The sequence below is a fragment of the Lactuca sativa genome, chromosome 3 (assembly GCF_002870075.4).
Source record: "Lactuca sativa cultivar Salinas chromosome 3, Lsat_Salinas_v11, whole genome shotgun sequence".
In the NCBI taxonomy this organism is placed as follows: Eukaryota; Viridiplantae; Streptophyta; class Magnoliopsida; order Asterales; family Asteraceae; genus Lactuca; species Lactuca sativa.
This window is the reverse complement of record NC_056625.2, coordinates 45,748,369-45,820,457: the sequence shown is the minus strand read 5'-3', so window position 1 is coordinate 45,820,457 and position 72,089 is coordinate 45,748,369. Positions and strand designations below refer to the sequence as shown.

The 72,089-nt window shown below is 36.7% G+C and overlaps 4 protein-coding genes across 4 annotated transcripts; 1 reads left to right on the top strand and 3 right to left on the bottom strand.

Moving 5' to 3' along the window:
- Nucleotides 1–749: 749 nt before the first annotated feature.
- On the bottom strand, nt 750–2,575 carry LOC111912378 (tetrahydroberberine oxidase). Its single transcript, XM_023908115.3, has one exon. The coding sequence runs from the start codon at nt 2,548–2,550 to the stop codon at nt 913–915; it is 1,638 nt and encodes a 545-aa protein (XP_023763883.1). The 5' UTR covers nt 2,551–2,575; the 3' UTR covers nt 750–912.
- A 2,198-nt stretch (nt 2,576–4,773) lies between these two features.
- LOC111912377 (high mobility group B protein 7) lies at nt 4,774–6,492 on the top strand. Its single transcript, XM_023908114.2, has 8 exons — nt 4,774–4,986; nt 5,238–5,320; nt 5,415–5,469; nt 5,576–5,677; nt 5,765–5,822; nt 5,923–5,967; nt 6,075–6,173; nt 6,265–6,492. Exons 1-8 carry the CDS (start codon nt 4,862–4,864, stop codon nt 6,343–6,345), a joined length of 648 nt encoding a protein of 215 aa, XP_023763882.1. The 5' UTR covers nt 4,774–4,861; the 3' UTR covers nt 6,346–6,492.
- Nucleotides 6,493–21,492: 15,000 nt separating this feature from the next.
- LOC111912376 (protein SHORT ROOT IN SALT MEDIUM 1) lies at nt 21,493–28,912 on the bottom strand. The gene is made up of 21 exons (XM_023908112.3): nt 28,749–28,912; nt 28,355–28,479; nt 27,584–27,724; nt 27,214–27,495; nt 27,038–27,135; nt 26,244–26,852; nt 26,097–26,142; nt 25,500–25,592; nt 25,365–25,420; nt 25,167–25,281; nt 24,842–25,053; nt 24,703–24,766; nt 24,447–24,620; nt 23,291–24,370; nt 23,121–23,195; nt 22,948–23,022; nt 22,521–22,868; nt 22,230–22,427; nt 22,102–22,143; nt 21,926–21,988; nt 21,493–21,845 (listed from the first exon to the last, which is right to left on the bottom strand). The coding sequence occupies exons 2-21, from the start codon at nt 28,445–28,447 to the stop codon at nt 21,756–21,758; spliced, it is 3,954 nt and encodes a 1,317-aa protein (XP_023763880.1). The 5' UTR covers nt 28,448–28,479; nt 28,749–28,912; the 3' UTR covers nt 21,493–21,755.
- Nucleotides 28,913–30,389: 1,477 nt separating this feature from the next.
- Nucleotides 30,390–32,461, bottom strand: LOC111912320 (uncharacterized). Its single transcript, XM_023908043.2, has 4 exons — nt 30,988–32,461; nt 30,794–30,900; nt 30,639–30,645; nt 30,390–30,568 (listed from the first exon to the last, which is right to left on the bottom strand). Exons 1-4 carry the CDS (start codon nt 32,459–32,461, stop codon nt 30,390–30,392), a joined length of 1,767 nt encoding a protein of 588 aa, XP_023763811.2.
- Between the last annotated feature and the right edge of the window lie 39,628 nt (nt 32,462–72,089).

The window sequence follows — 72,089 nt, the reverse complement described above, 5'->3', positions numbered from 1 at the left end:
TTGGTCTTGTTAACGTATGATAGAGTTTGACTAACACAAATTTTGTTCCATACTTTTAGATAGTTTTTTATTTTAAAACATGATGATAACTCCGGATTAATAATGAAGAAAAGTTAACTGACTAAATTTGCAACTTGGTTTTGGTTTGTTTGTTGTATCACTAAATTGATTCATTTGTTGTAAATAGCTAAGGGAAATCACTGAATTGATTCATTTGTTTATTTTAAGTAGCTAAGGGAAATCACTAAATTGATTTTCATTTGTTTGTTGTATCACGAACTCCGATCAAAGTTCATTGTTTTTTCTGAATCAAGAATAAATTTCGTTGTTATTTTTTGGCGTTATATAAAGTTTTCCATCAAGGAGTAATATGGTCATTTATCACCATCCATCACAGTGAGTTAGAGATATAATCAAACAACATGGTTTCAGCCAGATATGGACTCAGTCAAAAGTTTTAACTCAATCAACAACTATCAAACGACCTCTAAGTAGTCCAGAGTATGTTATGCACTCCTCCGAGCCATCCTGATTATTGAAACCTTTAATACGCAGAGATTCACTCTCATAATTTTTCCCTATGGTGACTTTATTCTTTGTCTTGTCAACAGTTGGGCCACTCAAGTGATTGTCATATGATATAGGAAAATAAACTAGATTTAGTCATTTATAAAACTATTGGAAGTCTCTTTTATAATGATTAGAGGGTAAAGGTGGATTATAAACCCGACTTTTAACTTGGGACAAAATAAGGAAAAGAAACTAGATTTATTTATTTAAAGATGACATATTAGAGTCTTAAATATTTGAAAAGAAAAAGAAAAGAAACCGACCAAAAGGAGACTTATAGCTAGTTTTGTGAAAAAAGACAAATCAAATCCATATTTTGGATGGGTCTTCATTCAAAGAGCTTCATATGTCTGAGAGAGGCGTCGAGAATACTGGAACACTTTGTGGACGCCTAAAGAAATTCAACGGATCAACTTTGGCCTTGATGCGAATCAACTTCTTGAAATTGTCCCTCTTCCAGTACCTCTCTCCCCAAACACTTGCTTCTTTGTAATTAGCATTTCCAACACCTAAATCCAAATCATTGTAGTTGACATATGCCTCTCTTGGGTTCTTTGACACATAAGGCGTCATTAACTCATCCAAGCTTTGCAACCATGCTATCCTTTTGAGCGATGTAGGGGTCGTATCTGAAGTTTGATCTTGAAAATTGACAGTCTTGAGAATTTGTAACAAAACCCCAGCTCTATGAGGATATGGAATTTCCGTCTCTGAGAAATCAGCCATCCTTCCACCAAAAGGATTAATCATAAGTTGCCCTGATTCGTCATTTTCCATAAGCTTTCTCCAAATCTTTCTCAACCCGTTTATGGGGATCGGTGTCCGGACGTAGTCTGATTTAGTTTTGTCGTTCAGCTTGGCTATGGCTGATCGGTTCAAGAGAATCTCGATTGGGGCGGAACTTGGCAAGCCCCAAAACACAAGGGTCGACTGAATGCTTCTCACTTCTTCACAAATCTCTCGTGTAACACCGAGCTCCGGAAACTTTTTGTTCAACAATGGAAGCAATGTGTTGATGGTGCCTTGATAAATTCCTTCGAACATAATTCGAACGGTTTTCTTGGTAGTGTTGCCGATATATTCACCAAACACCTGTGTTCTCATGTGTAAATTTCTATCAATAGCTGGTATAACGGTTTGATATTTATAGAAGAGTTCTGTTGCCCCTTGTTCCAAAGTTTTATTCAGTATAAAGACGGTTACTTTTTCGGGAACAGGAACCAACCTCAGCTTCCATGCAAGAACAATTCCGAAACTGGAAACACCACCTCCTCGAATCGCCCAAAAAAAATCTTCACCCATCGTCTTCCTGTTGAGAATATTTCCATTGACATCCATGAAGCGAACATCAATAACATTATCAGCAGCACTGCCGTATTTCCTCAACAGGTTTCCATAGCCACCACCGCCCATGTAACCGCCAACACCCACCGTGGGGCAAACACCTGCCGGAAAATACAAGGTGTCGGTTTTCTGAGAAATAGCGTAATAGACTGCACCAAGTGCAGCGCCAGCCTGGACCCACGCAGTACTGTTTGCTACATCCACGTCTATAGACCTCATTTTAGTGAAATCGAGCATCACAAATGGAACATCAGCGGTGTAGGAGAGACCCTCGTAGTCATGGCCCCCGCTCCTCATCCTGAGCTCGTAGCCATGTTTCTTGGCGCAGTGTAAGGATGTTTGGACAAGGGTTTCGTCCACAGGTGTCACGATGACAGATGGTTTAGGAGTGGAAGGTTTAAGGAACTTAGTGTTTTGCACATGCACTTGCCAAGTGGGTAAGAAAGAAGCATTGCCAGAGGTAAAAATGTGTTCGGAGATGGATGTCAAATTGTTGGAGTAGGATCGTATGCAGCTTAAGAAATCTTCAGGACCTGGTGTAACATCAAGAATGGAAGATAATGCTGCCCATGAAACAGAAAATGATAGAATAAGAACGAAGAAGAAGACAGAAGAGTTTAGTTGAGACTTCTTCATGTTGTGGTGAGTTTGATTTTATCGCCCTTGTGTCTTTATATATACTATAGGGTAAGAGAACAAAGAGGTGACTGCAAGTGGGGTTAGACAGGTGAATGCACATGGGTTGGAAAACCACTGGAATGGTGATCAACAGTGATTTGATTTTATAAAGCCGCCGAGTGTTTTAGCAAATTGGTGCAAGGGTTTTGGATTTAATTGCCTCTCTTTTTCGTACACAATTATGAATTACTATCGATGATGCTCGAGTGCATGAAATATAGCTGACAAGTTTGAAGGAAATAGCCCGAGAGGAATCAAAGGCCAAAGGGTGTAGGGACATTATGGCATGTTATGAAAAATAAAAATGAAGTGAAAATGGCTTAAATAAGCTAATTCGTAATTGTAGAAATTGTGTGAAACCTAAAACCATAGACTATGAAAGCTAACTTCAAATGTCGCAGAATGTTCATAAGTTGTGAAATGTCCCTACTAGCGGAAATAAGCAAAACCAACTTTCTATGTATGTAAAGAATGAATCTTAGCCTCTTAGGTAAAGGAACTCATGTGGTTTGAAGTCATTTGGTGTCCACTGTCCACAAGGTGTGCAAATGAGATTTCGAAATGTCCTTATTTTGGTAAATTTGTTATAGTATATACTAGTAAATGTTACTGTTGTTGAGTTTTCATTTAATATATAGTATAATGTCAAAAAGTTAATCAAATTTGGAGTACACCATCTTATTTAGGTATCTTAGTAGCCTAACTTATGATCTTTATAAAAAAAAAAGTGTTCACAATAGTTGTAAAATCATTTATTGTTACATATAAGTTTTATCCACCTTTAAACGAATCTGAAATCGTCTATGAGTCGATGGCCACTTGACCACTACCATGGCGGCTAAACACAAAGGTCCAAGTAGGTTATTATATTATTATTTTATAGTTTTTATTAAAATAAATATTAATTAAGTATAATATTTATAAATAATAAAGAAAACAAAGTAATTATAGAGTAAGGAAAATAGTTCTTAGGGGTGGACTTGTAATAGATTCCTTCTACTGGTAAGGGAAGTGATAATCCTACCCTACTTTTGCAAATTGGACAACGATTGAATGTATCCAAAATTTTTGGATGTTTTCTATTCGCATAACACTCAATTATTTGATGGGATAATTTGAAATTTGAATTCAACTTCATGTTTTAAACATATCTTTTAAACATTTTGGATTGTTGGATTGATGCTAGCACTACTAGTGATTGTTGTAAGCATACATGCAAATAAGACTTCTTGTTTAATATGTTGTTTAATGACAACAATAGAAAACTACTCATTTACCTTCAATTCAACACTAAACGAGCACTTCTCTTTTACAACATACCAAATATCTTTTTATTCATCGAGTACATTGAGATTAGTGGCGGAGCTAGAAATTTTTATATGGGGTACAAATATTATCAATAAATATTCCATGCTTTTTATCATATTGTTGGCATTAAAAAACATAATATAATCTCTTTAGCTGGGGGTATAATAATATAAACCATATTTACAAATAATTTTTTTTATATATATAAAACAATTTTTTTCGGGGTGCTATAGTACACCCAACGTCCTATCTCGCTCCGCCACTGATTGAGATTTCATCGGACAAGATACGTGTTTCAAATTGAATTTACCAAAATAACCAAACGGGCTAATTGGGTTGGGTATTGGTTAGCCCGAATAATCTGATGGGCTATTGGGCTTAATTGGGTTGGAACACTGGGTTTTCGTTACATTAAGTAGAAAAACATCCGGCTCAAGAACAAGAAGCACTACTGACTACACTAGTTGTCATTTTTTTTTTGGATGTTAAAGTGGGTAAATGTGTATTACACACATCAGTTGTGATTTTCATACTCATATGCTACGTGTTTGTAGAAGATATTTAATTTAATGAATAAAATTACTGAAAAAAAAAAATAAAGTCACAGCATAGATTTGAAGATATTCGGAACATAATGGACCCAATTTTCTAAAATAAATCTAAGTGTAATCCTATTTTTAAATACGTTTTCTAGACCAAGTTTGGCCTATTAAAGATTAAAGAAAATTAATAAAAACAAAAATGCAATTGACGAAATTTCTGCCACATAGGCGATCCGCGTGAATTTGAATTTAAGCATTAAGTTAAAATTTCACCCTTGAAATATTGGCGGCACCTGTGGCGCTAAATTCCTGAAAATTTCCCCTCTTCTTAAACCCTTTTCCCCCACTTTCTCCATCAGCAACTTCTCCCTCTTTTCCTCACTCATACACACACAAAATCAGCCTTCAAGCTATCTTCCATGGCGGGTACCAGTGATGCTTCCTCAAAATCAATCAACGTAGCCCGAGGCAGAAAGCGAGTCGAAGTGGAGACTACTTCCACTACGCTCAAACGAGCAAAAAATGGCAGCGCTTTCACCCGATGGTATTGTTTTCGTCATTCCTTGTATTGCTTATGCTGTTATAAGTTCAATATCATCTTATTTATTTGCAACACCTGCTATAAAGTTGAATGCTCATATCAATTTCGGTTGAAATGCGTTACTTCTATATGATCTATGCCGATTTGGAAATTGGAAGCTAAAAACTTTCTGGTTTTGTGTAGTAGTTAGTGTTTTGTTTGGTAATACTGATTTGTAAGTTATGAAATTAATTTAATGAACTTGTATTATACAGTGAAGCGTGCAACAAGGATGTAGCTGTGGCGCTGATTAGCATGCACGATTGTGGTCTTGATGCCAAAATTAAAATGAATTTGGGTATGTAAAAGTGTTTCAACACGATAAAATTTGGATCAAATCGTTTCCGATTCTTAATCAAACATGCATTTACCCCCTTTATGGTTGATTACAGAGGCACAGGTGGCTGAAACTGCTAGTGAACCAGTTGCTAAGAAACCTGCAGAGAAGTAAGTAATTTATGGCTTTTTGCCATTTGTGATTAGTACACGGATTTTTGTTTTCCTCGCATTTTTTGGTTGTTTATTTATGTTAAACGATTTTTTTTGTGTGTAGAAAAAGGCTAGTGAAAGTTGGAGACAAGAGAGTGAAGAAAGAAAAGAAAGTGAGGGATCCAACCAAGCCTAAAAGGCCACCCACTGCATTCTTTCTCTTCATGTAATGCTGTGATTACTCTCAAAATTTCATGATAGCTTTCTATTCTATTTTACGTGGTATTGATGTAGACAAATGTTTGTTGTGTAGGGATGAATTCAGGGTAACATACAAGGCAGCAAACCCTGATAACAAAAAAGTTGCAAATGTATACTTTTTTACCTTATGAAACACATATAGTTGAATCATTTTTAGCTTCATAAATTGGACTATTTGGTTAATATTTTTGTTTCTCTTTTCAATTACAGGTTGCAAAGGAAGGAGGTGAGAAGTGGAAGTCTATGACAGAAGAAGTGAGTTGCAAATTTCACACATTGTCTTTCTGTTATGACTAATTTGCTCTTTTGTTGAATAGTATCTAATGATTTATTGTTCTCCAAATCTTGATGATTCTTTTCAGGAAAAGAAGCCTTTTACTACTAAGGCTGCTGAACTTAAAGAAGAATACCAAAAGGCTTTGGGAGCTACAAATGATGCTGAAAATGAAAATGAGAAAACTGTAAGTACTTCAGGAGTTTTATTGGTTTTGTGTATTCTTGATTTGTAGTGATCATAAATGGCTAATGTGATGTGTACCTCTTGATTTACAGGAAGTTGAAACAATTGAAGATGATGAAGAAGAAGAAGAAGCTTCCCCAGAAAAAGAGGAAGTGATTGCTGATGATGACTAGAATAGTACAGATTTTGATTTTGGCTACTTGTTTATGAATCTTGTATGATGATGGTTCATGTTGAATAGAATAGAATTTGATTTTGGGTACCTTTTGTTAATCCTTGGTTGCCTATGGTACTATATATCTTATGTTGTTTTGACCAAATTGGACTTCTATTGTTGTCATAAGCCTTCAATTGCTAATCGGATTTCTAATTGATACTAATTAATTATAGAGTTCCTCTTTCATATGTTGGCTTTTCTATATATAAACTTGCCACGATTTTTTTATGGGCTGTGAAACTAACAAAAGTGTAAATGACATACTAGTGATAATTCATTCATCACTTGTGTTAATTTCATTCATCACTTGTTAATTTCATTATCCAAAATGTTAGGTGACACTAAAATCATGAACATTCCTCTATCATTTAAGTGTAATCCATGAATGTACACAATATATAACAAACAAATCAACAACTTGTGTATAAACTAAAATGCCGCATCGATTAAATTTTCATTTTGGTATATTACTCATTCATGATATTCGAGAATCACGGTGTCCAAAGGATAACATACCAAACCATTGAAAGGTGTCATAAACATTTTATGAAAATGAGAAGGTTTAAAGGATATTTATAGGGATTATTTCTAAAAAAACTTAAAAACATAAAAAATCATATGTAACACTAAGAATATGAAAGTCACTATTGTTCAAAATAAATTTCAATAGTTTTCTTTTGTGCTAATCCCGGTATCTATGTTCTTCTAAAAGTATCCGACCTAGGATACGTCCATATTACTTCACTCTGAGACTTGGAACAAATGTCATAAAATGTGATACGTGAGACAACATTATTTCGTAGGTACATGGGTTTAAGAAACAAAATAGCATTTCAAAAATATTAGTACACTTGCCGTAAGATAATGGATTGACTGATGTTCAAAAGACAATTATATAGGAATATATAGAGAATACATAAACCCTAATAGCTAAACCCTAAAGGGCTTGGGCCTAAACCCTAATCATTAACATCCCCACTCAGTTTGATCGGGTGTAGACGATCAAACTGGAAAAATAAACACAAAAAGAAAACATAAAAACTAGATGAAGATAACGGCATCGGTGGTGGTAGAGCTCTAACAATGGAGGCTAACATCGACTGCTCGTCGGAGAAGAAGAGAGAAGAAGCGTTAGCTATAGGTGATTCCGTTATAGAAAAAGAGAAGATTGGCGGCTGTGGGGATGATCATGTAACCAGCAACATAGGAGTCCGGAGAAAGGCAGCGAGAAAGAAAGAGGGCTCGAGCTGTGGTGGGCGGAACTAATGTCGGCGAGATCGACGACAACATCGGAAGGGGCTGAGCCGGAAAAGAGATTTGAAGAAGTGGCCATTCAAGGAGGCAGAAGGCTCGGCATGGGTCATCTAAGGAGGAGGTATAAGTAGACGAGGCAGTGGAAGAAACCGATGGAAGAGCTTTAGTTTAGTGCCGATGGTTGTTTTATTATTTAGGAGGAAAAAATATGGAACATAATGAAGGTACCTCCGACAACTATTAGGGAAGGTCGCCAGAGGTAGAGAGCGGCGGTTGCGGGTTATGGTCAGCAGTAGGGTTTTAACCTAAAGTTGTGATGCCATGTAAGATAATAGATTAATTGATGTTCAAAAGACAATTACATAGGAATATATAGAGAACTAGGCTAATGTCCGCGCGTTGCGCAGAAACACCTATATAGTTGAAGCTTTAACAAATATATGTTTTTTTTAATATAACAATAACATTGTTGTTAAATTTGATATAATAATTCATATACTAAATTTATATGTTGTATTAATTATTTTGAATTATATGATAATATATACATCTATTATAATTCCATAATCTCAATCGTGTGAATAACTTCTACTCGTTATTTATACATGAATAAAATTAAATACAATATATGGTTTAATGTTATTTATAGTTGTTATTGTTAATTAATTTTTTAAAATTTATTTGCATAATGTTTTAATTTTTATCATTATAATTATTTAAAACATCAAACATTGTCTTTTTTATTTTAAAGATAACAATATAATCATTTATATAAAGTGATTTTTAAATATCGTTATTGTAAGTTATTTTAAGTTATTTATTTGAAATTTTTTAACTATTATAAAAATATTTTTAGGAAATATATTTTAGTTAAATTGAGATTACAATTTAGTTTTTGTATTTATAACTAAATTTTATCACTTTTAACTTTTAACAAAATATTCTTTGCTTTTTTAAGTGGAACTGAAGTTTATATTTAAGTTGACATTGCAATGTTATATTTAAAATAACAATTTAAGTATTTTGTCCAAACTGTTCAAAAGTTGTAGCTTTAAACTGATAGCGATTTACATACAACAACATATTAAATTTAATAAATTAAGTATAATATATTAAAAGCGAAAGACACAACTTTATAGGTAGAAATAAAGATATTATTTTAAAATTGAAATTTAGTATATTTATGATTATACTTTAAGTTTGATATTTATTTAACCTTATTAACCAACTTATAATCATTATTAGAAAAGCACTACAATTAATCACTTTTAACTATTTACAAAATATTCTTTGAGTTGTTTAAGTTCAACTAAAATTTATATTTAAGTTGACCCTGTAATGTTATATTCAAATTAATAATTTAAGTATTTTATACAAATTGTTCCAAAATTGTATCTTTAAAATGATAATGGTTTACATCCAATAATATGTTAAAACTAATAAATTAAGTATAATATGTTAAAAGTTAAAAAAATCACTTAATATGTAGAAGTAAATATATTATTTTAATATTGAAATTTACTTTATATGTGATTACACTTTAGGTTTGATATTTATTTAACCTTATTAACCAACTTATAATTATTATTAGAAAGAAATTGAAATGTCATGAGAGTTTCAAATGAATGTGGTGAAAGGAAAAATATATGAGAGTTTCAAATGAATGTGGTGAAAGGAAAAATGTCAACGCGTTGCGCAGAAACACCTATGTAGTTGAAGTCTTTACAAATATATGTATTTTTTAATATAACAATAATGTTGTTGTTAAATTTGATATAATAATTCGTATACTAAATTGATATAATGTATTGATTATTTTGAATTATATGATAATATATACATCTATTATAACTGCATAATCTCAATCGTTTGAATAACGTCTACCCGCGAGTTATACATGAATAAAATTAAATATAATATATGGTTTAATGTTATTTATAGTTGTTGTTAGTGTTAATTAATTTTTTAAAATTTATTTGCTTAATATTTTAATTTTTATTATTATAATTATTTAAAACATCAAACATTGTTTTTTGATTTTAAAGGTAACAATATAATCATTTATATAAAGTTATTTTTGATTTTTTGATTTTAAAGTTAACAATATAATCATCAAACATCTATTATAACATCAAACATTGTTATTTGCTTAATGTGATATATAGAAGTCTTTACAAATATATTATTTTAAAATTGAAATTTAGTATATTTATGATTACACTTTAGGTTTGATATTTATTTAACCTTATTAACCAACTTATAACTATTATTAGAAAAACACTACAATTAATCGCTTTTAACTATTTACAAAATATTTTTTGGATTGTATAAGTTAAACTAAAATTTATATTTAAGGTGACCCTATAATGTTATATTTAAATTAACAATTTAAGTATTTTATACAAATTGTTCCAAAATTATATCTTTAAAATGATAATGGTTTACATCCAACAATATATTAAAACTAATAAATAAGTATAATATGTTAAAAGTTAAAAAAATCACTTAATAAGTAGAAGTAAATATATTATTTTAATATTGAAATTTAGTTTATATGTGATTACACTTTAGGTTTGATATTTATTTAAACTTATTAACCAACTTATAATTATTATTAGAAAAGAAATTGAAAAGTCATGGGAGTTTCAAATGAATGTGGTGAAAGGAAAAATACATGGGAGTTTCAAATGAATGTGGTGAAAGGAAAAATGTTTCCTTTATAATATAGTATGATATGATATGATATGATATGATATGATATGACATGATATGATACTTAAACCATAATAGCTAAACCCTAAAGGGCTTGGGCCTAAACCCTAATTCCCAGTCTAATCTGACAGTGATTTCAAGCGGAGTTTGCAGTTTGGACGTTTTTTTGTCTGATTAACTTATTCTTTTTGTTGAACTACGACATCGTATGACGAAAACACTAGGGAAGCGGCCATTTACGGATTTGATGAGATGATCCTGGGGTTCGGAAGAGGCTGAAGACAAGATTAAAATGATGTAATCTTGTTTCTACTACAACACAAGTTTTGTGGTTGACATTGTAAAACAAATTCTTAAGCCTAAACCCTAATCACTAACACTTGCTAACTACTAAACCGTTAATAACCAAAATACTTCCTTCTTGAAGTAATATTTAGACAATGTAAGTCTTATGCCAACATTCAATCACAAAGTGTAACGTCCCAGATTTCAACCAAAATTTTAATTTAAATTATAGGTCAAATATTTAAACCTTTTCTTGAAAACATAGGTTAACATTCGTTTGATGAAAATCATAGGATTAAACAAAGTTAAGTTTCAAAACAGTGGAAACCAATCAACATCGATGAGAGTGTATAGTCACACCACACCCATTCCACGTACAACCTGAAGAACATTAAATCCACAACTATAAGCATAAAACTTAGTGAGATCCCCAGTATACCACATGTTCCTCCATACATACAATACATACAACAAAGTTCTTGGCTCTAGCGTCGAGCTACCAACTCTCCAATCAACTCCTTTGATTTAACTCGAACTAAGCATTATTTATAAATGTTGTTTCGTTACTAGGTAAGACTATAATGCTTATGATCGATTTCAAAAACAATTTCCTACTAATTCCATACTATCGCAATACAGTAAGCATCTATTTTTTTTATCTAATTTAACTGGATGTAACTATTCTTTTTATGTTGTAGTTTTAAACATATACATGATTACAATCTGTGTAATCAACTTCCAATATTATCTCTGTTTAAACAACACCATCGTAATTTAGTGTATATTTTTAAAACAAAGTATCAAATATTTTAATATATAATAATCTTTTAAGTAATAATACTTGCTTTTAAGATTATCATGTAATAATATCATATAAACATTTAACACACACTTAACCATATATGGTTCACACAAAATATGTTATCAAATACACATTTAACAAATATTTCATATAGTAAGCAAGTAATTCACAAATAAACTTTCTACTGATCATTAATACTTTATAATAAATACTTTGTATTAAAATCCATTGAATGAAAGTAATTATGCACTCATCTGATTTAGGTGGAAGGCTCGCGAGAAAGTCAGATTTTTTATTGACGCTTCAGATTTCTCTTTAAAACGACCTAAATACGAATATTACTAAGCATAAGTTTTTGTTCATATTTATAAAGTATTAAAGTTTAATCGTTATAATGTTTTCTCAGATTTATCAGTAATCCTAAAAGAAATATTGATTTATAGCTAATAAGAAACAACCATGTAAGATTCTATCAGAAGTATGATCCGTTTGGTATATAAAAATATATTGTTTGGAAAATCCACTCGAAACACCTCACTAATCTAACATTGTCATCATTCTCGTGATTAGATCAATCAGTATAACAACTGGTATTACTGGTAAATATTATTTATAAGTTCATAATAACGATTATAAACATAAATATAAGTTATACTTAAAGCACTGTAAGCATAACTCAACTAACCGGTTGCTTGATGAAAAAACGGACATTATGCGGGAAGAACTTCGAAACTGAAAGTTCTATTTCTCAGGGCTCTCTAGCGCTACAGAGCTTCGCTACTAACACCTAAGAAGTACTAGAACCAAGCCTCGTAACCTCGGGAGAGTTTGGGAAAGATTAGAAGTGAATTGGTACTAAAATGAGCTAGAAATCGGAAGCTTATATAGAAAAAATAGAAAGACACATTGTGCCTAAGCTCGTCTCGTCCTTCATACGTGGCATTTCCTCATCCGTCTGTGTGTTAAAATATGAGTGGTTGTCTTGGGGAGGAAGGCTGCAATCTTGTGGCAACACGTGTCACACTCCGGGTGGTGCCACGTGTTGTGCTCTGATTGGACCGAATTTAATTTTCTTCTACAATTAATAACTCTCGCACATGTATTCCGTTTTTGACAATCTTTATATCCAGGCATACATTGTAATGCTCGTGTTTCTAGGCTAGGCATTAATATTGACGTTATAGTCAAGGTTAACCATTGTAACTCATTTTGAAGAAATGAAAAGGAATTATGTGAATATTATGTGAATTATGTGTTTTATGCTTAATTATTAGGGTTTAATTAATTAAGAATAAAATTGAGCATCAAAATAAATATTAGATAAAGCCGATATCTTTACATAAAGTTGTAGTGGTCGAAACAAGGATTCCGGGGATATAAAGAATACCAAAATCTGAGTTATAACGAAGAAGTTATGACATGTCGAAGTTTCGCGACAAAACCGACACGGGGCCGAATGTCGTAAAAAATGAGTTTTCGATAAACTACTTTTTAGCCTTAGTGATCTAAACGAAAGGCGTACTGCTCGTTAAACCGAGAGTATGTATAAAAAGAACACCCAAATCTGACTTCGTATGAGGAAGTTATGATTTTTCGAAGTTTCAGCTTAGCGGTAGACAGCTAAAAACTCGAATTTTAGATTGAGTGATTTTTATCCGACACGACCTGAACGAGAATCGAATGTCTCGTCATTAGTAGTACAATGGTAAAAAGTCTGGCGAAAACGGACGTCGGATGAAGAAGTTATGAATTTTTAACGGATTTCCTGTCCAAGTCTGTTAAAAATAATAATATAAAAATTAAAGTCAAAATTAGCCGACAAAGTCTAAACGAAAGTTGTAGAGCACAATTTTACCTACGCGTGCATATAAAGAACGTCATAAACGGAGCTCGTATGTGAAAGTTATGGATTTTAGAAGTTTTTGCACAAAAACCGAGAAAATTCGCATAGTCACGTTTTTGCCACGTCACCCTCGCTCAAAACGCGCCACGTGTCCAAAATACTGTTGAGTCATCCGAGCTCCTGATCTGATCCGAAGTGGTCCACTGAGAAGACGACATGTACCCTCTAGCACATGTCCGGACCCTCGCAAGACTGCCACGGATGCCCCTACTTCGGACCTAGACCTCGGTCCAATCACAAGAGGACAGCGAGACCCTCGCATGCGCAGCCATGTGCGAGCCTACGTGCGAGCCCTCGGATCTTCACCACCTGGAGGCTTCTCAGCCATCCGATCAGAAGCTCCACCCTATAAATAGAAGGCTGCGAGCCTTCTTGGATATTTTTAAGAAATTGCCATATTTAGCCCCTTTCTTCATATTTTCTTCATCTTAACATTCCCCAAAGCCCCGGTATCGATTATAAGCCCCGGAATACGCCACGAAGTGCCCGGAAAATTTATCTTTTCGTTTTCAAAGTCCGACCTTTGCAGAGCACGGTTTCTTAATAAAACTCCCGGTTTTATTAGAAACGATCGTTTTAGGAAACGAATTGTTGCCCCTTTATTATCAAATCATGTGAGTGTATAGTTACCTTTATCTTACACCTAGATATGAAGTATGTTATATGAAATACGTGTTACGTGTAATTATATTAGTTGTTTAACTGAGGTGACTGTTGAATTGATGTTTTATACAAGTTTTAAACTATATATGTATTTTTATCTACAAATATGTTGGGTAAAACATGGGTAAATAGTGATGTGTGATAAAATAAAAGTGATGAGAGGCCTCGATGTGATTTGTGATCCAGTCATCTAGCGGAGTTTGGATGATGACCACAGACTTTCTAGATAGTCCAGTGGAAACGCTAGCAGGCCTGCAACCTGTAGGTGTTAATGAACTTGAGTGTTCATTCGATGTACTCCATCCCCCTCATGGTTGTCTTTAGGACATGTATAGCTGAGGAAACCCCTTAGCAGTAGTGTCCATCCCGATGATATTCTTTAGGCTAGGTCCCTTATGATAAGTGTTTAGAGACGTAAAGTGAGGATAACGGGAACGGATAATCAGGGTTATTGTTGATTGGTGAACTTAATAAGTTTATTATTACTGTGGGTTGAAAACCCTATATGCTCACCAGGCTCCCAAGTCTGACCCACTCAGCTTTTTATGTTACAGGTAGTGGACCCCGAGCATAGTTGGAGGACGACGGGAGATTTTTGGATTATAGGCCAGTAGTTGTAAATAACTGTTGAAAGACTTATAATGTCTTGTTTATGCTTTTGATCTATATCGGAACATGACATCCCGAGGTTTTGATATGAAATGAAACTATACATTTCTTAAAGAAAGGTTTTGTTAAACCTTTATCATGTTTTGTATTGGGGACCAATTTCGCAACATCTTTTAAAAAGATTTTCTCTGATTTTATTTTAAAAAACATAAATTAAATCGGTCTTTTCTGGCCGAGAAATTAGGGGATGTCACATACATATCGACGAGTAATACAACTTTCATTTAGACTTTGTCGGCTAATATTCACTTGATTTTTCGTATTACGGTCCAAGAAGGCTTGGATTGTAAATAACGCTGCGAAAATCATAACTTCTTCATACGAGCTCCGTTTTAGACGTTCTTTATATCGTCGACTTCATATTGAACAGTACTTCAATTTTTATTTAGATTGTTTCGGATAGCATTCAACAAATTTTGATCTCGCTTTTTGTGTCGCACACTAATGCATTGTGTCACACTCAAAAGTTTGAAAAATCATAACTTCCCATGCGAAGTCAAATTTTGGCGTTCTTTTATATCGATGTGTTCCTATTGACGATCAATTTGACTTTCATTTATATCACTTTGGCTAAAAAGCAACCTATATCCGGTTAACTTTTTATAGTGCACCTTGTCGTATCGGATTGAACGTGAAACTTAGATAAATCATAACTTCCTCATACGAAATCAGATTTGATTGTTCTTTATATCCACAAAATCATGATCGCGACTACTACAACTTTCGTTAAGATTATTTATCGTAAAAAATCTTTTATTTTTAATGTTAATTTTTCGCTCAACGATAATTTTTATATTAAGATTTTCTACAAATATTCTATACTCCTAATACTTATCCACTTAATGTGTATACGATAATTATTTATTATCTCGAAACATATATGAAGAACAATTAATCCAATCAATGATTTTTTATTGTTTGATAAAATGTATAATTATTATAATTATACCTTAAAACGTCTAGCCTAAAATTGTGGGCGTTACACATGGTCCTTTTTCTCACTTAACAAAAGTCCAATAACCATAAAAGTGCCATAACAAACTCTAGAGTTCCTCAAACTGCAAGAGTATCCATAAAAGGGACCAAAACCACATAACCAAGAGATAAAACATCAAGGTAGGGACTTTATGATTCACCCAAGTCCATAAACACAAAACAAGGCTAGATCTAAGCTGAATAAATCACTCTTGCACCAAAAATGACCTTATCTATCTTCAAGAGTGCCCAAAAAGCTTCAAACTTGGAAGGGAATTGAGACGGGACAACATGGAGGCAAGGGTTTGCTCCCAAGGAGCTCTCTAGTGAAAAAGAGGTTGCAAATGACCTAAAAAATGAAGTTAGTGCTCTTAAATACGGAGGAAAACCTAATTCTTAGGGCTTAAGCCGCTGCCTTCACCGCGACGTGGTAACCTATCCACCGGTTGCATCGGGCATGAACCAACAAGCCCAAAAGTCGATTAAGACCAACTTTACCTTTAGCCTAAAGTCTTAACTTATAGCCCAAGAACCCTATTCCTTTAAGGTCCAAAATTAATCTTTTGAGACTCGCAACCTTTTCTTGATAAAATTACGGTCCAACCATCTACATAAGAATTATTTCGAAACAGGAAGTTACATAAAGAAAGGCAATAAACCGATAAACATCGACTTGGTTCTACTAAGTGGACCTAAATCCATTCATTTAGTATTGCGCTCCCAAGGTTTCCACCTTGTCTGGAGTTCCACTAAACATACCCTATTGTACCTTGAGGGTAAAACATATGACCACTCAATATGGTACTTCGCTCCCAATGTTGGCACATTGTTTGGAGTGTGTTCCTAAGTTATGGCTCCTTATGTAGAACATTTTCCTATTAGGAACTAGCCAATTACTTTGCAAAGAGAGGTACCATCCTAATAGTGTCTTAAAAGGTATCTAGACAATAATATAATTTATGGTCATGCATTTCACACACAATGATGCATAACCCCTAAGCACATTATTACCAACAACATTCATTCGCACACACAAATGACATGCAACATATATAAACATTTAGATTAAGAGCATAAGATTTTATGGAATTTAAAAACATAAATCAATTGAAACAATTTTGGCAAGTGTCCTATATTTTATATATATATATATATATATATATATATATATATATATATATATATATATATATATATATATATATATATATATATATATCACCAAGTAATCTCCTTAATACTTAGGTAAAACTAAGAACAACATTCCATTTGCTCTTTGTCTTCAATCTCCTTCATTATTTGTTCAGTTCTTATACAATTGTCCAATTTGGAAATGTTATCTAATCATCAATATATGTTCCACACATCAGGGGCGTAGGTATGTTGATACAAGAGTGAGCCTTGACCCATCCTAGATAAACTTAGTTTATATATATATATATATATATATATATATATATATATATATATATATATATATATATATATATATATATATATGAAAACTAGAACTCTTACGCTGTGTTTGGCGTGCCACAGCTAGCTTATTTTTCGAGTTTTTTTATGTTGTCGTGTTTGGTAAACCAAAAAGCAGCTTATAAGCTAACTTTTTGAAAAGCTATTTAAACTAGCTTTTTAGGAGTTTTTTAAAAATTTTCCAAATACACCCTTAGTTAATTATAGAAACACATACTCTTACATGTCCTTTTATGTAATTTTATATGTTTCAGCTAGCTTTTCAACTAGTTTTACCAAACGTTGTTTTTTATCAGCTAGTTTTTCAACTATCAACTAGTTTTTTATTTAACAACTAGCTTTTCAGCTATCATCAAACATAGCCCTTAGATTATTGCCATTAGCAACTGAAAATGTGTTTGGTCGTTAAAAACAATTAAATTAAAAGAAAAAGAATATAAGAAAATAAACAACCGACTTGATCCACCTAGCGGTGGTACACCCACCAAAATAAAGTCCTAGACGCGTCTAGATGGAATTATATTACTGGTTCTTCTATTTTGGTTTTTTAACTAGATATAATAAACAATAAAATAACAGTTTATTTGTTTGTAAATAAAATCAATAATATATATATATATATATATATATATATATATATATATATATATATATATATAAATAGAGATTAATATTGATATAAATAATTTATAGAATAAAAATAGTTATAAATTATATTTATTTTATAAAAGGTTAGATTAGTTGGTTTGTTAATGGGGTTAATGTTGGGATTTAGTTGAGTTGTTAATTGGGTTAATGTTGGGATTTAGTTGATTTGTTGGTTAATGTTAGGATTAAGTTGGGTTGTGTAGGTGGAAGAGAGAGAAATTATTTTTTTAATAGATAATTAGGTTGGTTTTGGTTGGGAATGGAAATAGTGTTATGACCCATTCCTTTAAAACATTAAACCTTTCAAGTATTAGGGAATCTTACGGGCAAATGCAGTATAACTCTTTGAACCGAAGGATATGATTGTTTTTTATGGAATTTTAATATTCACAGTGAATTATATTTTTATTAGGTGTGTTCTTTTTTCTATTATCATAATTACAATTCTAATAATTTTTAATTTTTTTATTATCTTAATTACAGTTTTTATATATTTATATCTTTTATAATTTTTAATTGACTTAGTTTTTACCAATTTAGCATTAAGGTTTGCGTTGATTTTACATTTTTATCGTATATATTTGTATGTATTTTATAAATTAGGTTGTTAATTGTTACTATGATTTGAATTATTATATTATATATGTTATTGTATTACGTGTGTGTGTGTATATATATATATATATATATATATATATATATATATATATATATATATATATATATATATATATATATATATATATATATATATATATATATATATAATTGTTTTGTATAAGAGCATATAGATTATGTTTGTAATTGAATTTTTTTTGTGGTGAGTTTCGTTGATCAATGAAAAGAAAGCAAAAAAGATTAGATTTATTTTTCACGCGTAATGTTTTACCAAAAGAAGAAGAGAAAAACACATCATCATCATCATTGTTGATTGGGAAACCTCGACACCTTTTAAAATGCATGCATCATTACATTTTGTTATCATTTGAAGTATTTTGTTACCTGTTTATATTTTGTAAATTTTTTGCCTTATTCTAAAACAAAATTTTGGCTGTTGCCACATATATAACCAAAGTTCCATTGGTTCACACATCCGATTCAATTCTTTAAAATTTCATTCTACAACATGTTCCATGTTATCTAGTAAGGTTCTCTAGCATTTAAGTCATTTTCAGACTCATCCCAGATGATGGGCGATAGGGGCGACCGTCTAGGGCTCATCTTTTAAAGAGACCTAAAAATTTTACAGACTTTATTAATATAATGTTAGACATTATCGATTTTGAAGATATTATTAGTGATTGTGCATCTCAAAAAGCTACAAGAAGTATTTTTCTTTAAATATATAGGTTTTAATAATCGAATATATTATATTTAGAAGCTAGTATAAGTATTTTTTTTTCAATTATTAAGATAATATAAAAAGAATTGATTAAATTTGTGTATTTTAAGTTTATTTTTTTTCCTTTTTCGTCATGGACCCAAGATATGTTTGAAACGGTCTTTACTCATTTCATTTATTAATTAATAATTAAATAATGTCTTTTGCTAGAGATGTGATTCCTTCTTTAATCAATTGGGTATTTGGGTCCTTTTAACTAGCATAACATTCTTTTATTTTCGTGATAATCCATGAATACTAATTGTGCTTACATACTCATCAAAAGTACAAGCAATTGGCATTGATACATGTTTCCATAATATATTTAATGATTATCCAAACATATTTAATGATTATCCAACCTTAACTTAGACATGCAAGCAGTTCGCCAAACTAAGGCTTATAGAGATATCGAATAATTTGGAAATTGATTTAATAAAACGAAGATAGTTAGTTGTTACCTTTAATTATATTGACTTAATAAGAAAACCCCTTTGATTTGTCATTGAATCCTCATTGAATTTAATTTACACTCTTTTTACAGCAAGAACTAACTCACAAGATTTTCCAAAGTTATGGTGTTAGAAATGACCAAAAAAGGCTTATAATGGTTTAGGGTAATTTGCGCGTTTGGTCCCTAACTTATTTTTTTAACTCGGAAGATCCCTACTGTTTGTTTTTGTTACGCATTTGGTCTCTGTCTTAGCTAAAAAGACTATTTTGTCCTTGATTTTTTAATTTATTTAGATAAACACACTCCAACCCCACCCTCTCACCTTATCTTACCTACCCACCATTTTTTCTATTTAAATAATAGTATTTTAGGTAAGACATGGACCAAGCACGTAACAAAAACAAACAGTAGGGACCAAGCGCGTAATAAAAGCAAACAATAGGGACCTTCCGAGTTACAGAAATAAGTTAGGGACCAAACGTGCAAATTACCCCAAACCATAGGGACCATTCATGTAATTTACTCTAAAATGTGATGGTCACCGCTCATATTCATGTGTGCACCCTCCTAAACCCAAAAACCCAAGTAAAACCTGACTCACATGCTAGCTATATGCTGAGTATGAATGTAATTGATTATGGAACCGAAATAACCGATTAAGGAGTGAACATGGAACCAAAAACCAAACCAAATACCACTAATTGGTTTTGATTCGGTTCTACTAGAAAGTGTTTAGTACCGAAACCTGCTCGAATCGGACCGAAACTGAAATAACCGAAAACTGAAAATGATAGATGGAAAGAACTGAGAACTTGACCGAATACCATCAATCGGTTCGGTTCCAGTTTGGTTTTTTGGTTAAAAAGTTCATCCTAAACATTAAGAGTGGGTTCCACGTGCCTTAATGTGCCTCCTCGCGCCTCATATAGTTACCTTCTTTCATTTATTCTATGTATAAGTTTTCTTCAACTCTGGACAAACATAACTTTTTCATACGAACTCTATTTGAGTTTATTCTTTTTTCCTACTTCTTCCTTGTTGTCTTGGCTACAACATAGAATCAAGATACCATCGATTTGATTCCAAGGGATATTACTCCTTTCCTTCTCGAATTCGTTAGGCCTTATTGTAGACATATGCAACCCTTATTGTAGACCTATCCCTTTTATATAGATATACCTACCTTCATTGCTAACAAAACTTTTATTGTGGACATATTCTTACCCTCATTGCAAACACACCTCTTATTGGAAATATATATCTACCCTCATTGCAGAGATACCTATTACTGTAGACATATACCTACTGTCATTACAGACATACCCTTTATTGCATATATGCGCCTACACCCGATATATATATATATATATATATATATATATATATATATATATATATATATATATATATATATATATATATATATATATATATATATATATATATATATATATATATATACACACCCTTTATTGCAATTGCAAGTCATACATCTACCCTCATTGCAAAGATAACCCTCATTACAAACACACCGTTTGTTAAAGACATATACTACAATAAAATTCTAATTCATTTTTATGCCACTTACCAACTTTGAAATAGTGTAACTTTTTCGGCAACTTATCAATTTTGAAGTAGTGCAACTTTTTGTTATGGCAGGTATCACATTTATTATTCTTTTAAATCAGATTTTCTTAACCCTAAACATTCATACTTGCCATTTACAAAACTCGATACTTCCACAAATTTGTACATAACTTGCAAATGGCTTATAAGCTACTACCTTTTTAATTAGCTATTTGAAATAGCTTATAAACTAAAAATTAGCTTATTATTAATAAAAAAAAAAAGTACTTGTTTTGTATGTAAAAAAAGAATGTGTTTATCCATAAAATAAGGGAACCTCTCGATCACTTTTATTGCTAATTACATAGAGGAAACACTGAACTGTCAATAAAACTATAGTTTTCCTTTCACAAATAACATAAACAGGAACCATAAATGATTACAGGCAGCGACTTCAGGGAATGAAAATGAAAATACTTAAGAGCTCAAAAGATCCACAAACACAAACTCTAATTAAAAAATTAAAAAAAAAAAAAAAGTATTTTACTAAAATCCCAGCAGCTTCTTGCACTTCAATTTCAGAGATCAGTCATTTTCACCAGCTTATTGTAAAGAATACGGTCATCCCTCCCAGTGTTGCTCTCCAGCAGTGCACTTTGTACGAGTTCCTGAATTTTGGAAACATTATAACATTTTCAGATATTTATTTTTCACAATTACTATTAAATCATGGATTAATATTTATTACCTTGATGTCCCTGTGAGACATGAATTTTCCCATTGCATGTAGCATCAACCTTAAATCTTCAACCTGCAGAATGTGACACCATTATTAATAACTCAACTTTAATAATGCTGTTTCTTTTTTTCACTTAATCTGGACAGAATTAAGACAATGGGGGAAAAAAATAAGCATGATTTTACCCTAATGTAGCCCACTCGATTGCGGTCAAAAAACCTGAAAGCCTGTCATGAACAGAAGATATCTTAAAAAATTTAACAAAAGACTTTATAAAAATCCACAGGAATAACACATTTTAAAGATGAAATACCTGCAAAAGTTCCTTGTTAATAGTAACTGGAGCTTCTTTCTTCTTCTTTGTGTTTTCCTTTTTCTCCTCAGCCTGCAACTTTGTGTCTGGATTCACAGTTACTTTAGCAGCAGCATTGTCTTCTTCAACTTTCATTTTTTCTTCTACATTTTCAGACTTCACATCCATGTCAACTTTTTTTTCATCCTCTCCTTTCTCCTATAAAATATAGTACCATAAAATATGAGACTTCACCAATTTAAAAAATAATTAAATAAAACACATCAAATTCAGAAAATAAAATTCACTTGCCTCGTTTTTGGGACTTGCATCTGCCATTTCTTCATCATCTTCTTCAGGATCTTCTTCGGGGTCTTCTTCTGGATCAAATTCTGGATCTTCTTCTTTTTCTGATTCATCTTCTGGTTTTGTGTTGTCCACATCATCAGCCACCATTTTTTCATCTTTAACCACGGTTTTTTCATCCCCTACTTCTTGTAATGTTTCAGTTTTATCTGATTTGCTTTCAGCCTTAACATCTTCGGTTTTCAAGCGCTTAGGAGATGATTTCTTAGTTTTATCTTTTTCCTTTTTGTCAGAAGCTTCTTCCCTCTGTCTTTTCTTTTGGTTCCTTTTAGCCACAAACTTGATCCGCAATTTCTACAATTAAAAAAAAAAAAAAAGGATTAAAAACACAGTAAACAAAAAAACTAAGTGTAATTAATGAACAGATACTAACCTGGAGAAATGTTAATATCCGAGAACCCATTTGATATTGAAGCATTTCATAAAATGTTTCAGCAAATAAAGATAGCTGCCAACATGAATCATGGTTTAACAAATGTACACATAATCTGACAATAATAATAGAGTAATTAAGAAATAACAATATAACATTAACATGTTACATACCTCGACTGTAGATTCTTCAATATCTTTATCAGTGTAATCCAAGAGTGAGTCCAGTGAAAGCGACATTGAACGCAACTGTTGAAAAGAATTCAACAATTAAATAAATGATTTTGTGATATGAAAGATAATTCATATAAGAATTAATATGAGTTGGAATTAAAAACACATACTTTTGAATTCTTGTCCCCTTTTGTTTGAAGAATGAACCCTGGATGACGTGGAGGCTCTTCAGTTTTTTTCTTATCTTTTACCTCTTTACTCTTTGATTCAGTTTTACCATCTTTATCTTTTTTCTTATCTTTCACCTCAGACTTATCATCATTTTCAGTCTTCGCTTTAATTACAGAACTGCCCTCCGTTTTACCTTTCTTCTCTTCCTTTACTTGTTTCTTTCCAGATTCATTTGAAACACCAGAATCCTTTTGCTGCTCAGTGACAGGTGGCACCACCTCAGCAACCGCTTCACTGTTCTCTGACTTTATTTCATTTCCCTGATCGCCCTCAGCAATAGTTGTCCCTGCTTCAGTTTCTTTAACCACTTTATCCTTAACAGCTATTTTTCTCTTAGTAACCCTTTTAATAATCTTCTTTTTAACAACAGTTTTAACATTTGCACCAGCCACGTCAGCAGTTTTTGGCTTTTCCTCAGAACCTTCTGGTTCCTTCACGGGGGTCACCTCAGATTGTGTACTTTCATCTTCTTTTTTAACGGATTTCACCACTGGGGTCTTTTTGGTAATTTTCTTTTTAGTCTTAACAGTAGAAGGATTAGGAGTAACAGATGGCTCAGCCTCTTCAACAATAACATCTGTGTTTGTGGTAGTAGTTTCTTCACTATTCTTTGTATCCGTTGTATCAGTTTGTTTGGGGGCGTTTCCGTCCTTTTCAGCTACAACCTTCTTTTTAATTACTTTTCTTATTATCTTCTTCTTCCCACTACCAGGTGTCTGAACACCAGTAGCCTTTTCTGTCTGAATCTTTGTTGCAGAAGTATTGCCTTCATCAACTGTCTCAACAACATCTTTCTTTTCTGTTTTTTCTGTCTTTTCTGTTACTGCATCTGTTTTCTCCCCTTCTTTTTCGACTTCTTTTGCTTTAACTTTTGTGACAGTTTTTCCTGTTCCATTAGTTTTTGAAGCTGATCCAGAAGTTCCAGACTCTTTCTTTTTTCCAACTTTTTCATCTTTTTTCAAATCTTTTGGCTTCCCAGAATCCTTATCTTTCTGGCCTTCCTTCTTTTCACGTGATTTCTACAAAAAGAAACAGAAGATGATTTTAATCTTATGCTTCTAGTAGCCAGTAGGGGTAAAGTAGGAAACAATATACCTCTCTTTTAAGAGCATGCAGGCGCTCTCTTTCAGCAACTGCCTTTTTGTGGGCAAGCCACTGTTCTTTCCATGCATCTATTGAAGGTAAGCAGTTTGATAAATCAGGAACATAGAGTACAGTGACTTCCTTATGGCTAAAAAGTCCATCACTTCCAATTCTGTCATAGTGAATCTGCAAATGGCAACAAATTACTTTTAAAAAAAATCATTATAAAAGTAAGTTTATACACACAACTAATAAGCAAAAGAATTACCTCAAGAAATGGGTTCCAATTTTGGCACTTCTTCAAGTCAAGTCCTGTGAGCTCCTTGGCATACCTATAGATTGTAATTTAAATAATATAAGAAAGAGAAGATATTTATAAGGATAAAATCAATCATACAAGAATGAACCTTGAAACAGTTTGAACTAGGGTAGATTTATCTACAGAAGGATCGTTGCCATCAATAGTGTCCCATGAACCTCCAATTGCCATGAATGAACTCCCATCTTTGAGAAAAGCAAACCTCAGCATATTGCAAAGATGGGGAATGCGATCCTCATAGTTTCTTTCAGATGATAGCTCCTCCAAAGCATTATTGCTAAGCCCACTCATTAATATCATCTGATATTAGGATATACAAAGGACAAGTATTTAAATAATTAGTTATACACTCGTTAGTTAGACTGTTGTTAGTGAGTTAGTTAAGTGGTTGGAAAGTTAGTTAATATCTATACCTTGGCATTCCACCTAGTAGTTCCACTTTCCAGTTTTCCAATACCATCAGCCACTGTTTTGGTGGCTTTTTCATGCTCAGTTGGCGTGTCCTCTTGCACAAAATCATGCTCAAAACTGTTCAACAGCATCAAATTTGTTTATATTATTGAGGTGATAAACAAAAAAATAGAAACAAGACAAAATAAGAGTAAACATACCTGATAGGGGTATTGAAAGGAATACGAAGTTCCTCCCTTGACCAATTAACAATCACCTGAAACAGTTTTCACTCAAATGAATGATGGCAATAATGAAGAATGAAGGAGATACTGATTTGTGTAAAGACAATGTACCTTAGTACATTCTGGGGAAATAAAAAGCCTAGGATACCGTTTATCCATGGACAAATAATCCCTCTCAGTGTCCACCAAATTGGATGAATAAACCTGCAAATATACCAATTCAAATCATTGAAAATGCATGACAAGAAACAAGCATTCAAGTGCAATGAACAATTAGAAGCATCGAGAAACTAGCCACGAACAAAATGTCTTGGAATCTTTAAAGCTTAAGTCTTTATTTTACGAAGAGAATGAGCTCAAAGATGAAATACAAAACAATTCTAAAGCCATCTTCATCAACTGGAACAACCACCACCTTATATCCCCAAAAAGACCATCAATGGAAATCACACAGAAGGGGTAAATGAAGGGCCAATAAGATAATCCCAGAAATTACACCATAGCTTAGAGCAAAAAGAAAATGGAAGCAAGAATAAAGAGCAAACACACAGAGGAGTGACAATGAAGGGAAAGTCAACAGAGAGAATTGGAGGACAGGATCACAGGATAAGGATAGTCAATATATAGAAGCTTCCAGAAGGCAGGTCCTCTGAAAGGAGAAAGGAAGAGGTGTATATTGAACGACAAAGGTCATATGTGTCTTTTTACCTTGCAGACATATTCTCTTCGTTTTTCTTTGACAGGTGAATGGCGCCTTCAGTTCAGCATGACATATGACAGAACATCAAGTTAGTTATGAAGGCTCCAAGATACACTAACACAGAGCTATACACAAAAGTAAGCAACAAATTCCACCTATGCGAAGAAGCTGGTGATTCCCGCCTTAAAGTCCTCCCAGCCTTGACCGATGTTGACCCACCTCGGTCCCTAGAGATTCTTGGTGGGGTCCGCTCCCTTCTTACTTCAAGACCACGTTTCCTTTCCTTCTCCCGTCTTTCCAACATTATTTCCCTTTCCCTCCTTCTCTCCCTCTCCCTTTCCCGTTCCCGTTCTCTTTCCCTTTCCCTTTCCCGCTCTCTTTCCCGTTCCCGTTCCCGTTCCCGTTGGCGTTCCCGTTCCCGCTCACGTTCGCGTAATATCTCCCTGCGGCGGTCTTCGTCTCGTCGTTCGATTTCCCGGTCCAGCCTGGCATAGCCATCGCGTGCCAGCATGTCACTTGGATAGTCTGAGTCATGAAGAGACTTTCCGGAAGCATACGCCCTGCCAGGTGGCAGGCTAACACCATATCCAGGATTTGCATAGACGAGATCTTCCACATCTCTCCGTGGGGCAGCTCCTAGAATCGAGGGTGTGCCACTGATCATTGACATGGCATGAAGATCAGCATCCATTCTTCCTCCATATGGCAGAAGTTCTTGGCCTCCATGACGAACAGTAGCTGCTCTTGCTAGATAATCAGCTTGTCTGCCATAAATGTTTTGCTACTTATGAAGATTATGGATAGTTAATTAATATATATACATAGATTATCTATTGTATTTGTATCCTTGTGGATGGGAAGATGTAAAGAATGGTCAAAACATATTTTGAAGAATAACATAAGGAATGGAATAACGGTCAAAAAGTCAAAGACATGTAAAGTCGTATACCTAGAACTCCCATCTACAGAAGCTGACTGGAGTGACTGAGCATGGAGCAGTTCTTGGCGTAGTGCTGATGCTGCATCTAAACGATCATAAATGTCCGGCTGTACACAAATGTTACATATCAGCAAAACTGATCGGAGAAATTTGATGTAAAAAGATTAAATTCATGCACCCAAAACCTGATGTTGATGACCAAAAGCAATGGAATCAGCAAACCGAACAGATGACTCGTTTTGTAAATCTCTCCCAGAATATGCACTTGCTCTTTCAGTATATGGGAGTCTATCTCTATCCCCTGATGGATAATCAGTTAGCATCTTTTCCCCTTTTTGGCCATACTTTTGGGTAGCTGCAGGGTAGTCCCCAGATGTGAATTTTGGTGAGTCTTGCATGGTTGAACCATAGCCACTTCGACCTTCCAAAATAGAAGGTCCGGCTCCTTTGCTACTTGTAGGTGGAACCTGCAAAAATGACATTATAATTTAACAAATTCTTTAACTTTCATATTCAATCACAAGATGCTCATAACAGATTATACAGTTTACTAACCTGCAGAGCACTGTTGAGTGCAGTTGAACCATACACAGAAGTATATTGACCACCATAATGAGTTCCAGCAGGTGGATGACCACCTAACAAGGTTGAATGACGTGAAGCAATGGGCATTTGAGAGGCAGCATCAGCTCCCAGCTTCAGAAGATAAACAATGAGTCAAAAAGCACAAAAAGGTTGAAAATAATCGTAGTAGGTGTTTCACTAAAGATGTTACAACTAAAATAGTAATGACTTCTTCCATTGAAAAGATAAACATTACAAAAGACTAATTATAAAACCGTACAAGTTTAGTTGTCAAAAAACAACTTTTTTCTAGCAATCATTGATTTTAGAGTTTTGTACTTCCTAAAGAAACTTTGTATGCTGAAATGAAATGGAATTTGAACTTAAAAGCTGTCACATTCTACCTCATAAGTCGTAAGTGAATATTTTCAGCAAAAAGGAGCACAATGTGGTATCTTAATACACAATGAAATCAACCACAGAACAGAAATACTAGATATATAAATGTAAGAAGTTTGCCATGACAGCCATTTTCCTAAACAGAAAAAAAGCCTATTTTTTCTCCAACCACTCTCTATATATAGGTTTCCAAATCCAAACTAATCACATGTATTTTAATTCAAATTTTAGTTTCAAATTGACCAATTAAGGTATCAAGCCGGATTGGAAAGTCATGTTCTACTATTTCTTCTTGACTCATATGGCATATCGATCAATTGTAACAACTACACTCACACATAAAGGAGTTAACAGCAAGCTTACATTTTGACTGTAGGCAGATTGACCAGAGTAGGACTGTGGCTTTGGCTGTTGCTGTTGCTGCCCATACGAACTATTCCCCCTGGAAGAATACATTCTTTTTCACGAGAGCTAGAAATCCAGACAACCTATAAAAATGTCGAAGATGTCAATAAAAAGGGACACATAACCCAATTCAATTTGTACAGCAGACATTCAATTCACTGCTAAATAATTACTTTGATTGCTACGGTATCGTTCGTAGTGGAAAATAAAGGTATGTCCGGCAATCGTTTTAAATTGGATTGAAACAAAATCAGCATAGAGTTTGACCTCAGTTCGACTGATGAACCCTAAATTCCATGCTCCCATGAAGTGCCTACGCTATCATAAAGATGTATGGTGGAATCTGACGTACCTGTAAAACCGATTACGGCGAAGGTTTTGGTCGTTGCCGATCGCCAGCCTAATTCACTTCACCAATCGAACAATGAAAGCCAATTTGGGGAAAGGACTTCAGCCCTAGTTTCGTTTATACCATTACCAGCTCAAATTGAGCGACTTTACTCGGCCCTTTCAAACTTGGGCCCTGGTCAATAGTCATGAGTAAATTACGAGATCAGTACTCAAATATTATTGTTTTGAAGTTTAAGGGGGTGTTTTGGATTTCTTTTCGATATAAAAAAATCATGTGTATATTACAAAAAGTCATGTTTTTGGGATTACTTTGAGTGCTTTTTTTAGAATGATTTTTAATAAAAGTATTTTCTTTAAAGGAGTTCTTTAAAAAGTGTTTGAATTAACAAAAGAACTTTTGTGTTAATTTTTACATGTAAACTCACATAAAGTCTATGTTTTTGTGATTTTTTGAAAGCTCTTATTTTCTTCTACGCAAAAGTCATTTTCAAAAGGATTTTTCTATTACACAAACATTTTTTGTTTATTTTTTGTCTTTTTAAAAAAGTTAGAAGCCAAAAGACATTTTAAAAGTAACCCCAAACACGACATAATTACAGTAAATTACACAATTCGTCCCTACGCCGACTACACACTTTCTTGATCTCGAGTTTTCTCGAGTTTTTTTATTAAAAAAGGAACGGACGGAAAGAGAGAAGGAGATAAAATGGAAGAAAAAAAAAATTTAGGTGCTCTTTGTTTTTTTGAATAGAAATTTTATGAAGTCTGTGTATCACCTCTGTAATCCTCTGTAGTAGAAGGGGTGGCCCAAACGACTGCAGACTGTAATAAAAAGCATGTTTGTTTTTTTAACATTTGCATGCTGCTGCATATATTAAAAAATTAAAATAAACTGATTTTATAAACCGAAATAGTTTTTTTAATACCAAAAAAATAATAATGTATGACATTTCAGCAAGAATTTATGATATTTCAACAAAAAAAAATAATTATATTTCAACAAAAAATAAAGATATTTTAGCAAAAAAATAATGATATTTCATTGAGAAATTATCAACAAGAATAAACGAAAAAAAAATTCAGCAACATATAATCAAGAATTCAACAATAAAAATGGTTGGAAGATGCAATACAAGTGTTGTGTCAAACAAAACACACGCATGAGGTTTTTTTACTCTGAAGACTTCTAAAAAACAAACAACTGTAAGATTAAAAGTGTTGTGTGTGTGCTGCGCCGCACAACATTAAGAGGTCTAAAGAGGTTTTTTACAAAAAACAAACAAAATGTTAGTTTTTTTTCTCTTCGTTTCCCTCCCAATCATCCCAAAAATAAGAGGAAATAAATTTTAGCAATGTTTTAAAACCCGGGTTTTAGTTGACCCGGTGTGATAACCGGTTCACAGGTCAACCTTTTTCTATTTTCATATATTTTTGCTTTCCTACATACTACATAACATAGACATATAATATCAATAATTTGATGTCAACAAAGTTTAATCTAAACACAACAAACAACCACATAGAGTATTAATAACATGTTATAGATCAATCTAAACACAACAAACAACCACATAAAGTATAAATAAATAAAAAAAGAAAACATAGTTGTAGACAAATCCAAACACATTACGACCAAACCAAATCATGGATCTTGAGAAATTGGAGTATTATAAGCATCGATCTCGCGGTCACTTAGTAACTGAAATTCACTATCAACTTCATGATCAACATGGTCACCTTGTGATTTAGAAGCCGGTTCATGCTCTTGCTCATCAAGCATATTTTCCAAATCATCATAATTAAGTTCTCCTTCCCGCTCTTCTTCAACCACTCAAAATCCCGTCTTATGAATATTTTTATAGTCAATAGGATCGTAAGACCTCATATCAACCTTCAATCTACAAAAACATTCACAAAAATCTCAAATATAACTTAGTCATTTTATAGCATAGTGTATCCTAGTAAGATACCATGCCTATTTTGTAAACGCAAGTTGTAATGAACATCCAATCTATTCTTCCGCTTCGTGCGAATCCTTTCAAATACATTCCAATTACGTTCGCAACCGGAAGAAGATGTCGTTTGACTTAATATTCTAATAGCAAGCTTTTGCAAAACCAGAATATCTCCGTCAAATAACTTCCACCGCTCATCTACAAAAGATATAGTTAGAAAAAATATATATATTAGAAAATACAATATTTTATATATAATAATAACACATTAAATTTAAATCATACCTGGACGAGTAAGATTACGAGAAGCAACGGCACTAGATCCACCAAAGGTACCTTCAGCATTACGAAACCTGCCTAAATTCAATGTAATATTTAACATGTCATCACCTTTAAAAGTCTTCTCAACCATATCAATAACGCCTTGAAACACCTCATTCTTCTTACAAAGATTTGCATGATCATATTGAAAAACGGGATTCAACCAATAAGCCGCACAATAAATATTTTTTCTTAACATCCTATCCCAACGACTATCAATTATGTTAGTGTAAGGCCTATATAACTCCTTCTTATTCTTAAACAATTTCTTAATCCCTCTTCTTGCCTGACGCATTCCCTCATAAACATAACCAATTGCAGGTTTTTCATCTGAATCACACAACCGCAAAAGCTTTAACAAAGGAGTCATTACTTTCACTATAATAAAACAACTATTCCAAAAGATTTCATTCAAGACAATTTGTTTACATTCAACCGCATTACCCATTTTCAACATCTTCTTAAACTCATTAGATATGACCATTGCTTGTAAATCTTCTTTATGGTCATACAAACTTTGCAATGCAATGAACACGGTACCAAATCGAGTAGCACCTGGACGGATAAATTCTTTCCAGCCGGGTGTTTTTCTTGACCAATTCAAGGGCCACTTATGATTATAAACAAAAACAGTAACCCTCGATGCAAGATTGACCAAACTTTTCACATTATTTAATTCTGAAAGATCCTTTAATACAAGATTAAGACAATGCAATGCACATGGAGACCAAGTAATAGAAGGATAACTTTCACATAACTTAGTACCAACAAGCTTGTAATTAGTAGCATTATCAGTTACCATTTGCACCGCATTTTTTTCTCCTGCCATTTCAACAATCTCAGCAAACAAATTACACAAATTTGTAGCATTGATCTCCATATCAGAAGCATCAACGGATTTAAGAAATGATATCCCTTTCGGACAATAAACCAATAAATTAATCAAATGTCGTTGTGAAACATCCCTCCACTCATCACTCATAATTGTGCAACCAGTATCAACCCATTGACTTCTTAACGAATCAATTATCAATGAAACTGACTTTTTTGCATCTATCAATAAATTAACCCTCATAGCATGATAATTAGGTGCTTTGTACCCATAACCAATACTTGTTATTTTATCTACCATAAGTTGAAAAAAAGGAGAGTTGCAAGCATTCATAGGTATACATGCATCATAAAACCACATAGCAATAGCTAAATCCACATCATGTATTTTTGTCTTACTTTGCATTGCAGATTTGATAGTGGGTTGGGAAGGATCATTTATACCTTTCGTAAAAAATGGATGCATGTTTGAAGTAGATTTCCTTTTTCCCTTTTTCACAATTGACATTTCTGCTTCCTCCATCTCTTCATCATCATCTAAGATAGTAACACTAGTGGTACATTTTTCTTTTTCTTTTTGGGCAGTCTCTTTCAATTTCCCTTGCATAGTAAATCGCACTTCTGGACTAACTTTTGGGAATGCTACCACCTCACCTTTAATACCAACAAGATGTTATTTAACCCTGTTTATTCCACCACCACCTATAACTTTTTGACAAAAGTTACATATCCATGCCTTTTTCCCCTTCTCGTCAACGACTTGAGTAGCATGTTCTCATGTTATATCCGTCTTTGTTCATACATTTGATTGAACCGAAGAATGGGATTGAGCTTGAGATTGTGCTTGCAAAAGTTCTTCTTCCCTTGATTCCATATCTAACTGCATTGAAAAGTAATGTTATAATCAATAAACATATGTCAATTTGATCCTAATTACATAATCTACACAATCAAAACCTTGAAACAATGATCAATTAACAATAAATGAACTGTAAACTAACCAAATCTGTCACAATCAAAACCTTGAGACAATGATCGATTAACAATAAATGAACTATAAACTAACCAAATTTGTCACAATCAAAACCTTGAAACAATGATAATTAACAATAAATGAACTGTAAACTAACCAAATCTATCACATGTTGCAAAAGAAAACATGTTTCATACCAGAGCAGCTATACCGTTCACAAGGAACGACCCTATAATGAAACACATAAACATAAGCAATAAATCAATATAAATAAAGAGATAATGAGAAGATACATACCCGTCACCACATCAGGAGTTGTACGTGCCTCCTCGGCTGTCAGCTGAAAGGCCCTGCTCTTCGTCACAGGCACCTCCGTCCGGCCCTGTTAGCCCTCCGTAATCCTCAATGTAGCAGGAGCTGGTGTCGCCACCTATCCTGCTACTGCTAAACTCGGGCATTGGGACCACTTGTGTCTCCTTTGATTGCACTGGAAGCAAATCAGATCTAATATTGTGGTAGTGGTGGTGGTAGCAGTACAATCTCTGCTGACATGACCAGTTCGGCCGCATTTAAAGCAACCCTAAATACCCGCCCTGAACGTCCCCTGGTGCATTTTTTCGCAATTGCCACAACGTCTACGACCCTTCTGGCTCCTCAATCAGTGATCTGATACCTTGGGCTTCTTTCCCTCACTCCCTCTCTGAACCCCCTCTGGTTTCATCTTCTTCTCTATCTCCAAATCCAGCTCCCTTTCCCGAGCCCTCGCAATCATATCTTCCAGCGTCTTGCAGCTGGATCGACTCACAAACTAGCGGATATCATTGTTGGATTAGTGTCTAAGTCCATAACTATAATTGGTATGTACTTGACCCGATTTGGCATGATCCATTTGGGTTGCATGGCATCGGAACAATTGGATAGAGAAAATGAGAAAAAAGGATACTAGTGATTTATATTAATATATTATAAGTTCTAATATATTAATATGGAATCATATTATTTAATTAGTATTGATCAAGAATTAATTTAGAATTAATTTTAGTGATCAAAAGGGACTAATTAAATATGGACTCTTATATATGGTGGGCCAAGTTCATTTAGGTTGGGCTAAGCTTACATGGATAGTCCATGGAGTGTTTAACCCGTGGATCCTATGGAAATGAAAGGTCACGGGTATTAGGGTTTACATGAATGTAACCCTAATCCTACACACTATATAAAGAGGTATATGGTTCAAGAAATGACACTAGGGTGTGTCCACAAGAGGGCTAAGCACTAGTGTATAGTACACAAGAGGGAAAAACCGATTTTGGTGCAAGTATCCTTACTCTCAAGTTATTCCAAGGGTTCTTGGTGTTGTGTGAACCATTTGAGGTGCAACACTTGAGATACTAGGCTCTTAAAGGTTCAAGACTTCAAGCTCCATCAAAATGTATGTTATTCTACTAGTTTCTTGTAGTATAGTTGCTTCATATTATGCTAGTCAGGATGAAACCTTGGAATATTGAATATTTGCATGTATAATAGAGAAAACATAGATCCAAGATTTATAGGGTTGCATGTACACCATAAGAGTGTTAGAATGCTCAAAATCCTTCAACGACTCCACAGCATCTCATGGTATCGGGCCTTTTTCATCTCCTCGTCCGCCACGTACTGAGGAACAAGAAGGGCCCTCTCCCTGAACATGGCGGTGATCTCAGTCACTGTCTTAGTAGTTTGATGGAGATCCTGGAACTCCCTCACAAGTTGTTGCACCTCAATCACAGGTGCAAACTTGGCCCTAAACTTGGCCGAGAAATCAATCCAGGTCATCGCATCAAGAGCGGCATCATCTCTAATAGCATGTCCAACCTCCTTTCACAAATCACGTGTCATGTCCTTCAGAAGGCAGGAAGCAAGTCGGGCCTTGTCCCCTTTAGGACAACGGTTGGTGCGAAAGGCATTGGCAACATTATCCAACCACTTGCCGCTAGCAATGGGGTCCTAATCCCCATGATAATCTTGAGCTCCACAAGCTCGGAACTCCCTGAATGTCATCGTGCGCGCCCATATCATGGCCCCCATCTCGATGTGGAATGCCCCAACCTCTCATCAAGAATATCCAGAATGCCCTCCTTGACCGTGATGAAGATCACAAGAGTATAATCAATCATACTATGCATAATCTCAGATGAGATGGACTCCCTCATCTGATCATCGAGCTGCCCGGCTCCAGAGCCCGAACCCGATCCCTCACCGACGCTAGAGCTGCCAACTGGTCCTGTGTGTAGCGTCACCATACTGAAAAATACACCATAACAAACATCATAATACTCATCATAACTTGAGGGATGTTACACACTACAAGTTCCCTGTGTTCATCTCAACCTTCCTTGATTTGAGTACGGTTCCTCTGCTTTCAATAGTACGGACCCATACTACCTTCCACATTTATCCGTACTTTCCTCAAGAACTGCCTTGACTCCACCAAGTCCCTTTCACTACTACTACTTTCCGCGCTAATCTCATCCTAAGCTTGCCCTAGGGTAATCTTCGTTCTACTCTTCGCCATCAGTTGCATAAGTCCCTGCCACCTTTCCTTAACTAGCTCGCGAATACCATTACATATTACTAAGACCAGATAATTCTTCGAATGAGAGGTATCTCCCTAGAACGGTTGGACTCAAACAAGAGCTGCGAAATAAGGCTAAACCTAACCTTTTGAAATGATTTAGTCCTCATAATATGTAACTCAACGTATTTGTTTACTAGTTAGTTAAATATAGCTAGAACTCCTAAAAGCACAAAGCAAGTAGCATTCGAGCATTGAGTAATCAAAACCAAGCATATCTTAATCAGGCCATCATATCATTGACTAATCGGTACTAGCATGCAGTTCAATAACTCATACAGTAGGCATACAAGGCATCCTTCCTAGATCCTTAGCCCTAATCTAGCATGCAGTTCTCGTACACATATAGCAGGCATACAAGGAATCCTTCCTAGATCCTTAGTCCTAATCTAGCATGCAGTTCTCATAATCATATCATATCATATCATAACAAACATGTATGGGTAATTTAAGAGAACTTACTTGAGCTCGGCTGATTGTATGCACCACACCCTTTTCTCTTTTCAAAATCATTTTTATAAAAATGGTCTTCTTTTGGATTTTTTTATACCAAGTCCTCAATTTGAGTTCAGACACACCCGAGAGTGTGCCTGAATCCCTTAAACCAAGGCTCTAACACCAACTTTTAACATCCCAAACATCATGACCAAAAATTTTATTTTAATTTGTTAAATAAAACCATAGTTATCAAAATCTTCTCATCAAAATGTAAATGATGGTATCTCAAACATCATATCAAAACTCATATCAATATATCAGAGTAAAAACATACCAGGCTAACATAATGGTGTGTGCACCACAGTCATCCCAAGCTCTTCCCTTTACTACCGGAAGTACCTGAAACCAAAACTGGAAATTGTAAGCACGGAACTTAGTGAGTCTCCCCAAGCTACCACATACCATACACATAATTACATAATCACATAATAACATATCATGGGCCTTTACCGCTTCATCGGGCTCTACCCGGCATCGAGCGAAGCTCGGTATACATATAAACATATCAACATATACACATAAATAATCACATAACATAAACATATAAACATTCGTTGGGCTCCGCCCAACATTGGACCAAAATCCGGAAGCATACAAACATTCATCGGGTATTGCCCGACATCGGACCGTAATCCGGAAACATACAAAACAAACACATAAAAGAATCACGAAGACATCAAGCATACAACATTCCTCGGGCACCACCCTACATCGGATCGACACCGAGAAACATATAAACCTACATTGGGCACTGCCCGACATTTGACCTTAGCATTTAACATACCAGCATACATATACAGGCCAACATTGGTGCCTTCGACCCGTTCATACAGGAGGAAACTCACCTCACCGTCGGCTGATAGTTGAAACGTCACTGCCCCAAATTCAACTCTACACACTACCTGAATCAAAACAACCCCTTAGATACCATTCCATACTCATAACCCTTAAGGGTCAACTTTGGTCAAATCAAGTCAAATTCAACGTCAAGTCAACGCTCCGAGTTGACTCAACTCGTCGAGTTCCACATAATCGTGAAATCATGATCTAACTCGTCGAGTTTTCCTCCAACTTGTCGAGTTTCTCCTTTTCAACAGAAACAAGACTTTCCCGATACAACTCGTCGAGTTCCGTTGTGGACTCGCCGAGTTCCTTCAACAGAATCGGGAATGTTCGACCCAACACGTCGAGTTCCTCCATGAACTCGTTAAGTTCCTCATAGTTCTTAGTTTATTAAGCCTTTTCCTCAGATCTAATGTTCCAGAATATAAATCTAGATTGTTTCCATGGTATATATCTATAAAGCCGACAACTTGATGGCTTTGTATGCCTCAAATGGACCCAATCTCGAGATATAGCAACCTACTTTTATGGATATGGTATTTTCTTGGACAAGAACGGGTTTAGGACCCTTTTTATGCATCTAAGGACCAAGTAACATTAAGAATGGAAGTATTTAGCATTAGGACTATGAAGGTTTATTATGCTTCCAACAGTGGGGTAAAAAAGACCCATAAAACAAGACTAAGAGAGATCTAAGCCATTAAGCATCAAATTTGAGAATTTTTACCTCAGAAAGTTGCCAAAGACGGATGAGATCCTAGATCTAGCGCTTCTCCTCAAGCTCAATGACCTTCTAGTCCTTCCAAGTCCTTCACCAAGCACAAGAACACACAAAAATCCACTCAAAACCTCTAGTTTCTCAACAAGGAGATCATAATACGATTTAGGGTTTTAGGGAGGTTGATGAGGGGCTGGTGAGGGAAGATTAAGTCCTTTAAATAGGGTGCAAAACCCTGGAAATTAGAGTTTCATCCCAGTCGGTCTACTCGTCGAGTTGAGGCCTCTCAACTCGTCGAGTAAGTTACTTAAATCACACGGCCAATATGATCTCTACTCGACGAGTTTGGGGCTTTCAACTCATCGAGGTGCTCTTATAATTTTAATAAATAGCAATTTTTTGGGTCCAAAATATGGTTTATACTTTGCTTTTCTAGGCAATTGTAATTTTCCGTCTAGGACCGAAATTTGTTCACGACCCAAGTGGATGTTTACGGCCGTCAACTGGTTCACGGACCATGTTCCATATAAATAGATGTAAGGGTGAGGAGTGCATGAGAGAGTCTGCACGGAAGAGAGGAGCTTAAGTGTGTGTAATTCAATGTGTGATAAAGAGAGAAAGTAAAGAGAAGAAGAGAGTGTGTGTGAATCTTGTAAGGAACTTCATTCTAATCATCAAATCATTCAAGATTCATATTATTCTTCTTCTCCTTCTTCTTATTTTGATATTGCATCATCCAATTGATTGGGATTCCGCATCATCAGTTGGATCTGATTGATACATCAAGCAGATTTGGGACTTATAGTTGGTATCTGAGCCTGGATTATATCAATAATTTTGGCTAGATGTGGAGTGTTTTTGCACTTTTTCTTAAAGGATTTTTTCTTTTTTGGATAGCTTTTTGAAAAATAGTGGGGGTTTGTTCTTTGTGTTTTTGATAAAAATGAGTTTTTGATCGAGTTTTGCAACAAAAAGAAGTGAAAAACGTTGTTTTTCATGTCATCTGCGAGGGTTCTCAGCCACCGAATAAGGGTTCACTGTCCTCCAAAGAAGCTTTAACAGCTGAAGAAGCTTTCACGGTCCTCGTGTTGGATTAGTGTCTAAGCCCGTAACTATATTTGGTAAGTACTTGACCCAGTTGTGCATGGTACTTATGGGTTGCCTTCACCAAAGCAACATGATAGGATGATTTATAAATAAAGAGGTTATTATGATTTATTAATATATTATATGATTAATATATTAAAGGAGAAATCGTATAGTTTAATTAATATTAGACAATAATTAATTAAGAAATAATTATGTGGCTAAAAGAGATTAATTAAATAAAAGGGACTAGAACTGTCAATTATGTGATAGTTGGTTTTGGGCTGTGGATCCTTATGGATCATATGGTGGACGAAATTAAGGTGTATGGGCTCCTTGAATTTTTCCAAGCCCTTATCTAGAATGATCCTTGGACTGCTTAAGGCCTAAGTAATCCAATTAGGGTTTCAGGCTGTAACCCTAGCAGCTCAAGTATTTAAAGGACCCAGGGGCTACCGAAATCGGCTACCAGAAACCCTAAGGAGTTCCTAGAGTCGGTTTTGTGCCTACAACCTCTCTCCAAATCATCCTCTTGCTTCTTGGTGTTTGTAAGCCATTAGAGGAGTGACAATTGTGACTCTAAGCTCCAAGGATAACAAGATTCAAGTTTTCAAGAAGAGGTAATCATCTAGATCTCTTTTGTATTGTCAATTTTGAATTATAGACCATAGATCTAGGGTTTGCAAGTCTTGGATGAAAAGCATGTTCATTAGAGAAACCTAGATCAAAGCATTAGGGTTTGCATGTGCACATAGGAATGTTCTTATGGCTCAAACCCATCAGTGGTATCAGAGCCTTGATTGGCTTCTCTTGAATGTGATGATGTGTGTTTTTGTAAAGTCCCGAAAAACAGATCTACCAATGATCAAAGAGAATCACAGATGCAAACACGAATTAATAAGCAAATATAGAACAAAAACCAAGCTTGCATACGCTTCAAAGCTATAAAACGTCTGATACAACTTGGGAGAATACGAAAGCATCAACAACCAATAAAGTCTGACACAACGCCCTATTTAAAGACTCGACTTACAACCGTAAAGTGTTTACAGCCGTAAACACATCTTGACCGTAAACTCATTACAAAAGACAATCTTTCTATACATCCACCACTACCAACTACTATGCCTAGACCAAACCACTATACAGGTTCTTTCAATCTCCCCCTTGGTTTGGACTAGCTCGGCCCCATTCCTTTCTTTACCAGCATGACATCCATTTGGCCCATTGCGCCATTCCACATCTGCTTGCTCAAGATCTCTGCAACCATCCTGGTATACGCCTTGGCTCCCTCCTCATAGATATCTTCAACCACTTTGATTTGAAAATTGCTTAGGTAATGAATATCCCACTTCCTAAACTGCAACAGGTCTCTTCGATCATACAACCGTATGCACCCATTCTTGAGCTTAATGATTGCACCACAAGTACTCTCATCATAAACCCAACACTCCATAGAACCGAGCGATCCATCTTGATAACCTTGAACAATGGGAAATTGTTTCACTTGAGTCGTGGGTGGCCACATAACCACCTGCAGAGGTTTATCGGAAGAAGCTTCAAACACATCTGGATGTTCCAGAATAACTGAATCGGCAGTTGGCATCGTTGGAAAACCCTTCTTGACTTGCTCATCCAAAAAGAATTTGAACTGCGAAACTTGAGGATTATTTAATAGATTGATAAAAGGAGCTTGTGATAGCTCCGTAAGATCAATTCTCGTCAATGAACTAAAGGCACAAATGTCTTTATACAGCTCTGAGTTACCACTCCTGCGAATGATAATCCAAAGTCGAAGAGGATCGTGAAATCCCTAAGCAGCAACACCCGATCGATCCCCGAAAGTATCTCTGAATCGAACAAGTTCAAGATCAGTCACAGTGATCAAAGGTCCTCCCTTCGAAGTACCCTGAGTAGCATTTTTCTTGAATAACAACTGCCCCTTTTCAGTATCATCTTCTTGATTTTTCCGTATTATCTCTTGAATATGAGGAGCCATAGGAGGAACAACTGCAATACGTTCAACAGAGCCAGAAGATTGACCAGTTGGCACATCTACTGGTTATGCTTGCACGTGTAGATTTATTCTTTGTTCTTCTACGTTTGTTTTATACTTCTCACCAAAATCACCCTCCAATTTCCTTTTCAATTCAAAGTAGCTCGAAGTTAGCAGATTGAAATGTTCTTGAAGATCAGAAATGTCACAACTGTAAATTTTGAGCCATGTAATCTATGCATTCAACCTAATGTGAATCAAAAACTTCAATCAAATACAAGTACTATAAGTAGTCATCAAACAATTGGAGACCCTAGAAGTTCTTGTTAAGTCCATTTTGGACTAAGACTTCCTTATTGGATCCAAACGGACCAATGATCTTCCAATTTGACTATCATGGGTTTAGGACCCTAATTGGGCTCTAATTAGACCCACACTCGTTTATTTCAATATTTTGGGCTAGGTAGAACATAGAAGGAAATAAAACACAAGTTTTGATCCATAATTAAACCTAACCTAGCTTAATAAAGCACAAAAATCACAATTTTATTTTATAAGTCCAATAAATACCCTAAACTACCTCTAATGTTGGGCTTAGGGGCAAAAGCCCAAATTTTTCCTCCTTCCCTTCATATTCTCGGCCCAAGGCCCAAACACAAGGAGAGGTTGACTTTTAAGTGCCACCTCATTTTTACCCATGGGTTCTCCATGCAAAAATCACATTCATCCATGCAAGCATCACCTCAAAGTCTTTTCTTCCTTCTCTCTCTCTCTCTCTCCCTCTCCCTTCTTGTTTCGGCCGAGGATAACCAACACACACACACATCTCACAAAATTCTCTCAAAAATTCTCTCAAGAAGCTCTCTCCTTCCCCTCTCCAAAGATCTCGAAATTTAGAGGCTTTCCAAAGGGATTTTTGCAAGTAAATCATCTCCTAAGGTAAGATTATGCATAGATCTATGGTTTAAATTCTTTTGTTATCAAAATCCTCCCCTAATCTATACAAAAATCGTGATCTAGCATCCTCAAACCATCTCAAACTCAAGATCTTCACCAAAGGGAGCCAAGGCCAAAAACACTTCATTTTTCCTTCCATTTTCATTGCAAAAACCGAACCAACACCCCAAGGTGAGATTCATACCCCTATTTTCTGTTTTTAAGAGTTTTTGTGGGGGGGAATACAAGTCAAAGTGTAGATCTATATGTATTTGTATGCCTTGTATGATTTCCATGCTTATATGTATGCTTATATGTGTTTTAATGTTGGATCTAGCCATTAAACCCCTCAAAACCGAGATATAACTCATGTTTTATGATATTAGCTTCAAATATGTTACTACATAATAAGTGATACTAGATAAATAGCCAAGTGGTTAGCAACAATTTTCTTTAAGCTAAAAACACACATTTTGGGCCAAAAATGTGAAAAATACAAAATTAAGGGCCCAAAATGACATTTTACAGATTCTGATGGTTGAAATGTGTTAAAACAGTTTCAATAAGGCTATTTCTGGGATTCTATTCAATTGGTGGATTAAAAACATAAATTTCGAGCCTATTGGGCTAAAAATGCAAATTTCGGCCCAATAAGGCCCATTATGCGAATTTTTCTGTTTTGAAGGGCCAAAACTGTGAAATTCTGTAAAACAGTGGACTATAAGTGTCCCAAACCCTTTTCAAAGGTTTAAAATGCTTTTTAAATTTAAAAAGGACCAAAGTTGCAAAAATATTCCATTTTGGGCCAAAATTGTCAAAATTGCGAAAAGATGGGCTAAAACCGAGAAAAACTACATTTTCAGGGACTTAAACTGTTTCTTTGAAAAATATGCTGGAAAATATTAATTTCAATAATTTTTGGTGTTAAAATGTCAAGAAAAATAGTTTAAGGACCAAACCGGGAAATATTTAAATAAAAGGGTTGAAAATGTAAATTTTACAAATAATGAGGGGCTGAAAACAGAAATATTTCAAGGCTGATTCATTATGTACAATGTGATCAAATAATGACACCTCAACTATCAACGAAATACAATTCATTACAATACCAAAAGTCGTTACTAAACGAATTGGCTCGGTCTCGAGCCAATGGAAATCTACAACTACTAACTCTTTGATACATACAAATAACGATTGGTAATACACATACATGCGAGTGTGCACAGACGTCTACGCACCATCTTCGGGCCCCAAAAGTGTAAAATCTTGTTTGTTGGGCCTAGCTAGCCCAATGACCTGATCTTAAGGCCCGAAGACATTTTTTTTTCTACGAAGTGTTGAGTTTTACCAACTTGGCACAACGTAGGGTGACTTTCAATGGCTTGTATCATTGGACCCCAAGGGCCATGGTATTGCTAGAAGAGTCTACACATTTTACGAGGCGGGTCGGGGACCCCTCGCACACATTTTTCCCAGCCGGTTAATAGAGTTACCGGGGTCTTCGTGACCTCATTCTCTTCGGATGTGGGACCACTCATAGTCCGGGCGATTGGATAACGTGATTAGTACTGACGACGCCTTCGGGAATCGTTGGTATATCTATAAACCGGGCATTTGTGTAATGCGGGTTTGTAGTAAATAATCAATGCTCGAGAACCTTCCAACGTCGCTTGGGACCGATACTACTATTTGTGTAATGTTTTCAACGCAACTCAACGGATTTCAAAAGAACTAGGGGAACATCGGGTTTCCCTAGGGTTTTTATCACATACAGATTTTAAACGCATACATCTTAAATGAACAATTTTTGCAAGTATAGAAACAAACAAGCATACCTATGGATCTTCACAAACGTTTTTGAAAGCTTTTCCTTTCAGAAAATATCGGATTTTCTGGTGGTTTTTTTTACAATGCAAACATTCGATTTCAAACACTACTTATGAACTCACCAACATTTCATATGTTGACGTTTTTCAAAATACTTGTATTCTCAGGAAATCAGTGAGTCAAGGGAAATCATGCTCAGTGACGGTTGCAGTTTGTTTTTGAATGAACCAAACAATATTAATTTTTGGAAATGTAATGTTAAAACAATGTATGACATGTAAACACTACTGGTTGTATTATGTTGATGAATGGTGACGAATGTTGTTTTGTTTCATATATATTCAATGTTATGGTATTCAATTGAGTCACGACAGCCCCCGGACGTTTCCGCCGTCTGGTTCGGGGGTGTGACAAGAAATCTGCTTACTTTTCACTTTCTTATCTCTTTTAACTTCTGCCAGCTGTCCACCAAGATAAGTTCTATCTGACTGAAGCTTAGAAACCTGAGTACGAAGTTCAATATTCTGAGCACGAAGTTCAGCTACTTGAATATCAAGTTCAATATTCTTCTGGCTTAGCACAAAGATCTCCTTTTGTAAACTAGCAAGAGATGGATCATCATCTGGAGCACCCCCTTCGTTTATAGAAATGCTTTTTCCTTGAGGACTGGGCGAACGAAGCTGTTCTTCTGCCATGTGCAAAGCCAGCCTCTCAGAAGCAGCATCCCTATTGAATCTTGAAACTGGAAAGCCGGGCGGAGCTGAGGTGCCACCAACATCAAAAAATGAACTAGGTCCAGTTGGGAACATCTTTGTTGCAGAAAGTCGTGTAGTAGCAGTAGTAATTGGCGGTGTAGGAAGACCACTGACCAAACTAGCAATTAGCTCGGATTGTCTTGTGTCAAGTCTTCTCCTCTTTGATAGAGGTTGGTCAGCTTGTGGAGGAATTACACTAACAAATGGTTCAGTTGTAGGAGAAATAGACACGGGAGGGGAACATCCCACAACTATCTCCATTGGAATCGAAGTTGACACCATCTGCTCAGAAGTTGGAGTAAGAGTTTCGCTTGACTTCCTCGTCTCAGTTGTCGGCAAAACAACATCATCCACATTTTGAAAAATTGTGTCAAGAATCTCGTTAGACACAACATTGGCACTACTAGCTAAGGAAGCCGCGATATCATCATTATCAAATCCCGTAAGATCAAAATCTTCAAACGAGTCATGTCTATCATCACCGGTAACCATTTCCCTTTCATCTTGTCTTTCACTCGATTCGTGTTCATGACTAGAAGCACTTTGGTCTTTCGGAGTTGGTGAATCTTCATCATCTTCAGTCACATCTATTACTATGTTTGCTGGAGTCGATCCCTCAGTAGATGTTTTCTCAGAAGAAGTCGGTTCTGACGATTCGTATGACACTGGCGTCTCATCTAATTCTGTAAACTTTCCAAATTTCTCCAATGGATAACGCCCTCGGAAGATGACTTTTCCTCTTCTGTTTTGTTTAATGAGTCCCACAGTGTGTGGACCCAAAGACTTCATATCCAAAGTATCTCCCGCCTTTCTAACCTCCGGAAACTGTATATCGACAAACATTTGAATGAAGCGAGGATATTGGAGAAAAGTACCCCTCGTAAAAGCTCGGATGTTTATTACGAATTCTTCTAGGATGAACTTCGAGAAATTGAAATGAATTTCTACAGCCAAAGACACCAACGCACCAGTTGTGCGTTGAGAAATTTCATCAGCCCCAGACCTTCTACCCGATATGCAACTCACGAACACATGAGCTAGAAATCTCCAATACAGATGGAGCAGTTTTTTTCAAAGTTGGGCGGGTAAGTTCCCTCATAACTCATCCGTCGCAGTATCCTCTGAACATCTTCGATACCAATCTCCGTCGGATAGTTAGGTTGATCGTCAATCAACAACGCCTCTCGAACAAAGCTTTCATTGATCACGATGTCTCGTCCTTGCACCTTCGCCGCAACCGTGAAATTGTCATCATCATCCATCTGCGTCCTCGCCGTCACCCAAAATTCACGAACAATGTTCTGATATATCACCGGGTTGATTTTTAATGCTGGTGCAACACAACATTCACGCAGCCTGTGAATCATTGATCGCATATCGGAATGTATGACATGTGGATCAGCAAGAACGATTGCTAGATTATGCATTTCCGCAAACTTGAGATTTGCCATTGTCTGCACTCAAATACAGTTGTAAGACACCGACACCAAAAAAAAAAAATTGACCCAAAAAAAAATGACAATAAAAATATGATCAAAATAAAATTTATCTATCAATATTTTATGATTACCGCCCTTCCCCTTTTTTTAAAAAAAACCGTGATTCATTGACAATTTTGTTCTTGGGCCGTAAACTCTAGTTTACGGCCTAAAGATCACTTGAAAAAAAAATACGCAATTATCACCGAATTTGTTTAAACATTCCAAGGCAGTAACAACTCGAATTCATGGGCCGTAAACTGGGAGTTTACGGCCTATGAATATTTACTCCGAAAGATGGCCAAAAACCGACTATTTCATTTGAGATAGCAAATGATAAGTATATATTCATGAACACAAAGACAAATAACATCACAATAAAATAATCTTGAATCGAAATCGTCAACTTTTGGAGTTTACGGCCTATGCTTACGACCGTAAATTCCCCGAATCGGTTTTTTTTTTTTAACTTTTGACACACAATGGAACAGTGAACTATGAAATAAAATACATATTTGAGATCTATACGATGTTACCTTCACGATGATGTATTTGTTTTTCGGAAAATCAATTTTTTTTTCAGTAATTTGAGAGTGTTTATGAGTTTGCGGCCGAAAACTCGTGAATGAGGAGTTTACGGCAGTGAACTCCCTCATTTTTACTTTTCACATTTCCTTACTTTTTACCTGATAACAACCTAGTATATCCAACTTCCACCAATTTAAAAAAAACTTTTTGAGGATCAATTTAATTTCGAAAATAAAATAAACCAAAAAAAAATAAAAATAAAAATAAAACTAACATAAAACTGAGTTAGAACAAAAATAAAACTAAATAAAATTAAAAATTTTAAAATTAAATTAATAACAAAAATAAAATAAAATATGAAATTGCACACCAAAAAAAATAAAAATTTTAACTTCTTTTGTGATGCTTGGATCAAAGTTATTGGACGGCCTTCTTCCACTTGTCGGTACCCTTATCTTCACATCTTCGTCTGACCGATTGCCAGTATTGTGGTCCACTTAAGCACGAAAAATTTGTGACATTTTTTGACCTTTTACCAATGACATGATTCAGGTATATTCCTAATTGTAAATTTCTGTAATTATGATAACTCCTAAATCTTAAATAAATTCACCTTATGACCATTTAATTGACTACAACCAGGGATATTGTTGTCCACCTAAATCGAGCAGCGAGATCTATAGACAATCTGTATGAGTTCAATTTTAAGTGTACTGGAACGTGTTTCCCGCTTCCTGATATGCCCCAGCCATCAAGAACTTCCAGAGTACTCCTTACACCGGGTGAGCAGACAACCATTCAGAGAGAGAAGAGATACATAATTCTATTGCTAACTACTTTAGAGGGGTTGAAAAGAAGAAGGTTGCATATGTTGTGTACCAGGTCGGATTAGAAGTCGCGCAAAGGAGACAACATATGGCTAACAGATGAGAAGTATTTCACACATATATATATTTTGCAGAGAAATAGAGTTGCATATGTTGTGTACCAGGTCGGATTAGAAGTCACGCAAATGAGACAACATATGACTAACAGACAGAAAGAAAGAAAACGATTTTCTATAGACCTAATTTATCGGAATTTACCAGTCGCTCCATCCAACCGGAATTAAGGACAGAATCCGCACATCGAGAAAAAGTTAAGCCACGGTTCCAAGTACGGGTTCAATTAATGTGACGAGTAGATTCTCATGTTTATCTCCCTGCTCAACCTACCCGAGCGTCGTGATATCAGATTAAATGGATCTAACTAGGTCAAAGTTTGTCGAGTCCTTAAATTCATTAGGTTCAACTTTCCTAGTCAAGTCCATTTTAAAATCTTTCGTGCCTACCAGCACATCGAGTACAGAGCGTAGACGATTCAACTTAGGTACGTTACGCCGATTCAGGTTGCCCTTTATCACTTGTTAATATCATTTCCCATCACAGTACTTACAACCGAGGTTGTCAACAATAAAATTTAAAATGCTGAACATAAATGACACTATTTTTGGATTTTTGGTGTTTTTGGATTTTATTTCTCCCCCTAAATTTGTGCATGGGTGAGAAAATGAAAGTTAAACGAAACAAAACAATGCGCAAATTTAAACAAACCTAACAAAAATTCAAAACATAGACTAATAAAACCAAAAATGAAAGAAAATGAAAATTAAAAAAAAAAAAAACTTAATCCTCAAAACGTATCATTTTCAGAAATCCCACAAGCACATCGAAACGAGCTTTGTTAAAAGGCTTTGTGAACAAGTCGGCCACATTGTTATCAGTGTGGACTTGTTCGATTCGAATTAAATATCGTTCATAACAGTCTCTGATAAAGTGAATTTTAATATCGATGTGCTTGGTTTTAGAATGTTGGACTGGGTTCTTAGCAATTTGTATGGCAGCTTCATTATCACAATAGATAGGTGTTTCTAAGTAATTCAAACCGTAGTCCAACAGCTGATGTTGGATCCAGATAACTTGAGAACAGCAAGCTGATGCAACTACATATTCCACCTCTGCTGTCGAAGTCAAGACAGTATGTTGCTTCTTGCATTGCCATGAAACTAATCTGTCACCTAGGTATTGACATCCTCCTGAAGTTGATTTCATGTCAAGCTCACAACCTCCATAATTACTGTCAGTAAATACATAAAGATCAAATTCAGAATCCTTCGGATACCAAAGACCCAACTTAGGGCATCCTTTGATATACCGAAAAATTCTTTTAACAACAATAAGATGAGAGAGTTTAGGGTTAGCCTGATAACGTGCGCATTGACAAACTGCAAACATAATATCTGGTCGACTTGCAGTAAGATACATCAGGGATCCGATCATCGATTGATAGAGGGTGTGATCTACGGGTTCGCCTTCTGGATCTGGAGTCAGGAGAGGTCGTTCAGCCATCGGTGTTGAAGCAGATTTAACGTCATGAAGCGCGAACTTCTCAAGAATATCCTCCACATACTTGGCCTGATGTAGAAGGATGCTGGTTGAATTCTGTTTAACCTGAAACCCCAAAAACATGGTCATTTCTCCCAAAGAGCTCATTTCAAATCTTTTATTTATTACACTTTCGAACTCCTTGCAAAGCTGTTGGCTGGTTGATCCAAAGATTATGTCATCGACGTATATTTGAACGAGTATCTGGTCCTTGTCGACATGTTTTATGAACAATGTTTGATCAATAGTACCACGAGTGTAACCATGGTCGAGCAAATGGTTCGTTAGAGTGGCATACCATGCTCTAGGAGCTTGATGCAGTCCATACAACGCCTTGTCCAACTTGTAAACATGATTAGGAAACTTTGGGTCTACAAACCCTGGAGGTTGATCAACGTAGATTTCTTCCTTCACCTTGCCATACAAGAAGGCAGTCTTGACATCCATTTGAAAAACAGTAAATTTCGTATACGAAGCATACGCTAAGAAGATACGAATAGCCTCCAAGCGAGCTACGGGAGCATAAACCTCAGTGTAGTCAAGACCCTCGACTTGTCGAAACCCACGAACTACCAGTCTAGCTTTGTTTCGCACAATGACCCCTGAATCGTCCTGCTTGTTATGATAGACCCACCGTGTGTCAAGAGACTTTTTTCCCTTTGGTAACTCAACTAGCTTCCAAACACCGAGTTTTTCAAATTGATGTAATTCTTCGTGCATTGCATCCACCCAGCTAGGTTCATTTAGAGCCATTTCTACATTCTTGGGCTTAATTTGAGAGATAAAGCAAGAATACATACATGTATTCACGTCTCCACTTTGACTTCTAGTTTGAACACCACTATCTAGCTGGCCGATAACGTTGTCAATCGGATGATCCCATTGAACCCTAGAGGGTATTTCTTGGCTGATGTCATTGATAGAAACAGGTAGAGTGTGAATGTTAAGACCTCTTTCATTTGCTTGTTGAGTAGAACCAAATGGTTCTACAACATACTCATCTGCAATAAGGTCAGGAAAGAGTAATTCCATCACGGTTGAAGAGACAGCGGAAGCATCATTTGGAACGAACTCTTTCTCTAATGATATGAGAGGTGTCGATTCAGCATCAGAAGAATCAGTGTGGTCTGATTGAGGACTGTCATGTTCCATGAACGGCCTCCCCTGAGAAGTAGCAAAGGACTTTTCCGAAGATGTTGCAGAAGACTCCCCCTCAATTGCAGCAGAAGGCTCTTCCTCAGATGAAGCAGAAGATTCTCCCGTGCACGAGTCAGAGGACTCCCATTCGGTTGAAGCTTTAGACTTTCCTTTCAATGAATTAGAAGGTTTAGATACATGCTTGTATACAACTTCTTCGTCTTCATCTTCAGATATACTCTTCCAATGCGAAGCAGTTCTAGATACATCATTTGAATACACGTTTAAGGATTTGAAAAGTGAAGTGTAATCAAACAACCAGTCCGGACCCACTCTTGCGTCTGTCTCATTCTCTTCCAACCAACGCATGTCATAGGATTCCACAATTTGTTTGGTTTTCTTGTTGTAGACTCTATAGGCGGTACGTGCAACATACCCAACAAAATAGCAGTCATCGGCTTTGGCATTGAACTTTGGATTGGCATCTAGGTGAAGTAGGGTGCAAGGACAACCAAATACTCGAAAATGACTGACCGATGGCTTGTGACCATAGTAGATTTCATATGGGGTTTTCATTTGAGCTTTGTTGATGAGCACTTGATTCTGAACATAGCAAGCAGTATTTATCGCCTCCGCCCAAAAGAAAACAGGTAGCTTGGAGTCACACAACATTGTTCTGGCAGCGTCTTTGAGTGTTCGGTTTCGCCTTTCAGCAACACCATTTTGTTGAGGTGTGTGAGCTGAACTAAATTGACGCAGGATACCCTTTTCAGCACAGAAGTGATTAAGAACAGAATTCTTAAACTCTGTTCCATTGTCGTTACGAAGTGCCTTCACCCTTTGATTGGTCTGATTTTCAACAAGTATGATAAACTTTTTGATCAATTCAGTGACGCCAGCTTTGTTGGATAGAAAGAAAACCCACGTGAATCGAGAGAAATCATCAATCACAACTAAACAGTAAGAACTTTTGTTAATGCTTAGCACGTTCACTGGGCCAAATAAATCCATGTGAAGAAGTTGTAGAACCTGACTTATTGAGTTAACTTGCTTCGGCAAATGTGGCTTTCGATGATGCTTTCCTTGAGCACATGACACACATTTCTCAAACGTGATAAAGTCTTTGACAGGCAATCCACGTACCATCTCATTCTTTGCAAGGCGATTGAGATTTTTGGCGTTAGCGTGACCTAATCTTCGGTGCCACAACATTGCAGTTTGCTCAGAGATCTTGGAGAACAAACAAGTAACTTGCTCTGGGAGATTGCTATTCATATCAATAATGTAGGCATTCCCATCCCTTTTTGACTTTACGAGAATCCATTCTTCAGGGATGACAAAGCTTGGCTTTAAGATCATGCATTCCTTGTCAGTGAAATGCGTAGAATAGCCCTTGTCACAGATCTGCGAGACGCTTAGCAGGCTGTGTTTTAACTCTGGAGCGAAATTCACATTTTCAAAACTCAGAACTCCATTTGATACCATGCCCTTTTGTGTAATTTTTCCTCCATCTCCACCCGCAAAAGAGACATATCCCCATTAAATGATTGAATGTTGTTCAGTTGGGTGATATCTCCCGTCATGTGCCGGGAACAGCTGCTGTCGACGAACCATGGTCTGACGACATTTCCCCGCAACTGCCCCTGCAAAATGTGCGGGTTTAATTAGATTTGGGCACCCGGGTCATGATTTTCCTGGGTGTTCCCGATGCCTTTTCAAATTTATCACTAATAATCTTCTCAGGGTGCGCAGATGATGTATAGGGAGTAGATTTGGGCTTCCATTTATAATTAGGTTTTCTGAAAAATTCATTCAACTTTGTCATTTTATGTTTAACAATCTGCTTAAAGCATGTGTTACTTCTACCAGAATTGGTTGAAGATCCACTACTGCTTTGGGATGAGCTTGACCTTGGCGTGGCTATGCTCCTTTTTGACAGACTGCTCGAGACAAGGTGATTAAAAAAACCTTTTATGTCTGTGAAAAATATCCCTTTTTCTATTTCTTTCATCTACCCAAACATCATTTCGAGAGCGACTTCTAGAAGAATTTCTATTTAAAGACCTTCCTCTGAACTCGTTCTCCCCTCTTGGAAGATTATGACTCACAAACATTCGATTAAGACAAATTCTAGCAATATGACCCCTAGTACCACAATTAAAACAAATCTGCTTGTTATTGTTAGAACTTGTGTTGCATTTATCAGATTTGTTTTCCCTACAAACACCCTTGCTTATCTCACAGAAACATGCAAAATTATTAGGTTGTGAGGCAAGTGAGGGTGCTATACTTATCGAGGGTTGTGAAACTAGAGGTGTCTCAACATTTTTATCACAAACATTCAAATTGTCAACCAAATTGTTCAAAAATTTATCAGACATATTAGAAACACTCAAAACTGTATCAGAGGTAGCAGCTACTATATCAGAATAATTAAAAACACCACAAGAGATATTGTCACTTAAAACATTCGAAAAAGAATTTTCTTTATTTAAAATGAAAGCTTCAGGTTTGGACTCGATTTTATTTTCAGAAACACATCCTTCAACTTTGTGCTTTGACTGATTCAAGGATTGATCTGCAGGAGAAGTAGAAATGTTAGTACTTTCAACATTAATAAATCCTCCCGAAACAAAACCGGAGGGCTTGCCATAAATCATAAATGATTCATTGGCAATCTCTTCTTTGGACAAAGGCTTGGACACATATGAATGATTGAAAGGAGGGGGTACATGATTATACCCTAGACCTTTTGATTGATTCCTTTTAAACTGCATACTTTGGTCTATCATATTTGCAACCACCTCACTTGAGAAATCATATTTTCTAACATCAAGTTTGGCAGTCTCAAATTTTCCATTCAAAGATTCCACTTCAGTTGCTAGCTCAACATTTTGTTTGACTACATAATCATAGTTTTCACATTTGTTGTTGTAGTCTTCCCGGAGTCTCCTAAAGTCTTTAGTTTTTGATTCTAGTTGAGCTTTAAGTGGTTTTTGTCCTTTTCGAAGTCGGTACCCTTCATATCTAAGGTCTTCTACGTCTCTTATTAATTTGTCATTGAGTTCACGAAGAATCCTAAGATTTTCTACTTCATTGCCTAATGTCTCAATTTTATCATGTAAAGTTTTCACATAATCTACACAAGCCTTAGAGCATGATAGGAGACTTACCTTGGACGAATTAGGTTCATGGGAAGAAGATACCATCAAGCCAAATTGTAGCTTCATCATACTGTCTTCAGCTACTACAGTCCCTGCTGGAGTGTCATCCCTTACTTGTGCTAGAGGAGCATTTTCTGGTCTAGACAAATTTAGAGCTTGTATTTGATCATCCCAGTCAAAAGATTGTGCAACCATAGCATTTTCATTGTTTGCTTGACTACTGCTTCGGTTGTTCCCAACTGCAACCATTGTTCTGTCATTATTAACCCTTCTATCGGGGAGTGGGCAATCACGAGCAAAATGCCCTGGCTCGTGGCAATTGAAACATCGAAGTTTTCCTTTGTTGAATCCAACCTTCTTGTCAGCGCTCATTCCCCAATTGTTCTTCCCTGTCTTTTTGGCAAACTGTTTTGCCCTAAATACAGCCATGGCAATTTGCCATGTGATGTCCATTTCCTCAACGTCCTCCGGATGGATTTGATCAAGATCTGCAAATGACAATTGAGGTGGAAGTTCCCCAGCTACAAGAGCATTGTAGCAATTCACAAGCCCTGCTGCAAAGACAAGGTTTTCATCACCCTCCTTTCCCTTTGAAGAGGAAGCCACATTTGAGGATGAAGTAGTTTGGGTAGACATTAGAGGCTGGCTTTGTGGGTAGGGAATGACCGGTGCAGAGGAAGATGAACCTGCAGGATTATAAGAGAAAGAAGAAAGAGCATTATTAGTTGAAATGCCAAGATTGGCAGCTGAGTAGGAGTTCGCATGATTGATCTCTCGCTGCTTGTCATCAATATCACACGCTTTGATGACAGCCATCACTTCAGCTAGAGAAAGGCGATTGAGATCCTTAGTCTTCTTAATCACAGCTACATTCATGTCCCAAGATTTTGGGAGAGCATTTAGTAGCTTCTTATTAATTTCTGACTTTGTATAGAAGATCCCTGCCACAGTCATCTCTGTGTTGAGAGTTGTAAATCGCTGCAGTTGAGCTTCGAGAGTCTCTCCGGGAACATAATTAAACATATTGAAGCGTTGCCTCAGCATATCTTGGCGACTTTCTCGCATGTCTTCATTTCCCTCATATACTTCAATAAGGGCTTCCCACAGAGCTTTAGCAGAAGTATACTCTCTGAATCCTTGAGCAATGTCTGGAGATAAAGCCATAGTCAAAATGGCCAGTGCCTTTTCTTGTTCTTCTACACTCTCAAAGTCTTCATCAGTGTAGTTTTCGATTTTCTTGTCGACCACCTGCCCCCAACTATAGTGGTGATTCTGACTGGATCCTTTAAAACACATTTCCAAATCTTGAAGTCCTTCATCTTTATATATTTCTCAATTCTATATTTCCACTCGGGGAAACCATCAGCGGACATAAGTCTTGGAATGCGCGTGGTTGTTCCCATCACAGCATCAAGTTCTTGGTATTGAGTTGAATTTTGTGTTTCCATTTTTATTAAAAAAATTCTATCTGTAATAAACTTACGGCCGTAAACTGGAAGACAAATTCTGGCCGTAAACACTAGTTTACGGTCAAGAGAAAATTTTATTTTTTAATTCAGGAGTTAATTTTAATTAATATGTAGCAATTGACTTAGCCGTAAACCTTAAGGCCGTAAACTCGAGTTTACGGTCCAAAAATACCTTTTGATTTAAACTCCGAAAAATTAATGGTGTGATTATCGTTTAACAGAAAATCGATTTTTAGTGAATAGCGAGTTTACGGTCAATGAAAGTTAAATATAAAAGTTCGATTTTATTTTTAAAAAAACAACTCAATTAAAAGCCAGGATTAAAATTTAATCTCGAAGGCTTGAATGATGTGAAAAATAATTGTTTTCGAAGGATGAACTTGTGGCTGTGAAGAGGAGTTTACGGCCTAAGCTCAGGCCGTAAACTTCGAAAACCTTTGAATTTGACCGGAAAGAAACCCTCTTTGTTGCTGTGAATATCGATTTAGTTGAAAACGCAGGTGTTGAACGTCTTTGACACTGGTTTAGCTCTGATACCAATTGTAAAGTCCCGAAAAACAGATCTACCGATGATCAAAGAGAATCACAGATGCAAACACGAATTAATAAGCAAATATAGAACAAAAACCAAGCTTGCATACGCTTCAAAGCTATAAAACGTCTGATACAACTTAGGAGAATACGAAAGCATCAACAACCAATAAAGTCTGACACAACTCCCTATTTAAAGACTCGACTTACAACCGTAAAGTGTTTACGGCCGTAAGGAGTTTACGGCCGTAAACACATCTTGACCGTAAACTCATGACAAAAGACAATCTTTCTATACATCCACTACTACCAACTACTATGCCTAGACCAAACCATTATACAGGTTCTTTCAGTTTTGATTCTTGCTTAAAAAATCGTTTTTCTTGCTCTCTGCCTAATGAACTCGGCGATTCCCATTGTGGACTCGACGAGTAGGATGAACTCGACGAGTTCATAAGGGGACTCGGCGAGTCGGAGCATCAGACAGATGGAATTTCGGGATTTCTTGCTGTTTTGCTTAAGGATAATTACCTAAATTGTTTTAGTCTAACAATATCCGAATTTTATTGCCTTTTTTATCAATATCCTCGTCAAAACAAAAAGATAATTACCAATTGTTTAAATAATAATTTTCTTATTTGATAATAACTGATTATTTAAATTAGTTGTTGAATTATCTTGCAAGTAATATTGACTAGGTCAAATTTAGATAACTATTAAATTAAATGTTTAATTGAAAAATTATTTGCTATTTGATCTTTGTGTTTTGAAAAAAGTTCAAAACTTGTCCTCAAGTTTTGAAATTTAAACTTTATGATTAAAACATTTAATTTGAACTATTTAAATTTCAAACCCTAGAATATTACAAGTTTAAAATTCAACCTTATACTGTATAATATTATAAGATTAATATATATATATATATATATATATATATATATATATATATATATATATGTATATGTATAACTTAAATGCTAGTCTTACCGTTAGTATGCTTCATTCACGAAGCCAATCTATTAGTAGGTATAAGGTTATGGCCTATAAAATGGTTGTTTAATGGGCGTCCACTCTCACCCACCGCTTCCTTGATTGGTGGAGGCTCGTTAGCCGAACGGGTAGGGCAGGGCAAACCCTTACTCATTAAAAGTATAATGAATCTATATAAAGTAACTAAATGTTTTTACAAAATTCCCAATCTTAGTTACTTTAGGAAAAGTGAATTGATGCAATCCCATGAAATTACACTTTGTACCCTTGCTAAGAAGTTAGTGGAGTGTGTGTTGTTAACCGCCACACTAATTGGTTCTAAGCAAAGGTGGAAAAGGGTGACTCATTTTTTGTCATAGTTTGATGGAGCGTGTGTGGTTAATCGACACATTGAATGGGTGACTGTAACAATGAGGGCACCATGCACATTTGCATGTCTATTCACACCCGCTTTGTGATCCTCGGCATCCCAGTCACAAACTTGAGGGGCATATCGAGATTGAAACATGTCATTGAAAAGTTCAATGAATCTCAAAGGAATCTAGGAGTTTTCAATACATTTAAAACTTAACCTTTTTTTGTTTTTCATGGTGGAGAATTAGTGAATCGTCATTCACTTACCTTCAAATTATTTGCATGTTAGATTACGACATCCCTTTTCTAATATGTAAATAATGTTGTTGGATCCTAGCCCTAATTTCTCATTTTGGGTGTTTAATTAGGGATTCATTTCTAATCAAACTTTGTTCTTTTCTTCAGATGTCGAACTCAAACAACAACAACGCTTAAGGCTCAACCTCATCCGACTCGTTCTCATTCATGAGCTTGTGTGGGAGAGTGATCTTTGACGAGTCCAATTTCAATGATTGGATCCGTAACATCCGAATGGTCACTCGTTACGAGGACAAAGAGTATGTCCTCGATAAGGAGCCGAAGGAAGTGAACATCAACACTACTACTCCCGAAGAAATCGCTTCCTTTAAGGCCCATGAGCGTGATGCCACGAAAGTCCATTGCATAATGTTGGAGACCGTGACTGCTGAACTACAAAAGTCCTATGATGATTACTATCCCTACGAGATGCATCAAGACTTGGTAGACCGGTACCACCAAAGTGCAAGGCAAGAAAGGTATGAGATCATCACTTCGATGATCACTGCCAAAATGGGTAATGGAGAGCCCCTTACCGCTCATCTGCAAAATATGCAGAGATATGTCGATCGCCTGCTGAAGTTAAATGTTAACTTCGATGAAGAGTTGTCAATTGACATTATCCTTCACTCCTTGCCTCTCTTCTACAACCATGTAAGTCCCCAAAAATGCTTGTGTATCAATCAGATCCGTTTGATGGTGCGGAATCCCAATCAAACGGATGATGTCAGATAAAAAATAGAAGAGAAGGAGAAGAAGAATAATATGAATCTTGTATGATATGATTAAAATGAAGATCCAGATACAAGATTCACACATACTAACACACACTTGTTATTCTCTCTCTCTATATAACACCTTTAAATGCACACACTTAAGCTCCTCTAGTGTTCATCAATCTTTTTCTCACACCCCTCACCCCTATATATACACACAAGAATATGGGCCGGTGGACATGGGCCGTAAACAGGGTTTACGGCCGTAAACGCTGTTTACGTTCGTAAACTCACTTCCTGACCGTAAACACATATACAATATTACATAACAAATTAATTTCCTAGAAAAGCAAAGTATAAACAAAAATATTGACCCAACAATCTCCCCCTTGGTTTATAGCTTTCTTTTCTTTTCTTAAATGACCCAACAAGCTCCCTCTAAAAAAGTAGCTGACTTTCTTGATAATCTTCATTGGGAACTTGGCTTCAACATTAATCTTCAAATTCTTCACGACTTCAAGATGAACTTGATGAATCTTCAATGAATGACTTCATCTTGAGCGGTTGGGCTTTTCTTCAGAATTTGGCATTGAACGCACGTTGGGTGAGGAGGCTTGACGTACTGATTCTTGAAAGATAGTGCTTTCAGCTTGAGAATCTTCAGAGAGAACATCAGAGAGAACAAGTCTTCTGGATCACTTCAGCAGGTACAAAGATAGCAACAGACTGATTGAGGAGGCTTCAATGCAATCCGTCACATAATCTTCAATTGTAGTTTCACCTTGCTTCTGGGGTTGAAGGATTGAATGTTGAAAAAATAATCTTCATTTCTTGCTCCTTCAAATGCGAATTCTTCGATGCTCACGGACGAGGCTTTGACTCAGAAATCTTCAACACAAACTCCATGAGTCTTATCTATACCTGAAATCACTTTTCAAGACAAAACAAAACTAAAAGAAAACTTAGCACACAAATTAAAACAGAAACAAAAATATTTTTTGGATTTTTGATTTTTATGAACAAGAAATAAAACAGAAATAACACTATTTTTGAATTTTTAATTTTTCGGATTTTTCTTTGATTTTTGAATTTTTCTATTTTTTTTCATTGTTTTTAATTTTTAATTCTCCCCTAATATTTAAATTAGAAGAAACTATGATAAATTTAACAAAAATAAAAATGATATCTAACTTTAAGAGTGATTTGGGATCAAAGTTTTTAGACAGCCTTTATCCACTTGTCGGTACCTTCCATATTCATATCTTTGTCTGGTCGATCGTCGGTATTGTGGTCCACTTAAACATGAAAAATTTGTGACAAATTTAGGACATACTATTTGTTACAAGACAGGGTGAACTTAAAATCCTAAAATTTATATATGATCCTAATTCCTTAAATACTATATCTTAAGGACCATTCATATGACGACGACCAGAGATATTGTTGTCCACCTAAATTGAGCAGCGAGATCTATAGACAATTTGTATGTGTTCAATTTTAAGTGTACTAGAACGTGTTTCCCGCTTCCTGATATGCCCCAGCCATCAAGAACTTCCAGAGTACTCCTTACACCGGGTGAGCAGACAACCATTCAGAGAGAGGATAGATTCATAATTATATTACTTATTACTTTAGAGGGGTTGAGAAGTAGAATTATACATATGCTGTGTACCAGGTCGGATTAGAAGTCACGCAAAGGAGACAACATATGGCTAACAGGTAAGAAGTATTTCACATATATAACCTGCAGAGAAATAGAGTTGCATATGTTGTGTACCAGGTCGGATTGGAAGTCACGCAAAGGAGACAACATATGACTAACAGACAGAAAGAAAGAAAATGATATTCTACAGACCTAATTTATCGGAATTTACCAGTCGCCCCATCCAACCGAAATTAAGGACAATCCGCACATCGAGGAAAAGTTAAACCACGGTTCCAAGTACGGGTTCGTTTAATGTGATGAGTAGATTCCCATATATATCTCCCTGCTCAACCTATCCGAGCGTCGTATTGTCGGGCTGAATGGATCTAACTAGGTCAAGATTTGTCAAGTCTATAAATTTCCTAAGTTCAACTCTGCCTAGTCAAGTCTATTTAAAAATTTTTGTGCATCAAACCAGAGCATAGACCCTTCAACTTCGGGTACGTTACGCAAACTCAGGTTGCCTGTTATCACATGATCATATCACTTCCCAAAACATCTCCCTCAAGCACATTTCATAACCACCATATTTTTTTTTTGATTTTTTGATTTTCTAATGTTTTTTGATTTTTTTAAGCTTTTCTAATTTTTGTTTTGTTTTTATTTCTCCCCCTAAATTTGTGCATAGGAGAGAAACGAAAGTAAATGCGCAAATTTAAACTATCCTAAAACAAAAATTTGTCTTTAAAACGAATCAGAGTAAGATAAACTCAAGAGTATAGAGAAGAAAACGCAAACCGTAAGTTAACGATTGAATTTGCATCCAAAAGGTCTGAGAACAACACGCATAATCTCATAACAGATCCGAAAATTCTTCATGTCATTAAGCACAAACCCCGTGAGTGATCACTTCTTTTCTTCCTTTCCCACAAAGGGCACATACTCTCAAACAATGTTTTGAGTGTTGTACAGTTGAGAGATGTCTCCTATCCTGTGCCTAGAACAACCACTACCAACAAACCGAAATCTGATGATATGCCTCCATAGCTGCTCTGACACAAAGCAGGATTAGTTGGTCTTTGGAACCCAATCCATTTTAAAACTGGGTCGACCTTTGTCATCCTTGCACGATACTCTCTCCCATGTCATATCTTGTTTATCACAAACAGAAGATGAAGAAATATTGGAGTCATTAGTTGATTTGGGAGAGTGAGCCTTTAGAACCCATTTGTAGTTGGGTTTAACCCATTTCTTGTTGGATCGGATGGGTGCGTCGGCACTTGATTTGGAACTTGAAGTCGATTGCCGAGATGACTTTGACCTAACCGGTCTTGGCTTTACTGGAGCATCTCTTGAACTAGACTTTTGGGCCAACATTCTCTTCTTGGTCTTGGGAGTTGGATGCTTGACCTTGGGAGTTGAATTCTTGGCCTTCATGACATTCCAGTCAGCATTGTCTGAACGTGACCTTGAGGGGTTTCTTTTGGAATATCTCCCTCTTGGCGCGTTCTGCTACCCTTGTGCATAATAGGAAACGTATGCGCGATTAGGACAATTTCTAGCAATGTGTCCAGGTGTTCCACAGTGAAAACATGTCTTTTTCTTCACTGTGAAGTTGTTTCTTCCTGCCCCTGGTGGCGTATCCTTGCTTTGTCTCTTATTGTTCCCAGATGCTGTAACGCCCCGTTTATTTAAATAAATTAATAAATGAAAGTTTGGGACTAAATTGAAAAGGATTTCGGAGGTCAGGGTGCGTTTGGTAATTTATGGATTTAAATAGAAAAAGATTTGAAGAATTAAGGGTATAAATGGTAAAGTAAGTATCTAGTTGGAAAGAAATTTGTCATGAGGGGTTATATGGTAACTTTTGGAGCTCATTTGAAAAAGAACGGATGGGGAGGGACCAGACTTGTATATTTCGGCATAAGTTTGGAAGAGACACGGGATATACCCGTATCCCTTCCCCACGTCGCATCTTCAACCCTAAGAGAATAAGATGCAGCCGCCACTACCCATGGAATGCACACATCGACCGCCACCTCCGTCTTCTTCTTCTTTCGACCAAACGAGGTCGTTGCCTGTTGCGTCGCCGACGAGCACCACCTCTTGCTGCTGCTGGTGACGTAAGGGAAGCCGGAAGAGCCACCGAGACCGGCGACTTCAGCTGCGTCGTCACTGTGTGGGTTCTGCGCGGCCTGGAGGTTCTTGGTAAGTTCATATTTCGCTTCTCTTCTCATTTCCTCGTTCGTTTTGGTGTTTTGACGGCGTGTTTGGAGGCTGCGAACACCATCGGCCCTTTGATCCATCGTTTTCTTCCCTTTTTCCGCTACTAGACACCATAGGAGGTGGCTGTGTATGTTTATTTATTATTTATGAAGATTCAAGTGTGATTTCCTTGGACAGGGACCGCCACCACCATTGGGAATGGTGGCCGCCGCCGCTGCTGTTGCTTTTCTGGTGTTCCTGCCGCCGCCGTAGCCCACCAAGGGGTGGCTAGAGCTGCTTTGCGACCTCATAGCGGGTGTGTGTGTGTGTTTTTGTAATCTTTTTAGTGTGTGTTTGTATAGCCGGAAAAGCAAGAAAGGCCAACGCCACCTCATGCCCGAGCCACCGTCGGCCACTTCAAGGTGGTTTGTGTTTGTATGTTTAGCTTAGTTAGGGTGTGTGTTGCTTTGGTATTTTCGTTGTAATTGTAACTCAAAAGTAAAATAATGGAAAGAAATAGAAACCACCACCCTAGGGTGGTGGCTGCCGCCTCCTGCCGCCGTGTCGGGTGGCGGTGTGCTTTGATGGTGTTTGGACTCGTTTGGAGGATTGGACAAGGGACTAAAACCCTAATGGGCTCAAAGGAGCTCTAATGGGCCAATGAAGCTTAATGAACTCTAATGGACCCAATAAAACCCCAATGGACTTGATGACATTCCAGTGGGCTTGATAGGCCCAATAAAGCCCTAAATAGCCTAAAAGTCCAATAAATAAATAAATGGGCTAGTATATGGGTTTGGAAAACCCTAATGCAATGAAACCCTAATTTGGGATAATCGGGACACATGAGAAATTATTTAATAACTTGGAATATTAAATAATAATCATTAACGGGAATTAATCTAAGAAATATTGGACTTAATGGATTAAGTCCTTAATGAGTTAAGTAGGAAACTTAACCCTAATCATCATTTTATGTGAAACCCTAATTTCACTTGGGTTTATTGTTGGGCCTTCTTTTGGGCCTTGAGGATTGGGTAATTAATGGGCCATCCAAAGTCAAGCCAATGAACTAGAATAATTTAATGGGCCAGGGGTAAGGCCCATGTAAGGGGCTTGCGCCCAATTTGGAAAATTGGGTTTTAGATGGGCCATAGTTTGGGTCTTAATTATTATATGGTGTTGGGCCTTAGAATTAGACTATGTTTAGGCCTAGGCCCAATTTGGAAAATTGGGCCATGTGTTGGGCTTTGATTTCCTAGTTGACTTTAGGCCTACAGGTTGGGCCTTGGGCTTGAATAAGCCAAGCTTGGGGTAATGTAATTATCCAAAGTAAGTGTTTATGGTTATGTAGTGGGACCCAATTATTAATTGGGTGGTGTTTTGATATTGACAGATCGGGAATCTGTCATCCAACAGCTAGGGTTGAGTCTGCGGGACTTCAGTAGTGTGAGATTGTGTCTACGGGACTTCAGCAGTGTGAGGTGAGTTACCTTCCAGTAGCGGTAGGTCTAAGGCCACAATGCCGGCCCACCGGTAGGAGACGTATGATAGATGATTGTCTTTGTGATATCATCTAGGTTTGCTACTACCCGATATGTTATATGCTAGCATGATATGTTGTATGTGATAGTAGTCGAGTTCGGTTGTTAGGACCGAAGGGTAGTCAGACACCCCAGATACGTCTGACAGTATGTGATGATATGATTGCATGCTGGATTGTTATGTTATATGCGATAGAGGTAGTACGAGGGGACCAGTCCCCGTGTTCGGTTGTTAGGACCGAAGGGTAGTTCAGGCACCCCAGATATGTCTGATAGTATGGTTATGTTATGATATATGTGATAGTAGCAGTAGGGGTGGAATAGTCCCCAAGGGTTGGTTGTTAGGACCGACGGGTAGGTCAGCACCCCATAATGGCTTGACACGGGTAGGTCGGGCACCCTAGAATTGCTCGGCAGTATGTATGCTATGTGATTGTATGGTATGTGGTATGATGGGGGAACTCATTAAGCTTTGTGCTTACAGTTTTCAGTTTTGGTTTCAGGTACTTCGTGTTTAAAGGAAAGGAGCCGGCTTGATCGCAGCGCATCACACTATAGTTTTCCGCACATGAGATCTTTGGGATTACACTCTGATATTGTTTCATGATAACATGTTTTGATTATTTCTACTTTGGTTTTGACATGACATGATATTATGGATGTTTTCCTATACTGTTGGTTTTATAATAATATATTTAAAAATGAAATTTTTGGCCTGTATTTTTGGGATATTACAGATGCACTCTGTTGCGCTGGAATTGGAGGCTTGTATTCCTCAACGGCAGGTTGATCAGAAGCAGCTGAGTTCGAAGCAACAGATTCAGAGTTCAAGGAGATGTTGGTTTGTTAAATGGTTTTCTCCTTGTTCTCATATTCTGCTACTTTACCTGCACATGAAGTAGCAACATTAGTATCTTCAATATTAATGACTCGTCCTAACACAAATCCAGCTCGTTTGCCATATCGAAGATGTGGCTCCCTGTCAGTTTCGTCCTGTGTCATAGGGATGGATGTGTAGTTATGATTATAAGGAGGAGGTACACTATCATACCCTAGACCCTTGTTTTGATTTTCTTTGAATTTTAATTGGTTTTCATATAAGGACTCGACTGTCTGACTTGACGCAGTATAATTTTTGAAACTGACATATGTTTTTCCACACTTAATTTTTAAAGCGTCAAGATCTTCAGTTACAGCAGCAAGTTGTCTCTTAATATAATTATAATTTTCACACTTGTTGTTATACTCTTCCAGAAGCTTCCTAAAGTCCTTGGTTTTTGCTTCTAATTCAGCCTTCAGGGGTTTCTGTCCTTTCCTGAGTTGATATCCTTTATATCTCAGGTCCTCAACTTCCCTTTTTAGCAAATCAATTTGTTCCCAAAGAAATTTAATTGTATCTTCACTAGATAGCGTACATGAAACTTCATATGATTGAGAACATGAAACTTCATTGACCGGGAGGTTTGTGGAAATCATTGTTTTTTGACAATTCAAAGCGTTAAGTTCTTCAATTATATCAGCCAGACTAAGACGATTGAGATCTTTTGTCTTTTTTATGTCAGCCACGTCCATATCCCACGATTTCGGAAGTGAATTCAATAGCTTTTTGTTTATCTCATATTTGGACAAGAAGATCCCAGCTATATTAATCTCAGTAAAGAGTGTAGTAAATCGCTGCAACTGAGTTTCTAGGGTTTCTCCAGGGATATAATCGAACATGTTGAAATTTTGTCTTAAAATCTCTTGACGATTCTCTTTCATGTTTTCAATTTCCTCGTAAAGCACAACTAGAAGCCAAACTTAAATTTAAAAATGCCCTTTGACTATAAACCTCAAAAGTCAACCTCAAAAGTCAAATTTAAAAAGTCAAACTTGAAAAGTCAAACTTGAAAAGTCAAACCGAAAAGCTAAATTTGAAAATTTAAAAGTCAAACGAGAAAGTCAAAGGTCAAATTTTAAAAGTCAAAGTCAAAAATTTAAGTAAAAAGTCAAAAATAAAAGTCAAAATTTAAAAACTATAATTTTTGGTTTGAAAAAGGAATTTAAAATTAAAGAAAAATCAATTTTGGGCTGAAAATGACAAGAATGCGAAAGTTTGGTGCGACTGGAGTGTTTAAGTATAATATTTCGGGGGATTGAAACAAGAGATTGGTTGGTTGAGTTGGCTAAACACGCTGACTAAACAAAGAAGGGTCGGGAGTTCGAATCTCGGCTCCCCTACCTTTTCGTCCCCCCCCCCTCTTTTTTTTTTATTTGAAGCTGCTGCAAAGTTTGCTGCTGAGCCAAGCCGACCAAGCCGAGCCGTAAACTTTCGCTCCGCAAGCCGCAATCCGCCGACCACCGAGCCGAACCAAGCCAAGCTGCTGGCCGCAAACTGCCGCCACAAACCTCCTCCGGCCGTGAACACGTTTCCGGCCGTAAACTCCGGCCAGTAAACCCTTCAAACACCGCAAACTCTTTAAAAATCGTTGTTCTTGACGAAAAAAAGAGTTTTTTTTCACCATTTTTGCTCCAAAACTCGATCAAAAACTCGTTTTTAGGAAAAACACGAAGAACAAACCCTCCTTATTTTTGCGAGATCTATCCAAAAACGCAAAAATTTCTTCAAAATAAGATCAAATAAGCTCCAGATCTGAAAAAATTGATTGATACGACTGATCTCGCTCTGATACCAATTGTAAGTCCCTAAAAATGCTTGTGTATGTAACGACCCGTCTATGGTATGTTGCTTCCATGGTATTTATTTAGAAGTTTTCAAGAGGGACTCGGCGAGTCTATAGCCCGACTTGTCGAGTAGGGACGAGATTTAGAGCACGTGTAAGTCGGCGACTTGGCGAGTCCATATTCGGGACTCGACGAGTCTGCCTGCCAGGAAGAAACCCTAATTCCCCGGGTTTGCTCATTATTTAAGCAATGTTATGTGCCCCAAACTCGCCTCCTTCACCCTCAGAGAGCTGTGAGAAACCCTAAACCCATCCCTTGATTGATTAAAGTGTTTTTGTGTGAATTCTTGAAGGCTTGAAGAAGAAAAAGAAGAAAGGACCAAAGAGAAGAGGTGTAGAGCAAAGATCCAAGGTCAAGATCAGAGTTCATTGAGGTATTTCTAGGAACCCTTCTGTTTTGTGCTTAAAACCTCCATTGGAACACCTTTAAGGCTAGTTTAATGTATTTTTCAAGCTTTATAATTGTATGGATGCCTTGATGGGTCGAGATATCCCTAGATCTGTTCATTTAGGAGTGTTAGAGTCCTGATCTAGTGCCTTTTCGAAGTTTCCTTGCTTGAGAACCCTAGATCTAGCCTTTATTGTGCTTTTAAGCCTCTTTAATCTTCATGGGTGCATATGGGCACGTAAAGATAGAATCTTTACGTGTTAATCGAGCTAAGGGAACCCAGATCTATAAGTTTTATACGCTGGATTCAAGCAGAATCGAGTTTAGAGTAGCTGCATGCAAGCGACTCGGTGAGTCGGAAGAACAACTCGGCGAGTCGAGTCGCGAGTCCCCGGTTTTTCCCCTTTTTAGTGATGCCGAGTGGGGACCAGTGAGTATTAGAGTGGACTCAGTGAGTATTAGAGTGGACTCAGTGAGTTGGAGGTCAGACTCAGTAATTGAGGGACTCGACGAGTTGTTCATACAACTCGGCGAGTCCAAGGCAATCTTCTTAGCTCAAGAACAACTCGTCGAGTTGTTCATACGACTCGGCGAGTCGGATGCAGATAGCCTGAGTTTTAGAATCGAAAGGGAACTTGTCGAGTTGATGCCATACTCGACGAGTAGCAGCGAGTAGGGTTGAGAAGTGAGAATAGGGACTCGGCGAGTTGGCGGCCCAACTCGGCGAGTCAGGTCAACTGTAGGTTGACTTTGACCGGGAGAGTTGACTTTGACCAGGGGTAAAAGAGTCATTTTACCCCAATATAGTGATTAGTATTTGATTGAGTGTGTTTATGGAATTGTAGCCGGGGAGATACTGGAGCAGCAGCAGATAGCTTCCAGAGCCATACACTCAGCAACCAGTTCACGAGGTGAGTTTCCTTCCAGTAGGAACGGGTCTACGGCCATAATGCCGGCCCGTTTAGTTAGCAGCAGTTCCGGACTTCAGTCCGATGCAGTAGTTAGAGTGCTTGATGTCTTTGTGATTCAAGCATGTTTGTGTTATGTGTTCCGGACTTCAGTCCGATGCAGTATATGTGTTATGTTAGCAAATACGTGTTTATGTTATGCTATGTTCAGACAGTTCCGGACTCCGGTCCAATGCAGGGGAAAAGGTCCCAGTCAGTTCCGGACTTCGGTCCGATGCAGTCAGTTCCGGACTTCGGTCCGATGCAGTCAGTTCCGGACTTCGGTCCGATGCAGTCAGTTCCGGACTCCGGTGCGATGCAGGGGACAAGGTCCCAGTCAGTTCCGGACTTCGGTCCGATGCAGTTAGTTCCGGACTTCGGTCCGATGCAGTCAGTTCCGAACTTCGGTCTGATGCAGTCAGTTCCGGACTTCAGTCCGATGCAGTGGGCAAGGCCCAGTATGTGCTTTATTTGTTATTGTATGGTATGTGGTAGTTTGGCGGAGCTCACTAAGCTTCGTGCTTATGGTTTCGGTTTTTGGTTTCAGGTACTTCCGCAAGTAAAGGGAAGAGCTCGGGATGATGGCATCACACACACCATAACTTCAGTTTTTGTCCTGGGAGTTGATTCAGTTTCTTATATATGTTTGATACAGTTGTGACACAGTTTTCTCACAGTATTTTAGTATGATTTGAGATACGCAGCGTATGGTTTTATTATATGATACTCAGTTTTATGATTTTTGTTATATTAAAAATGAAATTTTCGGGTCGTATTTTTGGGATGTTTCAAGTTGGTATCAGAGCCTTGGTTTGAGGGATTTTGATACACTTCTGGGTGTATCTGAACTCAAACTAAGGGAAAGATAAAAAGATTTTCAAAAGGAAAATGTTTTCGAAAGAAATTTTGAAAAGCACTTAGAAAGAAAAGAATTTTTAAACGAGATAAGGGTGTGGTGCATGCGATCAGCCGAGCTCAAGTAAGTACTCCCAAATTACCCATACAAGTTTCAGTTTCAGTTTTAGTTTCAGTTTCAGTAGAACAACATGCTAGAATAGGACTAAGGATCTAGGAGGATGCTTTTGATGGGTTTTAGCCATAAGAACTTTCCTATGTGCGCATGCAAAAACCCTAATGCTTGGATCTAGGCTTTCTAATTAAACATGCTTTAATTCCAAGACTTCTAATGGCTAATTAGGTTAAATAACAACATTGAAATAGATCTAGAACCATACCTTTGAATTCCTTGTTGATCTTGTTGTCTTGGAGCTTCTAGAGTCACAATTGTCACTCCTCTAATGGCTTACAAACACCAATAGCAAGGAAGATGATTTAGGAGATAGGAGAGGGGAGTAAATCGGCCAGGGTTCTCTTACTTTAGGTGAGGTGTCGATTTCCCTTGCCCATGGGGTCTATTTATACTTGTAGACTCCTTAAGGGTTACAATCTAAACCCTAATTGGATAATCTTCTCTTAAGGCTATCCAAATCCTTTCCTTAGATAAGTCATTGGACGATTTTGAAGCTATCCTAGCTTCTAGAATCTGTCCACTATATATCTATAAGGATTTATCGTCTAAAGCTTAACTATCAAACAATTGACAGTTTATACCCCTTTATTTAATTAACCTCTTTAAGTCACCAAATTAATTACAATTAATTCTATGACTTATATTAATCAAATAACAATATATTATTCTTTATATTATTCCCATAATATATTAATAATATTTACTCTCTCTTAATAAATCATCCTATCAAGTTGCTATGGTGAAGGCAACCCAAAAGGACCATGCACAACCGGGTCAAATACTTGCCTAATATAGTTGCAGCCTTAGACACTATTCCAACAGTCTCCCACTTGGATAAGTCTAGCAACTATATGCACAAGTACAATTCGGTTTGCAATCGTAGCTCTCAAAGACGCTGTCAAACTCTGATCTAATCAATCTTGTCCTTTAGATAAGGGATCGTACAGTCCTCTGTTAGATATCATGCTGACAGTCCTATGGAATGGTTAGTCAAGCATTTAGGTTTCTCGATCTCTGATTTATTCGACATAGAACTTAATCGAACACATCAATTCAGTTCTGACCGGGCCCGACACATAAGTCAAATCAAATCATCGAGCGGCCGAGATATCGCTTTTACCTTCTTAGAATAAAGTTACAGATAAACTTCGACTTATATGCATTTACTTATTCATTAACCAGCTATACACAACAATGCGTTTTATAACACCGAGTTACTGATGCGTTTTCGCATTATCAATGTACAACCAATTAACAAATAACAAACCATATATCTAGGTTTTAAGACTATATGATATTATTGTCTTGCGATCACTCTTTTATATCATATTCCACAAGGCGATTCCAGCAAGCGCGGGTTTGTTCCAATGCTCAAAACTAGTTCATAAGCACTCATGAACGTTGCAGCAACCCTTTGCTATGTCTAAAACCATTTAGACAATCTGCACACCAATTCATGACAATCTTCATTCATATCTACTTCCAACATATGAACGATTGTGGATAATTTGAACAATTCGATTATTCTTAATAAACTCAATTATTCTGGAAGTCAAAACATGCAAAGTGAAACAATAGTTAAACAATTAACATAAGACAGTAACATTACTCATAAATAAAACTCCTTTATTTAATCATCAAATGTTAATTACATTTTATCTATTACACATTTCTAATACTATCTAATCTATGCTAATATCATTCTTCAACCCAATACTTTTAGCATGCTGCAAGTGCTTAACCCTACTCAGTCCCTTCGTAAGCGGATCTGCTGGGTTATCTTCTGATGATATCCTCTTCACTACGAGTTGTCCTTCTTCTACACGATGTCTAATGAAGTGATATTTTCTGTCGATATGTCTTGATCTACCATGATCCATCGGTTCCTTGGTCAAGGCAACCGCTCCTTCGTTATCACAGAAAATCTCCATGGGCTCCTTTATGGCAGGTACAACTCCAAGATCACCGATGAAGTTCTTTAGCCATATTGCCTCCTTCGACGCTTCGCTTGCTGCAATGTACTCTGATTCGCACGTTGAATCAACTACGGCTTCCTGCTTGAAACTCTTCCATGTCACTGCTCCACCATTCAGGGTAAAGACCCAGCCCGACTGCGAACGGTAGTTGTCCCTGTCGGTCTGAAAACTGGCGTCACTGTACCCTCGCACCTTCAAGTCATCACTCCCTCCGAGGACTAAGAACCATTCCTTCGTCCTCCGAAGGTACTTAAGGATATTCTTCACCGCAATCCAATGTGCTCTGCCAGGATTCCCTTGATATCTGCTAACCATGCTCAAAGCGAAGGCTACATCAGGGCGAGTACAAGTCATAGCGTACATGATTGAGCCAACTGCGGAAGCATATAGAACTCGGCTCATTTCTGCTATCTCAACTTCGGTACTTGGACTTTGAGTCTTACTCAACTTGGCATTACTTTGTATCGGTAATTCTCCCTTCTTCGAGTTTTCCATACTAAATCGTTTTAGTACTTTATCCAAGTAAGTATTCTGACTAAGTCCAATTAGTCTCTTACTTCTTTCTCTTACTATCCTTATTCCCAAAATGTAAGAAGCCTCTCCGAGGTCCTTCATAGCGAAGCACTTCCCGAGCCAGGACTTAACCTCCTGCAGAGTCGGGATGTCGTTTCCTATGAGGAATATGTCATCGACATATAGAACGAGGAAGCTTACTATATTCCCACTGGCTTTGACATATACACAAGATTCGTCTTCGCTTCGTACAAATCCAAACTCTTTGACTTTCTCATCGAAGCAAAGATTCCATCTGCGAGATGCTTGCTTAAGTCCATAAATGGACTTCTCAAGCTTACACACTCTATTCGGATGCTTCGGATCCACAAATCCCTCTGGCTGAGCCATGTAAACATCCTCAACCAACTTTCCGTTAAGGAAAGCGATCTTGACATCCATTTGCCAAATCTCATAATCATGAAATGCGGCAATTGCTAGCATCACTCTAATAGATTTAATCTTCGCAACTAGTGAGAAGGTCTCATCATAGTCAACTCCGGGAGTTTGAGTAAAGCCCTTCGCAACCAATCGTGCTTTATATGTGTGTACCTTTCCATCCACGTCGGTCTTCTTCTTGAAGATCCACTTGCACCCAACGGTCTTACGTCCGGGCACATAATCAACCAAATTCCAAACTTGGTTATCATACATGGATTGGATCTCGCTATCCATTGCCTCTTTCCATTTCGCAGACTTCGGGCATGCCATGGCTTCCTTATAGCTATTAGGTTCATCAAGATTTATTAGTGTACCATCACTAATATACGTGTCCCCTTCGGTAGTAATATGAAAACCATAAAACTGGGGATGAACTCTAACTCTATCGGAACGTCTAAGAGGTAAGGATTCGTCAATCGGTTCAACCGGAGTTTCCTCCTCGGGTTGAGTGCCAACGGTAGAGGTTCCTTCATCTATCGACTCTTGAATCTCTTCAAGCTCGATTTGCCTTCCACTGTCTCCTTGGCTCATGAGTTCTCGCTCTTGGAAAACTCCTCTCCTCGCAACGAAGACAACATTGTCCTTCGGTCTATAGAAGAGATATCCAAAGGATGTCTGCGGGTAGCCGATGAAAATACATCTCTCACTTCGAGGTTCGAGCTTGTCGTGAGTATCTCGTCTTACGAAAGCCTCGCAACCCCAAACCTTGATATGTGCCAACGAGGGAGCTTTCCCTGTCCACATCTCGTGAGATGTTTTGGCAACCTTCTTAGTAGGGACTCGGTTAAGGATATGGGCGGCAGTCTCTAAGGCATACCCCCAAAAAGAGATAGGTATTGAAGCACGACTCATCATAGAGCGAACCATATCCAATAAGGTTCGATTACGCCTTTCTGCCACACCATTCAACTACGGTGTCCTAGGAGGCGTCAATTGCGAAACTATTCCACACTCCTTGAGATAATCGTGGAATTCAAGACTTAGGTACTCTCCTCCTCGATCGGATCGAAGCATCTTGATTTTCCTGCCCAATTGATTCTCCACTTCATTCTTAAACTCTTTGAACTTTTCAAAGGTTTCTGACTTTTTCTTGATTAAATAGATATACCCATATCTACTGTAATCATCGGTAAAAGTCACGTAGAAGCGGTTCCCATCCTTCGTGGTTGATCTAAACGGTCCACATACATCGGTATGTATTAGGTCCAATAGACCTTCACCCCTTTCACATGTACTTGTGAAGGGTGACTTGGTCATCTTTCCAAGTAAACAAGACTCACATGTGTCATCTTCCCTAAGGTCGAATGACTCCAACACTCCATCCTTTTGAAGTTGGGCTATACGTTTCTTGTTGACATGTCCAAGACGACAATGCCACAAGGATGCTTTATCCATACTAGTGGAAGAATCTATATTCAAAACATCATTTCCTAAGTTATCAACAATCATAA

What these genes read in the sequence shown, in the direction of transcription:
- LOC111912378 (XM_023908115.3), bottom strand. Translation starts at nt 2,550, where the DNA reads ATGAAGAAGTCTCAACTAAACTCTTCTGTCTTCTTCTTCGTTCTTATT.
- LOC111912377 (XM_023908114.2), top strand. Translation starts at nt 4,862, where the DNA reads ATGGCGGGTACCAGTGATGCTTCCTCAAAATCAATCAACGTAGCCCGA. An exon ending in GGCAGCGCTTTCACCCGATG is followed by an intron (nt 4,987 to 5,237) that starts GTATTGTTTTCG and finishes TGTATTATACAG; the next exon opens with TGAAGCGTGCAACAAGGATG. An exon ending in GCTAAGAAACCTGCAGAGAA is followed by an intron (nt 5,470 to 5,575) that starts GTAAGTAATTTA and finishes TTTTGTGTGTAG; the next exon opens with AAAAAGGCTAGTGAAAGTTG.
- LOC111912376 (XM_023908112.3), bottom strand. Translation starts at nt 28,447, where the DNA reads ATGTATTCTTCCAGGGGGAATAGTTCGTATGGGCAGCAACAGCAACAG. An exon ending in AATCTGCCTACAGTCAAAAT is followed by an intron (nt 27,725 to 28,354) that starts GTAAGCTTGCTG and finishes TATCTTCTGAAG; the next exon opens with CTGGGAGCTGATGCTGCCTC. An exon ending in CTTTTGGTCATCAACATCAG is followed by an intron (nt 27,136 to 27,213) that starts GTTTTGGGTGCA and finishes ATTTGTGTACAG; the next exon opens with CCGGACATTTATGATCGTTT.
- LOC111912320 (XM_023908043.2), bottom strand. Translation starts at nt 32,461, where the DNA reads ATGCAAGGGAAATTGAAAGAGACTGCCCAAAAAGAAAAAGAAAAATGT. An exon ending in TCGTAATCTTACTCGTCCAG is followed by an intron (nt 30,901 to 30,987) that starts GTATGATTTAAA and finishes TATCTTTTGTAG; the next exon opens with ATGAGCGGTGGAAGTTATTT.